This window comes from Amphiura filiformis, chromosome 3, assembly GCF_039555335.1.
Source record: "Amphiura filiformis chromosome 3, Afil_fr2py, whole genome shotgun sequence".
Lineage (NCBI taxonomy): Eukaryota > Metazoa > Echinodermata > Ophiuroidea > Amphilepidida > Amphiuridae > Amphiura > Amphiura filiformis.
Genome location: NC_092630.1, coordinates 66,458,090 through 66,519,037, shown reverse-complemented (window position 1 = coordinate 66,519,037; position 60,948 = coordinate 66,458,090). Strand labels below are relative to the sequence as shown.

The window sequence follows — 60,948 nt, the reverse complement described above, 5'->3', positions numbered from 1 at the left end:
CAAATAGCATATATCTGATCAGGACTCTCTGCACCTTGGTCTTTGCTCGGAGACGTGATAGGTTAAACAGACCTCCATCGCTTCTTGTGTGGAGATACACACCATCCTCTGATGAGCTGAAAGCATGCGTCAGCAGCAGAGAGAAAAAGATACCGAAGAGTGTAGGAGCAAGCACACATCCCTGCTTCACTCCACTCCTGATTTGGAAGGCATCAGAGGAGGAGCCATCGTACTGGACAGTGCCATGCATTCCTTCATGGAAGGATATGATCATCTTGAGCAGCTTTGGTGGGCATCCAATTTTCTCGAGTAGTGTGAAAAGACCTTTCCTGCTGACTAGATCGAATGCCTTTGTCAGGTCGATGAATGCAATGAAGAGTGGTTGTCTCTGCTCCCGACATTTTTCTTGAAGTTGCCGTACGGAAAATATCATATCGATGGTTGACCTCCCAGACCTGAAGCCACATTGTGATTCAGGATAAATACGCTCAGCTAGCGTCTGCAACCTGTTGAGGACTACCCGGGCAAAGATCTTCCCAACTGTACTTAGGAGAGAGATACCCCGGTAGTTGTTACAATCGCTGCGGTCACCTTTGTTTTTGTAGAGTGTAACTATAACAGAGTCTCGCATATCCTGGGGTACCATCCCTTCTTGCCAACAAAGACAGAGAAGCTCATGAAGGTGATGAAGAAGGGGTGTATTCTTGCCTGCTTTGATGACCTCGGGAGGGATTGCATCTTTTCCTGGAGCTTTGCCACTAGAGAGAGAGTCGATGGCCTTACACAGTTCTTCTAGGGAGGGTGGGTTATCAAGCTCTTCTATTTCAGGCTGCCTCTTAATGCTGTTCAATGCAGCTTCGGTAACCACATTTTCCTGGGAATAGAGCTCCTGGTAGTGCTCAACCCATCTTTCCATCTGTTTGCTTCGGTCTTTAATGACAGCACCATCAGATGACTTTATTAGTGCAGTCTTGGTGGTGGTGGGCCCAAACGAATTTCTGATGCCTTCATACATACCACGGACATTGCCACTGTTGACATGCAGACGCAGTTGGATGTTCTGACAGAGAGTCAGCCAATAGTCGTTGGCACAGCGTCTTGCAGTTCTCTGGGCATTTCTCTTTGCCTTTTGAAGTGTTGCAAGTGTCTTCTTCGAGGGTGCACTCTTGTAGTTGATGAGAGCAGATCGTTTAGCTTCAACAACTGGTTCCATCTCCAATATTTTAGCTTCAAACCAATCAGGATTTTGTTTACTTCTCTTGCCAAAAGTCTCCATGGCTGTGTTATATATAGTGTCTCTAAGGAAATTCCATCTCTCCACAGTGGGTGTTTCAGGACAGTCCTGCAGGGATCGTTCTATAGATTTAGCAAAGTGCTCACACAAGGCAGGGATTGTTGTTCCTGTGGTGTTGATACGTGGACGCCTCTTCTGCTTAGAGTGATGAATACGTTTTGGCTGCATACGCACTTTGCTGCTGACTAATGAGTGGTCTGTATTGCAGTCAGCACTATGGTAGCTGCGGGTGATGTTCACACAGTTCAGAGATGGTCTTCTGGTGATGATGAGGTCCAGCTGATACCAATGGTGGGATCTGGGATGTCTCCAAGACACTCTGTGGCATGGTTTTGTACTGAAGAAAGTGTTGGTGATGCAAAGGTTGTAATACGAGCATAGCTCAAGCAGTCTTTGTCCATTTTCATTCATTTTACCTACACCGAAGTGTCCGAGACAGCTGGGCCATGCACCGTGATCTGCACCTACCCGTGCATTGAAGTCTCCAAGTAGGAATAAGTCCTCATTAGTGGCTATACATCTGATGGCTGAGTCCAGTTCCTCATAAAACTGATCCTTGGTCTCAGTAGAGGAGCAAAGGGTAGGAGCGTAAACGTTCATTATGTTCACCGGGCCTGAAGATGTCGAAAGGCGAAGTGAGAGTGGGTGGTTCAATTGAAGAGAGGAAGGTATTCCTCACTGCAAACCCGACTCCATGCTGACGTGGTTGATCTTGTTCTTTTCCTTGCCAAAAGAAGGTGTAATCTTGTTCTCTTAGACTTCCATCAGAGAGGAGCCTTGTCTCCTGCAAACCAGCAATGTCAATATTCAGTCTTTTGAGCTCGCGATTAATGATGGCTGTCTTCCTTGCATCGTCGATCAGACGGAGATCATCTGTGATGCCAGGACACATGGTCCTGATGTTCCAGCTAAAACGCAAGACTGGAAATTTCTTGTTTCTTTGTTGCTTTCCAGGTGCACTTGTTTTCGGTCTGCTTGTTAAGTTGATACTCTAAGCTCCAAGCACCCTGTGAAGCAGGCAGACCGTGACGGGTCAGCACCTTACTAACTGGGGACTGCCCAGCTTTAGGTGGGCGGTTTTTTGGTTTTTTTACCCCCATGGAGTATATTATGCTCGTATTCTAGGGACTGACTGGTTCATCGAATCTGTGTGATGCCCCGTTGCTTTTGAACCGATTTGTATTAATTTGTGTAAAATTGATAGATTTTTCGCCAGCCCATCGGGCTGGTACCTGTTTCTGGGATGGGGTCAGTTTGCTCAAGAGATTAATTTTTATTGGTATTGGAATGACTTTTTGTTAAAACTTTTTGTGGTTGAATTTTTTTTAAATATTTTAATTCGATGTGTAAGGAAAAGTAAGTATGTTTTTGCCGTTTCAACGAATGAAAACGAGTGAGTATTACCAAAGTTATGTTTGAATTAATATGACTTTAAAAGTTTTAGGTATAGGCCTAAAATGTAACAATAATAGTTAATATACAGCATCATATGGTCAGCAGAAGAAAAGTATGTCATTTCAGTGTCTTTGACCCGGGGTCCTTGACCACTGAACAGCGTGATATCATGTTGATAACAGATCTAAGAATCAAAATCTTCATCATATGGACCATATTGATGTCAAAGTAATTATCTATCCTATCCTGAAATGCTATTGATGAAATAGTTGCTATCATGAACATCAGTTTTGCCTTTTCAACGGGAAAAATCCGATGCAAAATAAAGTTTTTAGGGCCTAGCTATAATATGGGCATAATTTATGCATGTAGGCCTATAGTATTGAACAATGTACCCATTTGACATGCACTTATAGATAAATAAATTGTCTTACTTTATTAATTTAATAACTTCTATGTTATAAATAAAATGACACATAACGTAAGTGAAGCTACTTTCTATCTTTTTTATTTGATTCATAAACTTACAGTCAAAACACACAAGAGTGAAGATTGCAGTGAGTAATCAGTCCTTTATAAATGTTCTTGCCACCATCTATCATATAGTAAACTATACATTGCGAATTAATATCAAATTATTTTAAAATAAAAATGTACATGTAAGGTGAGTTTATATTATGTTATATGGCGAATTTAAGGAGTATTTCGTGATCCTAGCATCCTCTTTTTATGACATTTTTCAGTAGATATCCACAAAAAAGCTTATTCTAAAAAATTTCAGTTGATTCCGATTTTGCCTTTACGAGTTATGCATGGTTATGTGTACACAATGTGTTGCAATTTTGTTCTGGTATACCAGAACGAAATTCAAATTTCACGATTACTTTGCTAACGAATTAATCTGCAAGAAATATTTTGTACATAAACATTCCAGTGATATAAAAATCTCAACTTTTTTGAGAAAAGTTAGGGATGATGCTGTGGATCACGAAATGCCCTTTTAACTAAAACCTGCAGTCAGTGCAGTGTAGTATTTGTGACGTGGTATATCGAAAGCAGACACTTTTGGGCAGGATCGTAAATGGAGAAATAGCCAAAAATCTACCCGGGGTGATTTTTTTCACGATTTGGGTTTATGATGTTATTAATGTTTAAAATATTGTCTGATCGTTTCAGACCGGAATATAACTGGCATGTTGTATTTTTGAGACATTTTTCAAGGTAATTCCTACTCTCAACATTGTCAATAATATTTTTAAAGGCAGCTTATCTATTATTAATATTAAAGGCCCATTCAGTGATTTGCTCATCCGGACGATCGTAAAAATCATCAAAATGTTGGTACCGTACCTTTGTTATTACATAGATGTGCTAAGTCTGCGAATGGTTCAGCCAAAAGCCGTGTAGGCCTATTTAAGACAAAATAAGACATTTTACACGAATCTGTATTTTTAGATACTGACAGTATCTAAAATTAGCTACTAAGTATTTGAATGGCGGGGCTTGAACTTCGTCAGTACTGCTGTTTTCTTAATTTTTGCCAAATTTGGCATTTCAAAATACCAAATGACAATTTGAATGACTTAGGCCTATCCTTCTCTTTTAAGCAATTTATAAACAATTTTAATTTTTTTACTCTTGCACTGGGATCACTGAATGGGTCTTTAAGAAATGTGGCGTATCATGTCAAAAACAGACATCTTTTGGACAGTTTATAAATTTGGAGGCTTTCACATAAAGAGCTATTTTGCTCCACAACGCCGTTTTCCCCAATAAAATCGGACATTCCTAAGCGAATTAAAGAAATTGAGTTCGTAAGTTATGGTATTAAAAAATTGGAAATTGAAATATCGTGGGTAAAAAGCTGAAAAGACAAATAAAACCAGAACAGAACAATTTAGAGAACAATAATGAATTAATAATAATGAACAATAATGAATTAAAGAGTTGACAGGAGATTAGGAGTTAATGTTTTCTGCAGTTTCAGTGTACATCTTCTCCGTTGATGGTTTGGTGGACTGTCATGTAACATGGATGTAGTAAGCCGTGATCCTAAAAATGCCTTTCACATTGACCAAAACTAATTACAAGACCTCTTCTACATTGAGGCTGGCTTTCCCTTTTAAAGGGAATTTTTATACATCTGATATTTTCAGTCACCATACTCCCTCTGTTTGTTAGCTTCACATTTTATTTACTCGATAAACTAGTAGATTCCAAAATCAGAATTGTTCAGCATTGAAGCAAAGATCCTAAGATCTTCGATTGAAGTGAGCCATTATGCCAAAATCTGTTGCATTCAATAGCATAGGCATACATATACTTTACTTTTACTGCCACTAAATTATATAAACTTTTTATGACCATTTGAATACAATACATCAGTCTAATTTCGAGTTCAACTGAATGCGTTCATCATGCTTAATAAGATATTTTTATTTATCAAAAATCGACTATGGCATAGTCTACATGGATCCTAAAAATATATCATTTTCTCAGATGTTATGTGCCACAACGAGTCAATGGTACATTGGCACGTTGTACACACACTGATCAAAATTACTAGATTGCTTAATTAATGCTTTTCGTGAAAATTGTAGCAAATTTTAAACTGACCATATGCCCGGCCCATATGGTCTCAAAAAAAAAAGTGACACCAGTTACATGATCATAATTTTATTGTAACCTTTTATCTTCTACATTCGTATTGTTTTTTTCAATAAAGTGGTTTTACCACTCCCCTGCAGCACCACCAGCAGATAAGGGCACATACCTTAATTCTTGTTGGGATATTTAAAGGAGGGAGCTGTCTATTTGTACATGATATTTACCCAAAGCAAAGCTGAGACTAGTAAACTAGTCTCAGGGCAAAGGAGCCCAGGTGCGCCATTAGGTGAACCAAAGTGTTCTAGAATACTTTGCTCTTATCGCTTCCCAGTTGAATGTTATTGTTGAAAATGATTCCAGGGTCCGATGTGAATAGCAACCTTAGCATATGGCGACGAAAAAGACCTTGTTTTACGGGCCAGACCGACCCAGATTTTACTTTTGGGCCAAAATTTATATTGATTTTGACAGGAAAGTTCAAAACATTTTTATAACATTTTTTAGATAAAACATAATAAAAATGTTTTGAAAAATCTTCTTTTTTTTTGCCAGATTTTTCAAGCTTTCGGTGATATTTTAGGGTCATTTTAGCCTAAAAGAAATTTGTTAACAAAATCCCGCGACCGACCCTACTTGGAAAGTAAAACGCCAGTAAAACTTTTTCTTCGTCGCTTATAGCCTATATATTATTCCCTTTACTTTTAGAATTGCTGAATTCTTTTTACTTAACCACGCATATTTTAACTTTGATTAAACTTATTTTGCCCATCCCCGACCCTTTCATACCAGAATGTTCGATGCAATAAAAAGTTGCATGTCTTTTCCAGGAACTCTATGTTGACTATTAAAATAACTATAGCAATGGCAGATGTCAGCTGCGGTAATATTTTAGTATGTTGTGTCAACGGTGTATTTAGAAACATGTAAGCGCAGTATAATTAGATATACAGTAACGTTCATTGGCTTCAACTACCAATGTTGTATTGCGAAATGTCACCGTCGCAATGATCCTCCAGAAAATAATTGTCTTGTCCACAAGTTCATCTCTGCGCATCTGCTTTGTGCGGAGCAATATGATACCAGCACATTTTTGACGGATATCCCATAACTCTGTGCGTCTAATAAACTTTATGATGATGATTGTTCTACGGCCAACTAAAGAATACACACTTTTTTACAGCAATTGTTTTTAGTTTTTCACGAAGTAATATTTTTTTGCATATTTACAATTTTTATTATAATTTTTTAAGTCATTGTAGCTTAAAACTTGTGAAACTTTCGGTTCCATTGATCTTATTTTCGGCATTACACTCAGACATCCTTCTTAATTGCCTAAAGCTGAATCGTCCGCATGCGGTAAATCCAAAGCGGCTTCCACATGGGTTTGTGGGATAGCAAATGAAAGCTGAGAAGTTGTGGAAAGTCCTTTGACATTCCACAAGGAATGCGGCCCATAACAACTCAGATATGATTGGCACGCTGACGTATGTCTCTTGCTAAAATTATTTCTTTCATCTTGACTACGAGACTATAACTGTGTTTTGTGCATCTCCAACCGACTCAGTAGTTAACTACAAATCAACGTTTTACCACTGAAAGGAAATATTGAGCTTCAAGAACTACACACTTGGAATAATAAGATATTAGGGTTATACAATTTAAACTTTTGCAAACTTTGATATAAGTTTATAAATATGGATAAGGAGAGCGGAGGAGCGAAAGAGACTCCGCCGGCTGAAAAAGCAGCGGCGGCAGAAAAACCGGCGACTGACAAACCCGTTGAAGAACCGACTGTTGCATCTATTGTAGAAGAAGACGATAGTGATGATGAAACTCCACAAAGTTACAATAAATTGAAATATCACTCTAGTAAAATGGACCTTAACTTGAGGATATTACGAGAAGAAATGGTATGTAGCTGTTATCATGGTTGTAATTATAATCAAAACCCATTTAGCAATATTATTTTAAGTTCACATTATTTTGTAGAAATTTCAACTTTTACAAAAATAGATTTAGACAGACAGGGAAGTAACTTAGACACTGCTTTGAAAGATCTGTACATGTAAATTGAAGACAAATTAAATTTGGTCTTATTTTACCATTGATATTATACCATGCAGACATGCCATTTTGCCCTTAAACTTGGCATCTATTTATAATATTAAACTCACGTGGAGTAAATCAGAGTAGGCATATAAACAGACAGACAGGTGCAGCAAGATCACATGACACTTGTCAAAAACATGCTCAATTTGTTGGGATAAAATATCATAAAATTACCTTTTCACAATTATGTGAAATTGTTTTTGTATTTTTAACATTTCCGCTTTTTAAGTACAGGTATTTCTGCCTGCTTAAAGTTTTCTGTTTGGAGTCAACAAAACCAGTACGGGGGCAACGATTAAACCTCAAAGTGGTAGTTTTCATGTGTTGTTACCCTCAACCACCACAAATACCCAATGGCAAAACAAATTACTACCAACCACGTTGTATGGTGTCATGGCAGTGGCTTAACTTAAGTCATAGTTTGTAATATTTATATTAACAAGGTTACCTTAATTTTTTGTTTGTTTGTTTTGTTTTTCTATTGTTTTGTTTGTTTTTCTTTTGTTTTTCTTTGTGTGTTTTGTTTGACGCTTGAACAAAACCTTTTTTGTTTCATTTATTTAAATAATTGATGCGTAATATTACCGTATTACGAAGGGCGGTCAATAAGTTTGTAGAACAAGGTATTTGTAAAAGTACTATCCAAATTCTTCAAGTTCAATCTCAATCTTGAACATGATCACTGCATACCTTAATGCACCCGTCGCAATTTTACTTGAAACATCCTATGGCAACAAAATGGCAGTCTTCCGATGATGCCTCTTCAGGCATTGATCACCAGCAAACCTGATATTATGAAGATAGGACTTAAAATTCGAAAATAGGTTTCACTAACTGGAAGCCATGGTTGCTTTAGTTAACTGACCCATGCATCTGTCGTGAGTGACAGCTTGACATACTGAGAATAGGGGGTACAGGACACAATCCAAGAACAGTCCCATTCCTACCACCAACCTTCTTCACTTGATGGCTTGCCTCAAATCAAAATTGTATGATATATGCCTATTATTATACTTTCATTTGGCAAATGATCTGTCGCCAATGCTCTTCTCCCTGAATCTCAGAAAACAGCGATGAAGACCTTCCACTATGGTGACCGAGTGATGATCTTCTTAGGGGTGGGAGATCCAGGTGCTTCCACTGAATGGGCTCATAATTCCAGTGATTAATGTAGCCAGATATTGATGAAACTTATCTCGGTCCTCATTCTGAGTGTCATCGAAGGTTTTGGACCCCCATCTAGAAGACACGCTGGAATACCCAAATGTTAATGGATTTATCTTGAAAACACTTTCATCCGAGTTGTCATAGTTTGTGGCTATCTCGTCTTTCATGTTTGGTTCTTTATTCATTATCAATGCCACTCTACCAGCACGCATGTCATTTGTGGTGACGTCAGCAAGTCTTTTGGACCTTGGATGATCTTCAAGGACGCTCATCTTGAACTCTAAGGACCGTTTCGTTGCTGTTTAATATTTAGGACTTCATTCCCATTTATAGCAACTGTACATTGTTAAATTTCATTAGAGTTTTCACAACCATCGGGTGAAATTTCCATGCTGACCCGGTGTCTGAGACGATATATACGGTATTCGTCTCAGCCCGGTGTTAGTACCTATGAATTCACGGTCTTCTTTTGCATAGTGTCCTATCCATATACAGTAATGCAAAAATCGAATATTTTTGCAGTAATGTTTTGAAGGAACAAGCTTTCAAATGAGACCAAATTCATCACCATGCGACAAAGTAGCATACCTTGTTCTATTCTACGAACTTTTTGACCGCACCTCGTGTATATCGGAAGTGTGTGACAGAAGTCTTATAACTACACAGTGAACACAAGACGTGTTACAGAAAACATATAAATGTCGGGTTATATATAAACGAAGGGTATAAAATGTTTTAATAACATTCAGAACACATTTTTGAAAATTTGATGCAAAACATTGGTGACAAAATATCGTGCAAAATGTTTGTTTGCCAACATTTTTGATATGCTATTGTAAAGTTTCTTCAAATAAAGCGTTTTAAAACGTTTTCATGACCTTTAAATAACCAGACATTTAAACCAAACCGCGTTTATAAGACCTTTGTAACCCTTTAAAAACATTTGTGTTTGTTGGGTAAAACTTGTGATTAAATGCAACAAATCTGATACAGAGTGAATGTATCAGATTTGTTATATAAACCCGACATGTCTTGAAGGAACAGGCTTTCAAATTCGAACAAGTTCATTACCGTGCAACAAAGTAGCATACCTTGTTCTACGACCTTTTTGACCGCCCCTCGTACGAACCAACCGAAGTAAACAAACAAATTATGGTGTCAGTGATACTTTTAACTATATATATTAAAGTCAGTATATCTTAGGCCGAGTAAAAACAAGTACATGTTTCTCGTCCGCGCCCTCCTCCTTTTTTGAAGATTTTTAAAATTTCTTTTTATTTTGTAAACTTTCAGTTATAACTTGTTGAAAAAGATGTTTCAGAAGTTCAAACTTATTTTACGGCTTTATAAATGCATAATACATCATTTAAGAAGAGTTTTGTGATCACTAGAGGGGTCTACCTCTCAAAACAATAAAATAAAAACGGCCTCCTCCTCATTTTCGCAGATATAAATCTGTATGTCGAATACCCAAAATATGGTGCCAAATCATGAAATACAGGTAGGCCCTATTTAGCGTCGTTTTCCAATAAAAAAAAATAAAAAGCCCCTCATCCTGCTAATAAAACCCGGACGAGAAACATGTTTTTATTTTTACTTGGCCTTATTTAATTGAGAAAAACACAGAAATCTTCCACGCGAAATGAGTCCAAGGGTATGAAATAACAACTATCATATTTGCATTTAGAACCTTTCCACAGCTTCAAACAAACAGAATTTGAGTTTTTTGTTAGATGAGACACCCATACGTGACGTCAAGGGTAAACACACACAAAAAAGTATCGTTTTATTTTTATTACCATTAATGTAACTAATTATTTTTGGCGGTTGATGATGACTAAGAAGAAGTAAGAAACCAAGCACAGAACATGCAAAATGACCTTTAACTTGGGTTTTGCCCTCTTTTCACCCCGTCATCATGGTCATGATATTACATTTCTGTAACATTAAATAAACAAGAGAAAAGGTCGTTGGCAATATACCAAACCAAATGGCATCTTCATCGGTTGGAGAGAGAGGATGCTGATTCATTTAAACATCATGCACTTCTCGCTATCTCGTACTAATAGCCTTGGTATGTCATACGTTATAGATTGCTTTACTATGGATGCAAGAATCATCTGGAACCACAATGGTAGACAGACCGCTTGTAAAGTGAGAATGGCGAAAGGTGTAGAAAGAAGGGCCACGAATGTCAGATAATCTGATCATAATGTTGTTCACGTTTTAAGATTGGCAAAGTTGTGGCGCAGTAAATATATGTTTATTTTCACTATTAATATCATTATTCATGGGTGGTTGATTTGAAATTCTGTTTGAACTTTGTTAATTAAGATTCCTTGTGACAGTATGTTAAGAACTAGTTAAGAAAGTAGGTCGTCTTGAAACCGACCTGAACACATCCCAATTATTTGATAGGAGAAGTGAACTTTTCATCTATTCACATAGCGCTTCATCCAATTAGACATATAGATTTATCACCTCATTGGTAAAACATTAAAGCAAGAAATGTGAACAATCCAGGCTAATGAAATAGAAATGTGAACAATCTAGGCTAATGAAATAGATTATATTCTGTTTGGCCAAAATAATACAAGTATAGAACTATGTAAGTATGACAGCTATGTGCAGTCAGCACTGTAGTCTGTAGTTTCTTCACCAAATTTTCGAATTATTCTGTTTCAAATATTTTTGGCATACTACATGGTATGAAGGGAATACCATGTTTACAGACATGTATTAAATTTAAACAAATTCATATTTTCTTTTGATATCGCATTTGTTTCTTATCATTTAATTATATAGATTATAATTAGATATAATTATAATTAGATATGCTACAGTATAATACCCTCGAGCGATTCGAACGATTTTAGTCTAAGACCGCGGTCCGGTAACACATGGGACGCGTTAAGAATATTGCACAATGGTGTTGCAGGGAGTGGTAAAACTACATTTTATAGCTTACTTGTAAGGCTGAGCAATAGCGCGAATATAATTATAAGTTGAAGGACGCAATATATTTTGGACTGGCCAGATTGTTGCTGCACACATGTTCCCTAATCGCTGTCATGTAGTATTAAAGTTTGAGATTGATTTGCTGCAGATCGCTGTCATGTAGTATTAAAACTTAAGATTGATTTGCTGCAGAAATTGTAACACAATTATGCTAGCCATATAACATTGCCTGAATAGTTGGTGGTAATGGGGTGATTCGAAGCTGCTAAATTGCAATTACGGCGTAGTTGTCGTGACATGCAAATAGTCAGGTCGTAAGTCTGTGCTCTCTAATGTTAGGAATACCCTGTTCATTCTATATGCTTATCTTGTCATTGGAGACATGCAAGACGTATACAGGTCTAATGTCAGGAACACCCTGCTCATCCTATATGACGGTCATTCGAGGTGGTACTAATCCACAACATGGTCGCCTCTCAAATTTAGATTTTGCGCGCTGAATACAGTTGGCTGTAAGACCTGCGGGGTCTTTAATAATACAAAAGTGACATATCTCAAGTATACAATGTAATGCATGTAAATGCAAAGTTTATCGAGTTGAGAATATTACCAAATAAATTGTGTCACAAAGTTTAAATTGTGTCACAAAGTTTAAAATCATGACATTTGACTTTATAAAACTTCAAGATTGTTCTGCCATCTCAGCACTCAACGTTGACGGGAAGAGTAAAGGAATTCAGCTACACACAATCCGGGTCAACTTACACGCTGGCTGGGGAAACTATTATAACTTGGTTTATATCTTGTTTTGATTTTATCTGCACTTTAGTGCGGATGCTACCTGATTTAAAAAGATTATGCATATAGCTGTAATTCTTAAGATAATGCGAGCGAATATGACAACAATTTGCCCTAGTTTGTCATGATTCCAAAAGATAATTTGAATTTGTCACATTTTCATTATGGCTCTCAGCTTCAATTTAAACAGCCGTGCTTGTTAATTATATGACGTTAGCGAGTCTAAAGGCCGGGGGTCATTTATGATTAACCTCACTCTAGGCCAAGTGTTAGTATTTCAGTGTTCTCTTAATTGACTGTCAACATGTTACCTACCTAGCGTCGATGCGCAGAAATACAAATAAACATTCGGAGAGAACGATCACAAGACAGTGAGGCTGAGGCAGACACCCGGACAGACAGCTAAACAGAGAGAAAAAAGACAGATACACCGGCAGATTCACACATAACAGAATCAAAGACATGACGGTCTCACACACCGGCCCAACTCATCCCCAATTGTACAAAACGCACACCCACCCCCACCCCCACCCACACAACCCACACAACCCACCAAAACAAACAAAACTGATAATCGTGAAACAAACTAATTTCATCTTGACATTTTTAGCTATTTACCCACATGATTCCAGGTCCTAGATTATCAAAATAGTATTCATAGGCATTGCTGGAAGTGGTAAAACAACGTTATGAGTTCTTTTATTACCATCTAATTCTCGCGATGTATGTGTGTATAATAATGGTGTAGGCATACGTAGCTTGGTTTGTAGGGGTGTGGGTTTGCTTGTTTGTTTGTTTATTTACTTGTTTGTTTGTTTGTTTGTTTGTTTGTTAGGTTGCTTTTCTATTGTTTGTTTTCATTAATGTTTTTTTTATTGTATACCATTTGTTTATGATAAACATCTCCCTTTTATATTCTGTTTTTCATGTTTTGTTTTCTTGAAGTGTATAATCGTGCCAAATTCTCTTCTCTTTAAATGTCAAGCTATCCCCATATATGGTAGTCCATGCAGCATTTGTATAGCAATCTCCTTAACTCAATCTGTGTGTCTAGTGATGCTGCATGCTCAAACACATGCACATGACATCTGTCTCGTCTATCAATGTATCTCTCATCAGTGTACCCTGCCTTAGTTCTCGCTGATGACAACAAAAACCGCATAGAAAGAAAAAAGTGAGAGTGCTATACCAGGAGTGTCATCACGTTATTCGCGATTTCTTTGCATGAACTTGGTCATCCCTTAGGCCACGTGCGCAGCCTATGGCATGATAGTGTTCGCTGTCATTAGTGATCTGACAAGACAGATATTTTACCGTTTTGTCTTGACTTTTTTAAGATATTTGACAGCTTTTTGTGTAGATGAGTTGATGGTTTCTCCTATGATAATTAGTCAGTTTACAATTTACAATTCGAGTTTATATCCAATGAAAATGGGACGGTTTCATTTAGTATAAACGAGGAGGTGACTCAAGATTTTCGTAGACAATTGTTTGGAATAAGGATATCAAACTTTTTCAGGATCGGATTATACCGGTATTGCTAAGTTTATGGTACTTCTTATACTTCAGAATGCAAGTTCTTATCAGTTTCTTGTTTGTTTTTCTAATTTTTACAGGCTCACCTACAAGATTCCGGTAACTCGTTGTCTCGTCAAATAGCATCCATGTATCGTACATTTCAAGAGATGAAAGACGAAGAAGAAGGTGCCGATGGGCATGGTGAGGAGGATGAGGCCGAGGAGGCAGAGCCCAATTATGACCAGTATTCAAACTCTGATGTTGACTCTCAGTGTGCCGATGGAAGAGATGATGACCTGGACACGGAAGATGATGTGAATAGAATGAGTGATTTAGAAACGGATTCCAGTTCAAGATCAGGTCCATCATCGAAAAGAAAAAAGCAACAGAAAAGACCTCCGCCGTTGCAATTAGATAAACCACCGCAAAAGAAAGATTCTAGACAAGACACAAACGGTAATGAAATTCGTCCTTGTTCACCTCCAAGAAATGTACTTGAAACCGACGACGCAGATGATGGTGATGAACAAGCTCAAAACTCTGACTTTTACCCTGATTTTGAAACGTCTAGTAGTGATGAATGCAGTCATTGTCTTTGTTGTTCGTCATTGAGTTCATACAGCAGTGGCATGCCATGGAAGTATGTGGATAAATCAGCAAGTTCAGCCGCTGAGTACGATAGTGACAGTTCCGAATATAATAGTGATTCTGACGATGCACCGCTGGAGTCACCTATGCCAATATATAAACGTCTCAGTCCTTCTTTTATCAAGATTGTTACGCAGAAGTAGAGGATGAGAATCCTCCACTCTCTCCAGATGCTGTTGAAGGGAAGGAGGTGTAGTTGCTGACGGAGATGATGAATCTGTTCCTGAGAAACGAATGAGTCCTTTGGGGTGTGAAAGCCCAAGACCGTCAAGTTCTCGCGGTAGCTCTCATCCGAGCTTAGACGATGTAGATGAACCTATGGACACAGATGTTAAACAAAAGAACAAAGCTCAGACAAAGAAGCCTGATAAAACAGGTGCAGCTGTTAAAGGCAAAGATTCCACAAAAGACAACAAAAAGCCTAAATCAGGATCTCCAAAAAGTAACCAAACGCTTCAAGTAATTGAAAAAGACACTAACGAAAAGAAAAATGTAGCGGATGCTAGAAACAAAACTGCGTTGAAACCAAAATCAAAACAACAATCATTGCCAAAGAAAGAAGTTGCTACTAAAGTGGCGGAGACAAAAACGGACGTTTGCGAAAAACCGAACACGGACGCTGAAGCCGCCCCTGCCACATCTGATGATGAAGAGGAAGTTCCAACGAATGTTAAGGATAGAATTAAGAACTTTGAAGCCCAAAGTACGGATAGTGAATCGCAACCAGTAAGAAGATCAAGATCCTTTAATAAATCTGAATCAGATGATCAGGCTGGCCCATTGAGTCCAACCGATAAAGTTATTGACAATGCAAAACAAGCGGTATTGTCAGAGTTGAGGAATGTGGTGAAAACTGACAAAACGAAAGGCCTTGCCAAAAAACAAAACCAGGGCCTCCATCAGTTAAAGCAAAACCGAAGAAAGTATCGGGAGCGTCTAATTCAGACAAACCAGTTCGACATGTATCGAAATCAACATTTCGAGTTAAGACACCTGCAGACGAAGAAGGAAAGAAACGTCGGAAACCACATAGCAGCTCTACTATTGAAATTCCTGTACAGTACTTATCTACTCCCCAAACTGAACATAATCCACCTGATGCTCTTACGTTTCAGGTCCGGCCCATATCTGCAAACATGCAAAGCGGGCCACACGAAGGACCCTTCATTATCACAAGTAGTCCAAAACCCAAAAGGAAAGTTACCAAGCAATTTGTTCAATTAGCACCGACAAATGATGACGATTCTGAACAAACGACGCTTAGGCCAGAACCTCAGGGACGAGTGCAACCTCCGATGTCAGAAAGTGCCGAGAGAGAGCATCCATTATGCCCACATTGCCATAAGAAGTCCATTCCCGCTGAAGAAAGAAAGCGTAATGTCCAAGTCCTTCAACTTCAACCTGTTCCTGAAAGAGAACTGCCGTCAACACCAACATATCCTACTCCTCAAACGCAGATAACATTTGAAGCTCCCCGGGTGCAGCCGATTACGCCTGCGCGAATAATAAAAGTAGTTCCAGCAGGACGGCAGCAGATGATTATGCAAAGACAACCATCGGAGGAACCTGGTAGTGTCCATCTGCGCCTGAATATGCCAGGACAACAACAAGGAGTACCAATCCGAGTTGGTGATTACATTAAAATCCCATTGAGATCAGGACAAGCCAGAGGTGTGAGGGTGATCTTCAATTGAGAACATCAACTGTAACATGCGAAGAAACTTCGCATTTTAGTGTCGTGTAAATTCATATTACAAGTACACGCAACATTTAGAGCCGTATAAACGCTGGTTAAAACTTAGTATCGAAGGACTTCATTTATTCAATACAGTAGCCAACGCATCAGTTATTTCAGCCAAAATGGTTAAAAAATGAAAACCATAGAAACGTTAAAATTGATTTTGGCAGCAATTGAAAGCATCCGGGCATATCTCGGATGTTTAGTTCGGTAGTTTGCCTGCGTTTCCTTTATTATGCTCTGTGTAAGAATAATAATTAATTCTACCGCCTACACATTTGCTGTTGAATTTACGCAAGTCAATCTGGTCCTTCCAGAACCCATGTGTTTCCCATGGAACAACTGTCTTTAACAAATAGAAGCAACTCAGTGTATGGGTTAAGATGTCATGGTGCAATCTAGATGAAAAAACATTTGAAAAAAATACGAATGACCTATATGTACTGATGTTTTGCTAAGCTAAGTTGCAATATGTTTTACAATTATGTGGAAATAGTATAGAGACCAATTCTAATACCGTATACATTTGTATCTAAGAGAAAATACTTTATATACTTGAAATAATGCTCAAATTAGATCGATGTAAATTTCCATATTCAGTGCAAGTTTTAAATCTGTATAAGAAGTTCCGAGCATTTTTTTGTATAAGTTAGTGTTAATTAGATAATTCACCTTTTCTACTTTCTTGCAGAAGTTTGATTCCAGAATCGATACACCTGATTTAAGTGTTATTTATAATTTGAAGTAATTAAATACGTTTGCATAAAGTACAGCATTTACATGTATAAGTAAATACACGCTTCTTATATCGCTATTATACACAACTTGGTCAAGCTCAAACCACGTAAAAGTAAGAATTATCATAAAAGAACGACTTTTAAATTGAATATATAGCATGCGCATGAAACGTATAGTTAAAACTGCATTTAGATTAGTTAGGATCTCGTCAACCAACAGCGTTCTGACGTATATATTATAACGAACACTTCATTTAAAAGGGCATTTCGTGATCCACAGCCTCATCCCCCTCACTTTTCTCCCCCAAAAAAGTTAAGATTTTTAGATCATTGGAAACCTCTGGCTACATAATGTTTATGTACAAAACATTTCTTGCAGATTACTTCGTTTAGCAAAGATATCGTGAAATTTGAATTTCGTTCTGGTATACAAGAACGAAATTACAACACATTGTCTATGGAGTAGTGTGATACACATAATCATGCATAACTCGCAAAGGCAAAATCGGAATCAACTGAAATTGAGAATAAGTTTTTTTCATGGATATCTACTGAAAAATATCATAAAAAGAGGATGCCAGGATCACGAAGTACTCGTTTAAGTGTTGTACTTAAGTTTCCAAAGAGTTCCTTATTATAAAAAAAAAAGTGAAGAAGAAGGCCCATTGCGTAATTTAGGCTATCTGGATATTTCTATACCACATTTATTCTCCGAATTGATTTATACAAAGTTATCCTCAGAGTGCGAAGAAAATGGAGTTAATTCCGCTGGAAAGTTCAAAATTATCAGGGAGAAAGGGCATAATTATGAGGATCCGTATACTTGCGGGGAAAAGGTAAGAATGTATTATGTATAGCTTTATAGCTAAAACCCCGTCTACAGGTCTTAAAATAATACTTGTTTGTATATGCTTGGATCCGTAATTTATTTGCTCAAACTCCATAACGGCGACTGGATTAATGTAGCTTTCATCAGAAGCACACTATATGCTTGTAGACGGGTTTTTACGGTATACGTTATGGAATCACTTAAGTATTTAAGGAATTCACTTATATTTCTGTGTGATTTAAGAATATGGCCACAGGAGTACGGTGCAGTTGGTTGACGATATCTTCAATAATTATGCATGTTGGGTAACGATTCAAATCGGTGCGTACATAATTTGTGTAGCGCGAAACTTCATTTTGGTGGGAAAACTCTTAGTACATCTGCTCTTCTACAAGTACCGGAAGTAACTTTTTGACCCTCGCTCTACTCCTTGTATGAGCTCAAGAAAGCGGAGGCTGATAGAGCCAAAAAGATTGTTAATTTTCTAGAACAGTTGGAAAGACAAAATGTTCAAGGATTTAAAATGGCCCTCATACAAATAAAGGTTTTAACATGAATGCTTAGAAATAATTTACAACATTTCGAAAGGTAAAGAGCATTTTTAAAGTAGTTTTACATTATAAAATTGTATTCTGATACATGCTGCTGCTTGCATGCTGTTTAAATTGACAAATATGGGGATTGGGACTATCATTTGATTCAATAATAAATGATAGATGTTTTAATGCTCTGAGGAGAAAACAAATGTAAAGCAATGCTTAAATAATATGATATTACTGGCGATCATGATGGTAGTTAAATATATGGTTTCGGACCAGGTTCGACTCACTTATTTATAGGCTACGCAGATCGCGAAAGAGCTGTAAATTGTCGAGCCACATCCAGCAGCAGCGGTTTCACTCTTTCGTAATGACCTGCATGTTAGCCGCACGTTATGACCTCGAAGGCTTGCCATATTAAGTTGAGGTTTCATCTTGTCCATCCATCGCCAACTAGCTAGAGAACATATTTGATAAATTGATATCGTCCTTTGAAAATGTCGGAATATGTTTTGAATATTGATTCAAAATAAGGGAGAATCTGTCATGGAAGTAGTTTCGCTGATTTAACGATTTGGTCGTTGTTTTGTTACTTTGATGATACACACCATACATAATAATAAATGGTATATTCCCAGATATGTATAAAGGGTATGTGATGTTTTAATAAGATTCAGAAATTTTTTTTGAAAACATGCTGCAAAACATTTTAACATAAGACATTTTTTTCACAAATGTTTGCCAAAAAATATTTTGCAATAGCATTTTGACAACATTTTGAAAATGTTGTTGTAGTGTTTTTCCTATGAAACGTTTCAAAATGTTTTCACGACTTAGATAACCCGGCATTTAAATGTTATTTAAACGTTATGACGCGTTTATAAAATTAAAAAACAAACGTTTTCGTGTTTGCTGGGTTCCAAGAATTTGGTTTCGTGTATAAGCGGATGTAACTTTCTGGTTATTTTGTTGTTGTTGAAAGCTGCGCACAAAAAGTGCCCATGATTTTGAAACCAAACAATAATTTGGTAAATGTGTGTATTGAATCCCCGGGATTGAATCGATACAATATCTTATTCTGCGCATGTTAATACTAGCATCTTTTAATTCAATATGACCTTACATCAATTAAAACATACGTTTACCAAATTATTGTTTTGTTTTACCACGATGGGCTCTTTTCTAAAAGATATATACTTTTTGTGCGCAGTTTATAAGGAAGCTTATATAATTTAACGTTCTCTAACCATGCTATAACTGTATCATAATGCTTTATTCGTATTGTACGCAGAAATTTCACGCAATAAACTATTATCGAGTTGAAATTGATGATGAACTGTCTGGTTTATTTTCCATGCACATAGAACTCACAAATATTGAACGTATAACATCCCGAGAAAAAGTAAAGGAATAATAAATTATATTGTACAAAAAACATGTAAAGGGTAATATTTCAGATTGCCTGTATCAGTCCATCCCAGAACGAAAACATTCAATATTCTGGAGAGAAATTATTTATAAATACTGTTCATAGATAATTTGACAAGAATGTCACCCTGTATAATCCTGTCCGATTGTTTGTGATCATAAATTCCTATCTAAGGTTTTACAAAGTCAATTAAAATAAGTAAATTGAGTCGTTTTGTCAATTTTCCTTAGATCAATTAGTTTATCAATAACTTTGAATAATCAATTGCACTTTGGCGTTCGACGTTCTTCTAAGTGACTGTGCAATAAATTATGAGCCCTGGGGAGGGTACAATGGGGGGTGGGTGGCACACATTCAAGGATTAGGAAAACAAAACAAGCGCTTAAATATGCACATTTTCCTGCTCGCTGCACTCACAATATATAGGTCTAGGCCTATATAGGTTTGCAAATTGGGAACCCAAAAATTTGTCATCTGCAAGGGGGCAGGGCACTAAGATTTTTTAGCAGGAGGGGGAAAGCATTTTTGACACACCTTTTGGAAATTTTACCCCCCTCATGATTATTGCAGTCGGAGTCCTTAACTGCACACACGAGCATAATTGCACCATTAACCGACGTTTTTTGTTATAAAGGCGAGTCCTGATACCAATGAATCAAATTGTCAAAAAATTAAATCAGGACGAGTTCAGTGGCGTAGACAACGAGGGGGGCAAAATGCCGGCGCAGCCTGCCAACAAATTAAAGAGCAAAGCACCCTACAAAAATGAAGGAGAAATGTGCCCCCCTTAAAATAAATAAGAAAATCGAGAAGGCTAAGGAAAAAGGGAAAGAAAAGAAAAGAGAAAGGATGCATCTTCTGTGCTGCCCGCCCCTATAGTGTTATCACCCAATCAAGCCCTTTATAGGAAGCTCCTTACATGATACAATATCTATAAAAACGGGTCAAAATGATACAACCGGGATATAGTGTTCGTCTTTAGCCCCCCGAAGGAATTTTTTATTTGCCCCCCTCTCCCATCCACCCCATAGCTGCCTAATGCACGTCCCTGGGCGAGTTCCTACTTGGATTACATTTATTGGAGTACTTGACTGGTGACAAAAGTTGATGACAATATCACGTGACATGAGATGATTTCAATAGAAAAGCCGTTTCCGAGTAAATACTGAAAAAGTTTTGGAAACGAATTTACATTCAAATAACCGTATCATACAACCATCACAATTACAAATAGACCCTAATAAATAAACAAATAGGCCTACATTTGTTTAACACCAAAAGTAACACCAGTGCATATTACAATACTAAAACAAATCAAATCAAAAGACAATTCAATCAACCACTAGCAATCATATTCGACTTATATTTCCAATGTTTAGGAACAAATAATAATCTTTGTTGTCAATAATTTTTAAATTAACATTTTTTTCTTGGCCATGGTTTTAAAACCAAGGCCAAGAAAAAAAAATGTTTGGATTATCGTCAACAACTTTTTCTGGGGTACAATAGGGGCGGGCGTGCGAACCTTCTTTATCATGTTTATTTCCCGGGTCTAAAATGTGTGGAACTTACCAATAAAGCCTCAACCTCAAAATGTTTTTTTGGCAGAAAACGTTTAAATGTCGGGTTATAAAGGGTATAACGTTTTAATTAAATTAATAGCATTTAGAAAACATTTTTGAAGTTTGATGCAAACATTTAGTGTTGACAAAATATTTGCCAAAAATATTGCAAACATTTTGTCAACATTTTTAAAATGCTGTTGTAGTATTTTTCATACCAAACATTTTTAAAATGTGTTCATGACCACCCGACATTTATGTCAAAACGTTTCGACCAACACCAAGACACGTTTATAACGCGTTTATCAAGTTTTGAAACCATTCTTTTGTTTGCTGGGGATTTGTCATTTTTACATCACTTTTTTAAAATTTAAAACAAAATAAAAAATGTTTGAAAGGAACAAAATAGTTTCTGAGATTTAACAAATTTTGGTACGTCAATGACAATAAAACTTCTCAAAATTTGGTTCGAGCGGTGGAGCTAAGGACAACAAATTTTGTTGGCCTAATTGTATTAATTGAAATTATATATCCAGATTTGGGAACTGAAAGTAACACATAAATACAAATTATTTCAGACCGGTTTTAGCGTATAACTATAAGTGACATTTATCGGCCCCGAGTGAAAAACTCGTATCTTGACTGAAAATAAATTGATTGGTACGTGGTCAGGTACGTGGTCGGGGAAGATAAATAGCGCCATCGGTCAATCCAATGATGCGGGACTACTAAGTAGTCTACCTAGATGGCAGGACTGCTTCAAATAATTTGCAACACGAGAGAGAGAAACACATTCAAAACAAACATAACAAAGGAAAACCTGATCTGCTGTGTACGTTTTTAAGAATAAACCTTTGCACGAATAGAGATACAATTCTTTAACTTAAGTGCACAATCGTAATCATGTTACCAAAATGTTGACCCGTTTTGGCATTAATCATAATTTCCCTTCATTTGACTCTCAAACGCCAAACGGCAAGAACATTCAACATTTAATACTATTTAAGCTTATACATGTATATACTAACACATACCATATGACGATCGGTAATTTGTATGAAAATCCGACGTAGACGGAAACTTTGGTACTGGTCTAATCACAGTATGCGAGCTTCCATCAGTCCGTGAAAAGGAAGGAGGCGGATTATATTGGTTTCTTGACGGAGAGGCTGACGTGTAAGTGGGAAAGTGTCCATGTGGTAATGTAGCTGGCGTTGAAGCGCTCATCCGATATGAATGCAGCTGATGGTCGTAAAACGAAGCAGTCGCTTGATGAGGAAGATAATGATCACTTCTACCAACTTCATGGTGCTGTAAATGGCCAAAAGATTGAGGAGATTTAGCAAGTAACCAACTAGCAGGAGACCGAGTACCGGAGTCTTCAGAAAACGGCGACGCAGGTGAAGAGCATGGCATGTGATCGGCAATTTTGCGAGATTCGGCCAGAATTTCGGACACTTGATTACGACGATTTTCTTCACTGGCTGAGGATGACGAGCTGTACAAATAAGTATCATACGGTATCCAATCATTACGATGCGATTCTGAAACCATAGGATTGGGTGCCAAATGTGGCGTAGATTTACACTGTTCAGGCTGCTGCGGACTTATTGTCACATTTGGTGGGTTTCTTTGTTGAACAGGAGAAGAGTGATGCGCCGCTGCAGGATCCGAGAAAGAACGGTTACGAAATGATTCAGTATGTAGACGCTGCTGTGGCTGATAAATAAGAGCCTCGTGATGTGCATAAGTGTGTGGAGTCCCATCATCTCTGTTCTCACTTGGGTCCGTGTCTACTGGAGAATACTGACGAGCAGGACGAGTAGAGAAATGGCGCTGCTCTAGTCTTGGCAACGGATGGACATTCTGGCTCATTCGAATAGGACCATACGTTTCAGATGTCTTGTGCGCTTCTTCTTTATGATCATGCCTTATTCCGCTAACTTTTGACCCACAATGTTTGTCATTCACTAAAGTTGAGGGTTTCGTATTTGAACTAGGATCAGGGTGATAAGATTTAGGAACAGTATTTGTGTCTTCAAAATCCGACCAATCGCTCATCGAACTTGTCGATGTTGAAGAAGGTGATTTAGTAGATGATTCAGGCTCAGGGGAAGACAAAATATCAATGCTAAACGGACTTTCCAAGGCATCAGTTGCTGATGTCTCATCTATGAGCAAATCGGGAACACCTTCAAACACTGACACCAACTCTTGGCCGGCGTTACCATTACGTAATATTGCAGGCAGTGTGCGATCAGATTCGGGGACAGCTGTTGCAAGACGGTTAGGAGGTCCACTTCTATCAATCTCACCACCAGGTATTCGTCGACGACGTTTCCTTGGATTATCTTCATCACTATCGGAAGAAGTATCACTATTAGGGTACATGCGTTGTTTTCGCCTTCTCTTTTTAACAGGTAAACATCGTTGGGAAAGCACCTGTGAAGCAGCATCTGCCTGTTCTAGTTCCTGTGTCTCCACTAGCTGATTGGCGTCTACATCGAGGCCTGCTGATTGACCTATTGCTAAACCAAATCGAAATAGAGCCTTTGAGAGTTCGTTCTTTTCTGTATCGGGTATTTGGGTGCAGACCTGATTTGGTGGCGGGCTCGTAACTCTAGTTTCTGGTCTCAAACGACCTTCTGTAGATCGTCCTGTGTTATTAACAGGAATACGAGAAGTATGTCCATTACTGTTAGATACATAATGCTGTGTGTAGGAATTTGTGTTTGGTACAGGTGATGTGACGATGCTGGGAGTATGAGAAGCATTGTACGAATGATTTGATGGTGCTGGACTTGGGGTGGTCACACAAGTCGTGGGTGTTTTTAGATCGCGAGGTTCAGTGCTCACCGATTGCTTGCTTGAAGAATGTCCTTTGCTGCAGACAAAAATGAAATAAGAAATATAACATTAAATATTTAACATCGTGAAATGCCTTCAATACTGAGAGTATTAGTCAGTGATATCCGACGAAATATAATACACAAATGCAAAGTCTGTCCCTAAACAGATACCAATTGACGTTGCTATATTTGTGCTTTGTTATCGAATTTTACACTATCTTGGTCCACACAGTTAGTGGATATGTTGACTAACGGGAAATTCATATCGCAAGTCCACCACCCCAGTTGGTATATACTAGTGCGGATCTTGATGTTCTCAAGGCATAATCGCTGCTATGTTAGTATTACATTTTAAGAATCATTTTCATTTCAAAACATGTTATTCCATATCATAAGATATCATATCATAAGATAAATAGTACACATCAGGCGCACCTGATACAGGAAAAACTACACTATCGCCATAATTGCTCGATATTAGAAGACGAACTGATAAAAAACAATTTCAACGTACCCGTATGAATAGTCGTGGTGACTCTGGTGCACTTGTCCACGGTTGTCGTTTTGAGTAATCGCAGGTCTGGTTGTTGATGGAAACGTCGCCGAACTAGTTATACTTGATGTTGAGCCGTTTGTCTGTTGAGGTGAATCGGTTACAGGAGGTATTGAACCTGTTATGTGATGATGCGTCTTTTGTGCGTCAGGTGTGGGTACACCTGGTGAATGTTCGTTCATTGGCCCGGCATCTGGATTGCTGTTGGCAGGTGATTTACCATCGTTGTCTTCACGTTGTGTACGCCGTGTCTTTGCTCTTCGGTTCTGGAACCAAATCTGTGTGAATTAAAAACACAATAAAACATAATAACATGGAAGAAAGAGATAAGAGGAGGTACAAGAAATATTCAGATGGCTCGATTAATTTAGGTATTTTGAAAACCCAAAAATCTTGATTCAAGCTATCTTGTTGGTAAGCGCTCCATCAACAATTTGCGAATAAAACAGTATAGAACAAAACTATGTTCCCATTATTTTGCAATGTATAGCAAATTAGTCAATTTCTCGGACTTCCACTGTGTGGTTCAACCATATGACAAATATTGTTCTTTCCCCACCCCTTCAGCCCCCCCACACTTTTAAAGCCTTGTCAGCCTTTTAAAACCCACAAATTACGAAAATTTCAACTTTATGCGGCAATGTTACGCAAAATGTTTTGATTTCACCCCTGAAATTCACTTTGCCGAAAGATGACGACAGATTTTGCAGGTGGACTATATGTTATTGTGCACGACATGTTATGTAGGTTAAGGGGGTACTACACCCCTGTGGTAAATTCGTGACTATTTTAGCATTTTTCTCAAAAATAATAACACACTGGTAACAAAAGTTATGTATATTATTGGGGCAAGGAATCCAATTACTACACTGAAATTTCAGTGACTCAAGACAAGCGGTTCAGTATATATGATAGGAAATGAGGTACATTCTAGCGGTACCTCTTTTCTTATCATAAATAACGAACTGCTTGTCTTGGGTCACTGAAATTCCAGTGTAGTAATTGATTCCTTGCCCCTATAATATACGTAACTTTGTTATCACTGTGTTATTAGTTTTTGAGAAAAATGAAAAATAGACACAAATTTATCGAGGGTGTAGTACCCCTTAAACCATGTAAACATACACTATTTCATAAATTATGTGTGTGTTCAATATAGGATCGGCTTTAAGAAAACATTTCCTAGGTAATATTCGCGTGAACCATTTGAAGAACTACAATTTAAGTGCACATACTTAGAACAAGATCTCTGTAATTGTAACCATTTGCATTATATCACTTCCCTTACCTGGATTCTTTCCTCATCAATATCAAGTCTTTCAGCAATCTTCTTTCTCAATGGTGCATCTGGATAACGATTCTCTTCGAAGATCCTTGCCAGAGCGTCTAATTGTGCTACATTGAAAATGGTTCGATTTCTCTTGTATCTGCTACCACCACCATAGCGGGATTTAGACCTTTTGGTTTGAGAGTTTTTCTTGGATCCGTTGGTTTGTTGGTGATTCGAAGCAGGTGCGTCTGCATAGGGTCCTGAAGCCGTCTGGCCTCTTGATTCGTCCAGACTTCCCGAGTGTACGTGTGTTGATGTCCATTTGGAATCCTGGGGATTATAGGGTGTAGGCTGCAATGTAAGGAGAGTGAAATAGATAGTTTGTGATTTTTTTTCGTTTATTGTTTGTAAAAGAACAGGCACATTTTCTTATATATTTATAGATGCGTACATACGGTATCCCATTTCGGGGTTTGGTCCAGGAGTTTACTGATAATGTGACGGTGCCTCGCATACATTTTTTATAAATAAAAATACTGACCCAACCTAAATAGAACGTTTTATTTTCCAATCAGAAAATAATAAAACAGGTCTTTCAAAATCAATACTTGTTGACCATTTTCAACAAACAAGGGAAGAAAGAGGTTTACGCATCATACACTGGACCATGCCAACATTTAAACATTACCAACTAGCGCACGAGATCAACAAATTTTCAACACTTTTTATCCATTGTCAAAAAAAAATAGAACTGATTCTTCAAAAACAACGTTTCACTTTCTTTTCCAATTATATACATAAAATTTAAAGTTGGTTTTCAAATCTACCTTTCTTTTTTTCTTTTTTTTTGAGACTGTCAACAAAATCGAGCAATTTTTATTTTCGCCCCCTGTGGAGCCAAAATTCGGCCTATGACGTCACAATGTTACCTATTTGTCCATAGGTCCATAATCATACGTCGTAGATAGGTCAAACTATACTTTTTCTGAATTCTTATGACTAGATGAATACATTTTTGTTGTTTTTAACCAAGTCCGAGCAACTTTGAACTTGCCCACCGTTTATGTGCCTGTCAATTGCAATCACCCCCCCCCCCCCGGAACCCGGCAATAGCGGGGACCGTAGCCGGGACTTGTAATGTAATACATCTCGAAAGGGCCGGGGATCTAATGTAATACATCTCGAAAGGGCCGGGGATCTAATGTAATACATATCGAAAGGGCCGGGGATCTATCCAGGACGTTATAAAAGAATACTCTCAACTGTGCAGGGTCATAAAGCGGGGGAAACACCAATCTGTTCTATCTACTTATCAGGGGAATCCAGGCTCTTTGATATTATGATTGGAATCTCTGAATTCATACACGTTTCGTGATCTTTCCGAAGGTTGCCCCGGGGTTAGGGGCACTGGGCAGGGACTTACCCTGGATGTACAAGAAAAAATGCACAGCCCCGCCAGGACTTATAGTCCGGTGGCAGACCAAGGTAAGTTGGTTTTGCTAGTTAAAGTGTTTTTGTTTCTGGATTATTGTTCTGTGGGTGGTACAAAATGAGATTACGAGGGGTGTAAAATTGTCACCCCTGGGCAATTCGAGATATCCAAAGTCAAAGTTTATAGGCCTACAGGGGTCAAAATTATAAACTTGTCCAATTTTGTTTAAACATATGTCAAATTATTCCCCTTGTCATAAGGATTCAGAAAATATATAGTTTTACATATCTACGACTTATCGTTGTGGAGTTATGAGCAAAAAGGTCAAAGGTTAAATAGCGGACTCCACAGGGGTTGAAATTGAAAAATGCTCCAATTTTGATGAAAATGGTCTCAAATTGGTCTTTCTGTACCACAACTCGAATAATGAATAGTTTGGACTACCTAGAATGACCGCTTGCCTTGGTAACACGTCAAAATAGGTCATTGTCAATTGACATGTCGTACTGATGTTGACCTACTGGTACTTCTCTGAATGCTTACTTAGGCAACGAGTCATTACAGTTTGTTATAACTTTCTTTATTCGATTGAGATAACAGTGCCAACATTTTAAGACCATTTTCATCCTAATTGGAGCATTGTATCTCTTTCAGCCCCTGTGCTTCTTCAAAGTTAACCTTTGACCTTTTGGCTTATAACTCCGAAACGATAAGTTGGAGGTGGGTCAAACTATACTTTTTCTGAATCCTTAGGATCAGAGGAACATTTTGGTATATGGGTTTTTAAAAAAATTTGTGCAATTTTGAATTTTGACCCCTGTATAAACTTTGACCTTTGAAATCTTGAATTGCTCATGGGTATTCTACATCCCCCATAATCTCATTTTGTACCACATTTTGTACAAAGAAAAACACTTTAACTTTAACTGGTAAAACCATCTAACCAAATAAAACAATGGTTTGCAGCCGGACTAAATAGCCGGGACTGTTACATGTTTGTAACAGTTTCCAAAATTACATTCCCGTCTAAGTCCCCGGCTATCCCCGGGTCCGGGGGGGCAGGACTGCAACTTACAGCCGCATTAAAAGTTCAATATCTTTTTGCACAAAATATGGGTGCTGCTGTTAAAATGGTTCCCCATGCATAGTACTGTATCTCTGCACCCAAATACGGTAAATTTAACATGATTTGCACGATCATCTATTGTACAACTTCAAGGCTAGAAAAAAAATGAGGTTTAAAAAAAATATTTTCCATAGTCCGTATCATTATTCATTATGCCCCATCAAATCACTTATTTATTGTCAAGTGCACAGTTAGTTAGATATGAAAGCTGGAACAAATTACTATACACCCGATCCGTGAACAACACTATTCTTGTCAAAAGTTTGGCTACTTTGAGAAATTGGCAAAGTGCCAAAAACCATTCCCTGTACATTGTATAGTAATCAATGGGATTTTGAGATAACAAGAAATGGCGTAAGCAAAACGCTTTTTTGAAAAATAAAATTGACAAATAAGGTTTTCTCATCAATACACACATCCTATATCATTTTTCAGGAATTATGTGCATGAGCATGACACCGTAAGCTGCCGTAAATTTTATTGAAAAATATTTCCCAGTAACGTTCTAAAAACAGTAGTTTGTATGTCTAACAATCATTTCATACTCGGGTTGACAGCTAATTGTCGTGTCACTTGAAATATTGATCAGGGATCAATCATTTTGACGATGCATTTAATCCCATTACCCTTTCAATCATTCTGACAGAAGTTCTACAAAATAATGTACATAGTTTTGAACTTGACTCAGCGTCGTTGCCGTTCAGTAGGCTTTTGGTAAAATTTGCTTTACGATACCAAGGGCTACCAAGTGATAATTTATGTAATAGTTTAGTTGGAAGAAGGGACTATCGTGCACCCTCGGAAATCAACTTCTAATCGATGTCTGCCAAATTCAAAAATTCTCTCTAGGGGTCAAATATCAAACAACAGGCAAATGTCAAAATTGCTCAAAATTTGTCAAAAATTCAGAAAAAGTATACTTTGACTTATCTGTTACATATAAGCAGAAATGCTCCGACTTTGGGGCGTGGGACAGTATACCTACAAGACAAGACAAGGAATGGTATAAAAATTAAAATTGTTCGTTATGTGAAATGAACTCAAATAAGGAATAGTTCTCACTATCTAGGATGTTTCGTTAAAAGGCCCTATAGACTGCAATGGGGGTTGGCCTTTATTGTCGGATTTTAGCAATAACATTCTAGAAAGTGCAAATTATTCCTTATTTTTATAACGAACAATTTGAGACCATAATAATTGAAATCGGAGCACTTTTATTTTTTACCACTGTGTGGCCAGCCAAAAAACGGAACCTTCGTTATGGGCTTTGATAAAATCGGAGCAATTTCGAAATTTTAACCCTGTAATTATGAAAATTTGACCCATGTATTGTTGACCCATAGGGACATTTTTTGAATTTTTAAACATAGCTTTATATCGTCTTCTACCCATTTTTTCTGATTTCCGAGGGTGCACGTGACAATAGCTCCTTCTTCCTTCCTTCCAACTAAACTATAATGATTCCAATCCTAGGAACGAGCCATTTTCGAAATGGAGCAGTCTATTCATTTATCATGGTATCTATTCAACGAAAGCCTCAATAATTCAAACTTATACATGTTATAATAAGAAAAAAGACGATTATCCATAAGAAAACCCGGGAAGAAAACCAAGCAAACAATTTAAGAAATTAAGGTAATACACTATTTTAAAGTGTTGCGATTTGGTAGTTCACAACATCTTGCGAATGGTAATGAGCTTTGGCAAAAATTGCATTGCTCATTTCCTTGCGAGCGTGTAGAAGAATTCAAATATCACAGAAATAATTTTGTAGGTCCTGTGGTTCTTGAGTTATGTTGTAAAGAGGGCTGAAACAACAACACTTTTGTAAAATGTACATAATTCATTAACAACAATAAATTAAGCAGGTTTTCAAATTATATAATGTGTAGAATGAACTTTTGCAAAACATCAAGGTGTTATTTGTCAATAATTTATTGATCTAGAGAATGAAAATCGATTTTTTGGTTGCTTCGACCAACAACACCTCGTCTACCCTTAACAATATGTTTTAACACGAATAGGCTACTACAGGGAATTCGAATCTACTTTATGTGCAAAGAACGACTACCAATACCATGGCTATACCCACTTGTTAAAACAGTTTTAAACATTAATTAGCACCTCTTTAATTAATAACGTGTGTTCATAACAAAAAATATGCCACTCATAAACCTACCTGATTTGGAATCCGAGTTGTAATATCTCGCATCCGATTCATGCTTGCTGTAAAGCTGAGGATCTTTTAAAACAGTGTCCTTTCCATGGAGTTGGTGCCCTGGCGATGATCCCGATGAAGCACAAGACCAGCAACTCTTTTTGATCTGGCAGTGGTAACTTTAGGCCAGACTAGGTTTTGGGCGTTCTCTGAGGCGTTCGCAAAATGAATTCAACATACATTCAGCAGATAAAGAATACCTCTAGATAAAGCATACATGCACACAAAGTTTGTTTGAAATAGCTCCTTTAGGTGTGTAGTTATGGTGCGTTTCCTTCCGTGTTGAAACTAATACCTAAATTGTTATCTAACCAAGAAACTAACCCCAGTCATCAGTCAATAGGCTATTTGAGGATAATCTCTTAACATGACAATGTTATTGTCATTCTTCACAAGTTGACGTTCAATGCTTCTAGTGTTATGTAAATGAGATTAGTAGTTAACAAGTTAATTATACTCAGACAGGAGGTCAGTGGTCAATGGTCAAGTTATTGACCCGTGAATTTCATGGAACATGCAATTACCATAATTCAAACTCATCATCAGGTTTGCGCTGCATACATTTTCGTAATTAATTTTCGATATTTTCAAACGGTGACATATGAATGTGGAAACTGACAGTAGGCCAAAAGTGTATTCTATTGATTGGAAATTAAACTTAAACTTACTTCGTTTTAGGTATTATGGTCTCAGCTTCTGCTGGTTCCTTAAAGCCAAACCAGTCTATATAGGCCTACTAAAGAACTATAATATTAATAGGCCTAATAAAAAGTAATATAATTGCCTAAAGAGAGAAATAACACTCGAGGCTATTTGGAGCGAATACGATCGTAAATTATGAAAATATTATTCATAAAGTTATTTTTCATTGCAAATTCTTTTTTAATTCAATTCAAATTGTATTTATACACGGAAAGGCCCAGATATGCCCTTAAAGGGTCTTCCCTGGGGCCGCGTTTTACAGACAAATAATAGACAAAAACAGAAAAAAAACCACCAAAATACAATATCAAATTACAAACATATATACATAAGCAGCAGGAGAAAATAAATAATGCAGTAAAATGTAAATCATAATTACTGAATAACAGTCTTTTGAAGGAAGCGTGACAAAGACTACGCTAAGGAAAGAGAATATCATTATTTCTGGGATTGCGCGTGAGGTCGTATTTATTTATATATTATTACATATATTTTCGGGAAGTATAATAATTGTTGTAACTTTATACATAAATTCACCAAGATAGGTATTTGTAATCTTATCAAGAAATGATCATAACCTGATACTCGGCGGATCATTATTTACATTATTTCAATATAATTTATAGAATCAAAGTTAAAATACTCGGTCAGAGTTTATTTAAAATATTAATTATTAGAATGTTTTTATAATGTCCGAACTATACAATAAATACTCAAAATCACACCTAAATTTCTCGAGAAGTTGAATTGGAGCAGAGATTTCTCATCTTCTCCAATCGGTTGTATACTAATTTAATTCAAATGATTTTAAAAAAACAGTATAATAATGAATGCAATATGTATCAATTAAAAATGAATTTGAACTAAAAATTAACTTAATACCTTGTTTCTATCACAACACTAGAGATGCGCTATAGGTAACTTTCACCTTGAATTGCTAAGGATTCCTTAAAAATCGACAATAGCAGTATGAAGCATAAAATATGTGAAAATAAACATTTACATCTCATTGCAAAAAATTTTAATTCGAATAATGCTCTCCATTTTTAATTGGTTAAAATACTACGGCATTCAACATTGTTATATCTTCTTTCAGATTTGTTTTTATTATTACATGATAACAGCTTATAAATGTCTAGTGAATCTTTCAGTATTCCAGCAGTATATTCAATTTCATTATTACCTAAGCACCTGGGCCTAATATGTTCCCCTTGGGCACCATGTAAGTGTTGCCTTTTTAACCCTTAAAAAATCAGTAGGAAGGCTAAATAAAATAATCAAATAAAGAGTATTTTTCATGTTACCAGTCATACTTTATTTCTTATCATGTACATCTCACGTGATACAAACAATATGTGACCTGATAGCTTCGGTGGATACATACTTGCATTTCTTTTGAAGGGGATGGTACAAATTTATTTCCTGTTATTAAAAACTTGGCTTTTCAATAACTCAATAGACCCTATGCAAACACTAGTCATCAGAAAACTCCAAAATGATGGATTCTATAGAGCAATGGGTCAGGCATGATTCGAACGGTGTTTAAACCATGGAGGTATATAAATATATAAATACCTCAATGTTTAAACTGACCTTTTCTGGTAAATCCCATAAGCCTTTGCAGGTAGACCCAAGATGTCTCATTTGGCATCACTCCTATGTGCATATTGTTTTAATAGCGAACACTGTTACTGCCCATTTCAAAGATGTGATTATGGTGAAGTGTGCAGTAACAATGTGCGCATCGGTGTGACAACATCACAGGTCTACCCGCTAAGGCTTATTGGATTTACCTAAAAGGTCAATTGTCATTCTGAACTACCCATGGCCTGTTAGGCCAACATGGCTACCATTTCATTTACTACTATTCTGGTTGATTTCATAAATTAGTTAAAATTCAATTTGGATAACTCGGATATAGGCCCTAGCCAACAAATTTGTATTTTTTAAGTATTCATACTAGACGCTATAGCAAAGACTTATTTTTGTATAGTTATTTATTCAATTTATAGACAAGCATAATTAATACAAAAAAGTAAAATTACATAATTCAACAAGTATTAAATGTTTAGACCAGTAGCAAGTATGTGGATTTGTAACTGTTAACTGTAGTATATGTAGCAAAGCATGCAAAGTAAATGTTATGCTTTGTCCTTTTTCCCACTCATTGACCAAATATTGAAATTTCCAGTTAAATCCATGTACAGGTAAGATGAATATGCTTGACTGGCTTTATGACATGCACTTTAGTTGTGTCATTCAAAGTGTAAAGTACAATACTCATACATTTGCATTTAGTTTTTAGTCGTCTTTACAACAGGAGTATGCAATCACAGCAGCAGGTGCAGCAATTGCATGGAGCTGACCAGTAGGTACATGTAGATCGGTAGTAAGGTATGCAATCATACATTAAAGTTTGTTAAGCTTATATAAGGTGGAAATTATTCGGCTTTTTTTACTGGGTACATCAATATAGTCCCAACTCATGCTCGCTTAAATTCACAAAAGCTTGCGCCAGTCACGCATTACACAATGCACACCTAGCGTAAGCACTGCGCCCAGCAGCGTGCAAGCCATTCTATATCAATACACAGTGTTACAAGTCTCATTTTTTTTTGTCTTATATAAGCCGAAAAAAATTTAAAAGTGTGCAATATTTTCAGAAATTGTATTCCAATCTACGCTATATTAACACACATGCTGTTTGACATGACAATAAATGTAGAAGATGAGGCCATGATCTCAAGATTAATAAGCATCATAACACCACTAGGATATAGCAAATTGCTTCTCACAGAGAGTATGTAATGTGTGCAATAAACTCCCACAGCTGTCATTCATGTCCAATCCACCAACATCTCCAAGCATAGCAATGATGAGTTTCATATTGACAAGTACAGTTTCTCCTGGTTTTCAACACAGACCAGATCATTTGGACATCCATATAAACCTTGCTCTCACATCATATTACCACTCCAAGCCATTGTATTCAGTACTATTGCATTATGTTTTTGTGTGAATAGGGATGGGCATTATAAGTCTAACATAGCCTTCCATTTGCAGTGCCCAACTCTACAGGTAAACAGGTACAGGTAAATAAGGTAGGCGGCACATTTTGACCAACATTTAAAGCAATTACCATTGCCAAAGTTTTGATACACTGCAATATCTGAAGCAAATATCTGATTTGAGGAGACCAAAACTCTGTGAAAACTACTAGTACTGTGAAGAGTTCAACCTACACACAAAAATCAAAACAAACACAACATTCCTCCAGTCAAATGTCAAATGGTTAACTTGTCACAAGTTGTTAACTCTTATTTCATAGAAATTGTACTCCAAAATACAGTCATTCATCAGAAGTTTCTGCATTTAGCCTCTTGGTTAAAACTGCCATCGATAAATCCATCCCCAAATGCAGAGAAACCAAAAATGTCTGTGATTTTGTAATGATCTTTTTGACACTTATATCATTTCAGTTCAGTTTTCCTATTGTTTCTATTGTGCATCCATCATCTTTTTGACATTGGATCTTTCTTTTCTCTTCTTTTCATTGCTGCTGCACACTGTGGACAGTACCATTTACCTTTAGGGGGATTTGTAATGCCAACACAGCCATAATGGAACCACTCAATTGGACACTGAGGAGAAAAGGGAAAGAAAACATGAGAAAAGTTTGAGTATTGAACATAGAAAAGAGTTACATTGTAGTATCAGTAGAATTGCAGATGACAAATGCATATTGAAGATGAATCTTTTTTAACACATTATGTCAAGCCTCTATGCACTTTACAGAGACTAATATCAAGACCATTTGCAACATAACATACTAACATTTTATACAATAACAGGACAAACAGTATATAGAGCCTATCGAATAAACCTACTGGAACAGTATAACAATTGAAATGGCAGCCATGTTGGTGGATAGTTCGAAGTGTCAGAGCGACAGGTCTCTAGTTTTATATTTGTTAGGAAGCCTGCTTATACTAACAGTTACTGCACTTTGCATACATATACTTATAGGTGTAACATTGCTATTGAGTTATCAACCTCGGCTGGCTGGCACTGGCAGCATTAACCAACTTTCTAGTGTGTGTAAAATGCGAAAACTGATTCCGTCTGCAACTTGTGGTTCATGACCACAATATTATAAGTCAGCAGTCCTAGCCCTATCAGGCTTGAAGCCTTTTTTTTTATCATTGTGGTCCTGGAGCACAAGTTGCACACAAAATTAGTCACTTGTTGTGTAAAACTAATTTCCAAATACTTACATTAGCATTATCACAGCCAACCATTTCACCATAGGATACTTGGTTACATAAGCAATAGCGAGGTTCATTGGGGTCATAGGTCCATTCCACACTTGTTGATGCACTACTGTCTTCTGCTGTAGCACCACCAGGTTGAAGCTCTCCTTCTGTCTGAGCACTGTCTTGTGATGGTGCCACTTGTTGGCTTGGAGTCTCTTGCTGTCGTTGCTGCTGCTGCTGCTGTTGTGCTGCATTAGCCTGTTGCTGAGCTGCCTTTTCTTGAGCAGCTTGAGCTATTGCTGCAGCTTTTAGTGTTTGTCTGAAAAACAAAAGAGGAATTCAAGATGTTCTCATTTTTGCTGCTTTCATATTGAACAAAGATCAAGGTCACTGTCTTGTCTTAATTGGAGCTGAACTTCCACTTTTAAAAAATAGGGCCTAACTTCAATGTCAATGTACTGATAAAACAAACATGATATCACCAAAGAGTGTCAAGTATGTGATCTCGGCGTCCCCAACTCAGTCCCATAAAGGCCAAAAATTAAGAATTACTTTACTGGGAAAAGTGTGCGCTATTAATGTTTAAATGTGCCCAAATGTGGTTAATTCTGGACTCAAACAGGTGACATGGAAGAAGCATATCACAGATTTTGTTGTGCCATTTTGCCAATTTTGTTGATATGTAGTATGGTTATTCCTCCCCGTACTGTTGATAGACATGGCCATAGGGACCGTTGTGTACAGGCAACACATGATGTACTGACGGTCCATGATTTCTGGGGACCTGCCCCTTCCCGGGCTATGCCCACTGGGTCTGCACATTTTGAGTTTGAAGCTGACATTGATAGAAATGGTGAGGCTTATCATCATGCAACAACAGCATCATTTTGATTTTGATCTGGACAAATTATGCTACACATGAACTACTGCTCTTACCTTCTTGATCTTTGGTTTCTTGATGTTTCTGAATTTGATGACCCTGACCCTGCACTACCACTATTGGAACCTTGGCTGAATTCTCTGCCACCTATATTTAAACTAAATCCATGGGATTTTAAAGCTTCGTAGCTGGCTTTTAAGCTTGCTGTTCTCCTGCCTTGCTGCATCTGCAATGAAATGTCACCCAATTAAACATGACTATGATTTCAATTATGAATAAATTAAGACATACATGCAGTGCTGAGAATTTTGCTGCCAAACTCCATTTCTTATTGAATATCTATCATTACCATAGTAAGATGATGCTTGCAATAATGATATGGCTTCATGAAAGTATCATGCATGTTCTTAAAGAATGTCTTAACTGTATAAATGTTCTTACAACAAAATATGAAACAAAATACTCCTGATACAAAATAACTGAAAGTCACAAAACAAATACCTTTTGATATACTGGGCATTTGCCTCACAGCTAAGAATAGGGTTCCTGTTCATTTTTGCACCCACAATGCATCATTTTCATCATGCTGGATACATGATTCAACTGTCCATAGGTACCTTTAATGGATCGGATAGTGACCTTTGCACAGCATTTTTGTGGGACCTGAGAGCACATCAGACACATCAAATTGCATTGTGTATACGAGGAATGTCTTTCCAACATCAAATAATTTTGACTTTTTGAACTTCGCGATATAATAGAAATTATATGGAAATTATTAAAAATTGATATTTTTGACATTTAACAGTCTTTGAAGTAAACTTATAAATCTAATGATATGTACCTAAGTGTACAACGTAGCTGAGAGGAAAAGCTGACTATCATTTGAAAATTTTTACTTTTCGTATTGAAGCATTTTCTGTATAGACATTGGACACATAACTTTATGTATTTGCCATGCATCGTGCATCCACTTGTATACACAGTGCTCAAAGGTATAAACATTTTGTGGAATCAACCCCAGATCATGTTTGTTTGAATCAAAATAACTGTCTAATTGTCTTAAGTTACTTAAAGCAAATTTGAAGACAATTTGAGCGTAAAACACCCTATCCCATAGTCTTATCCTTACCCTCTGCTTAGGATCTGTAATTTATTAATTCAAATTAGCAGTTGTTTTCTCACCTGTAGTGTATTTGACACAGCCTGTGCAGCTGCCATTGCTATGGCATTGCTACCAGCACCCACACGTCCTAAGCTGTATGACAAAGCAGGCTGTGTTGGAGTATGCTCTCGACTCTCTACAGCAGCACCTGGCCTAGATGTTATGCTAGCCACGGTAGATGTTGTGGTGCCACGATAACTTGGTATCTCTTGAGCAGCTTCTGTTGCTAAGGTCGATAGCAGGTCATCCGGTGTGTGAGCCTTGCTAGGAATGTGATTTTCTATGGATTGTAATTTGCGTTCTGTAGGTTTAAACAAAGTGGGGAAAATTGGAATAAAAATACAAAGTTTGAAATCGAGCACATTGATAGTTTATTATGACATGGTATTATCAAATTCATAAACATTCACAGAGTTACTGGATGCCAGTTACTTGATGATAAAGATCCATTTTATGATGATAGTCATGATAAAATATATGTTCTGTTTATTTTTTCTTTAACCAGGGGTTGCTCATTCGGAGGATCCTATGTTCTTTCATGAGACTTCAGATTCCCTCAAATAAATGTTTAAATGTTAAATCTATTTAAATATGTGTGTAATGATGAGTAAGGTTTCTTTCTACCAAGATGGGAGAACTTAAGGAATATGTGACCATCCATCTCAAACCGCTCGTAAAAGTCGGCAAATTGTATTTCGAGTTACAGTCCAAAATGTGCATAAAGCTTGTATTCATAATGTACCTAATAATTGTCCTACAAGTTTCTCATTTCAGTCCAGTCAAATACCAATCTTTAATCCTATTATTGAAGAGGATAATAAGCATATACTTCTATTAAATAGCTTTAGTATTTGTTTGTTTTGGCTAAATCCTGTTCAAGTGGTGGGTTAACCAACAATTAACAATGAGAGGACATTCCTGAACCTCGTTGACTTGGGGATGATTTGAAGTGACCGCCAATTATGACCATTTGATATTTAATACCAGCAATGTAGAAAAAGAGATATATTGTAGCACCAAAATAATGTACCTTTTTACTGAAGGAGCAAATTTTAACAAGCGAATAACTCCGCTTCTGGATATCGTTTGAAGTCAAATGATATATCATTGTAAAGCTTATATATATTTTCTAAACACGGAAGAAAACAAAATTGACCAGGGGCCGACTTTACGAGCGTTTCGATGTGGATGGTCACATATGTGAATGAAAACACAGATTTGTTACATGCAAGATTATTTATCAACATAAAACAAAAGCAATGACAATCTTATATATACATACTTTCTCCTTTTACAGGAACTACTTTGGTGGTTGATCAAGCTGTAATGACCCTGGAAAGAAATGAAATATAATGTGGCAGATGATAAGTTTGGACAGTTTACTTCAAAATGATTAGGCTATTGAAATGGGTTATCATGTTGCTCTCATTTGGGTCAAATTGGGAAGGAAACAGTTTCCAACACCGTCATTTAACAATACATGATCAAATTCACACATAACTTAAATTAGTTTCACATATTATGTATAATTATGCAGTACCGTACTAGACCTCTTTTGAATTTTTATTATGGAATGTAATAGAATACCCCAGTAGTAGAAAAGTTCTTCATCAAAGGTTATGATTTTGGTGATATAAGTGAGAAAATGGAGGTATTGTATCAGATGTGCAGTTGCTTACAAGCAGGAGTTGTAAAGTATGCCAACTGACTTCATTCCAAAAATATGAGGCAAATCTACAAAATCCTTAATATAAATATATGAGAACTATTATATTTATATGTATTACCTCAGGTGGATTCACAGAATTAGAGAAGGAAAACTCTGTACCACTACGTACAATAACGCCGTCAGCTATGGGGAGAAAATTGGGGATATTTAGATATGCCTGTATCACGATGGCAATCGAGTCCTGGCTCTCCTTCTCTAATTCTGTGGGTGGATTACACTATCACAATGCATATCGATCACAACTCTCCTTTGTGAAATAATGCAACATAATTTACAATGCGCTAAAGGACTTAGATGTATCAAAAAATTCATCCCGATCATAACACTGAGAGTTTCCAACATGGTGTATAATTGGCAAAACACATGGTATAAAATGTTTGAAAACATATTTCCCATGGTTGAATAAGCTTGTATAATTTCTTAGATCTATTTGTGTTTGTTTGTCTGTTCTAGTTTTTTCATTCAACACGTCGTCTTTCAAGAAGTTCTGTGATGCCAGCATTATCTGCTTCTAATTCCATCTTAAATTTGCTAAGTTCCTGGTCAAGCTTACGTAGATATCTATCAATCTGTAACACAAACAAAAACAAAGCTATGTCAGGCAACTTTGAATTATGAGAAGGGTGACTGGAATTACATCATGATTTAAGAACATGTATCCTAGGTCTAGACAATAGGTGCCATTAGGGGCCATTTTGGTTCATACATGATTGTTATTCACGTGTTGTAATACTTTGATACAAAAATATATTAATTCATAATTTTTTAAGGTTTTAGTTTATAACTTGAGCATACAATATAATTCTTTTGTAAAATCGATGGAATATGACAGTGATTGTTGAGGTATTATATGCTTGATAGAATTAGACTGTCTGACCAGCTAGTATGCTCTTCCGCCATCAGTGTGATCATCAATCTATGGTGATCATTCACTTTATCCATGAGGGAAAACCAACTGGCATACCGCAAAGGCGGAGGAGATTAAAGCTATAGTTGTTGAACACACATGCGTTAGTATTACATATCATAAGTCTTTTAGAGGTTTCTGTGATGCAAATATAAACTTCTCAGTACAAAATATATTGTTTCTACCACAAGCCTTCTCTGTGATCACACTTTTTAAATTTAATCTTAAATCTGCAATTCCACTTACTTCCCTTAATTATAATTTGATGGGCATTTACATAACAGGAACATGGATAGCTTTTCCCTAATCCCCAAATGGTCAACTTACCAAGTCATACATTTGATTAGCTACTTGAACTTTTTCATCACAATCATCTAATATCCTGTAGTAATCCTGAAAGAAAAGAATAAATGTGTTTAATTGATAATGATCTATGCAACTATAAGAATTTGAAGCTAATATACAGTCAGTCAGCTACTCAGCTTCTTCATTTACGCTTGAAGTGGCATTGTGTTATTAAACTGTTTGATAAAATGCAAAGTTGTAAATTGTTTCATTCTTGTCATTTTCAAAACATTCTTAGTTTCTAGTTTCAATTGAAGTAATAATTGAAAATAGTCATAAACACTTATCTACTGCATATAATTGTCACACCACATATAATTTTAGGTAATTAATTGTTAACTTACTTTGCGTATAGCTTCAAATTCCTTTTTGTCTTTGCTCTGGTTTTGCTTTCTTGGCTGCTTCAAAAAACTTCTTTACTTTGTCATCCACAGTGTCCATATCATCTGTAATAAAAAACAAAGAAATGAATACATTGATAATGTAAATAATAGGTACAAATCAAACACTTTTGCCTTGGTGGACATTATTGCTTGCCTTTGTGTTCAGGGGTTATTTTAGGGAGAAAAGGACACAACATGTTTTAGTTACTTTTCTCTCAATGTCTGTGCAGGCTGCTTGTGGGTACTTGGTGGGGGGGGATAAAACACACAAAATAATAGTTTGCCATATCTACTGAGTCTAGATTGTATGCTAAAACCTCTGAACTGTCAAATGTGCAATTATATTGTGTAGGATAGGGTTGTTGAACTCAGACCCGTGATTCTAGAATAAGATGACTTCTCAGATATAGCAAGCTATATATTTTGTGTTTTATTTTGTCAAGATGGATAATTGGAGACAATTTTCTTAGAGACTTTTTTTTCTTTTTTTTTCTGTTAGTTAGGACACTTATATTGTTTTACCATATGCAATACATACCACATTTTATTTTAGCAGATGTATTACTTGTTTTAATGTGAAGGTGTGGGACAAGGCAAGGTGGGTATATATGGTTATTAATTTTATGTTGGAAGGTATTAAATGTTTTATTTTATTTTGTTTTATTTTATAGTGTAGGCTATTTTATTTCAAGCTATTATGTTTTAGATAGTTTGATTGTGCGAATCACTAGCTGACAGTTTAATATCCATTGTTGCATGCGAATTTATTTTATTAGATGCATTATTTGTTTTAAAATGCAGGTGTGAGAGGAGGCAAGGCGGTATAAATGGTTACTATTTTTTTTACGTTGGAAGGTATTAAATGTATAATTTTAGTTTGTTTTATTTTATGGAGTAGGCTATTTTATTTGAAGCCTAGTAAAGCACATTACACATTACGGTGGTGTCATTTGCAATAGCGACTTATGCATGCTTATGTAACTTTTTCTGTCATACCTAAATAGCTGTATAAAATGTATAAACAGATTTTGAAAGTGCATACTTATGATTCAATTCTTGTTGTCAATTTTTGTACAGCTTGATGATAGTATACATGTATGCATGGTTCACTGATGTCAAGTTAACGGCTTTGTTAAAAACAATAATGCAAAAACGAATACAAATTCTGCAAATTTACATAAAAATGCATACAGTGCCCACAATTTCATTAAATACAATCTGTGTTAAATGTTAATCAGAAAAGATAATGTTAGAGTTATTTAGAAGGGTAGGTTTTCATAAACTGTAAATCCCTTTAATTGACTTGTCATTATTTTTACTTAGCTGCAGCTTGAAGTAGACACCTTCCCCAGACTTTTTGACAAAAGTGGTGGTGGTGGGGGGGGGTATGTGCACTTTGTTTTAAAATGTTAATCAGAATGCAAAATGCATAAAAACTCAGCAAAGTGCCTACAATTTCATAAAATTACAATCTCTGTAAAATATAAAGCAAAAAAGAAAATGTTTGGATTTATTTAGAAGGATAGATTTTCATTACAAATTTCAATGTATTTAACTGAATTGTAATTTTGTAACAAGCTGCATCTTGATGAAAGTACACAGCTGGTTTACTGGTACCGGTATCAAGTTATGGTATTATGTTTTTACAATTAACATGGTCCAATTTTTTACATTTTCTTATATTGAGGCCTATTATTACAACCATTAAAACAATGTTTCCTAATTTGAGTTGTATTGCTCCAATAGTTTTGATAAGAAGCGAAGACATGTATAACAATGCCCTATAGGATAGTACACCCAGTGTGGTTAACACAAATCAATACATGTACGTTCTTGTTCACAACTTTTACACGAAAAACGTCTTTTGTTGGGGGGATAAGACCTTATACAAACTCTGCAAAGTTGCATAAATTACACAATGCCCCACACCTGTTGCGCATCCGCTCATCCCGAGGCTTTCTTAAAATCCAAAGTACATGGTTGACTTTTTTACTTGGACTTTGGCGATCAGTGAATTCTAAAATAAGAATTGTTTAGTATTGAAGGGAGCCATTATAATAGCCATTAAGATATTTTGCATTAAAAAATGTAAGCCAACGTACATACTTGACTTTTACTGTCACTTATTAGGCTTTAAAAAAAATGTTTGGTTGCCCTCAACCGACCGACCAAAAAAATTGGAAATCTTGGGTCGGGTTTTTTTTTCAAACACTTTTTTAGAAGAAACCTTAAGGACTTTTATATATTGTTATTCACTCATTTTATTTATTAAATGCATATTTGATTGAAAACAAGAAGTATTTCCATTTAAATCCAGTCCTCCAAAACACACATAATTTTTTTACCATAAAATGTCCTCCAAAACACGCATAATTTTTTTACCATAAAATGATCAAGTATTTGTCAATACTACTATACTAGCCTTTTCAAAATGGAGGAAAAATCCAGGAAGAGTCCATGAAAAAAAAAAAAAGATCGACCTACCGACCCTCCAAATTTTTGTCTCGGAAGGGCAACCAATCATTTTATTTTTTTTGGCCTTATATAAACTTTTATAACCATTGCTAGTATTTTGATGTAATAAACATCAGTTAACATTAAGGGATGGGATATGAGCGTTTGGACAGTATTTATTCTGGGACATTAGAGCACATCAGACATATCGAATTGCATTCTGAATACGAAGAATGTCCTTCTGATATCAAATAATTTTGATTTTTTTGAAATTCGCAATGTAATACACATTTTATAGCAAATGATTAAAAATTGATATTTTTGATATTTAACAGTACTTCGAAGTAAACTTTATAAATCTGATGATTTATACTTGAAGTGTATGTAGGTGGGATGAAAAGCAGACGATCAATTGAAAATTTTGACCTTTCGTATTGAAGATATGGATTTTTCCCCAAAACACACAAAAAAGGTCTTTTGGGGAAAAACATACATATCTTCAATATGAAAGTTCAAAATTTTCAATTGATCGTCAGCTTTTCCTCCCAGCTACATACACTTTAAGAATATATCATTAGATTTATAAAATTTAATTCGATAACTGTTATATATAAAAATGTGAAAATATCAAATTTTAATAATTTGTCATAAAATTTGTATTATATTGTGAATTTCAAAAATGAAAATTATTTGATATCAAAAGACATTCTTTGTATTCAGAATGCAATTCGATATGTCTGATGTGCTCTCATGTCCCACAAAAAAATACTGTCGAAATGCTCAAAACGCTCATTCCAGATCCCTTAAACTGAGTTAAACTGAATGCGTTCATCATGATTTTAAATAACATATTTTTATTTATCAAAAATCGACAATGGCATAGTCTACATCGAAAGTGCCCAGCTGTCAACAAAACTACGCCATATGTGATATCATATGTGATATGAGTGCCTTGAACTGATATCACAAATTAAAAAAAAAATACTGTATTTGATATCAGAAAAATATTTCTCGTATTCAGAATGCAATTTGGTGTGTCAGATGTGCTCTTAGGTCCCACAAATATACTGTGCAAATGCCGCTATCCGAGCCCTTAATATTTTCACCTTTGATCACATGATGATGAGTTTTAGCTTAGTTTTATTAAGTTCACCTTCGAACTAATAAAAAAAATTAAAAAAAAAAAATACCGTATTTGATATCAGAAAAATATTCCTCCTATTCAGAATGCAATTTGGTGTGTCAGATGTGCTCTTAGGTCCCACAAATATACTGTGCAAATGCCGCTATCCGAGCCCTTAATATTTTCACCTTTCATCACATGATGATGAGTTTTCAAAATCAACTGCAGATTACATTTTATAAAGGGAAGGATAGGATCAGACTTCAAACGAAACTACATGTAGTTTTGTTTAATATACACACTTAGGACATCACCAATCTTTTGGTTTGTTCCTTTTAAGTGTGCATGGTGTTGTCTACTTACTTTGCACCTGAAGGTCCATTTCTCTCATCTCTGTAAACCTCTCTCGAAAATCCATTGGAAGTTGCTCTATCACTGCAATGTTCAAATAACATTAAAACACTATTTAGTAATTTGACAAATGGTGTATTTTAGTAGGAATTGGCATACTGGAAACTTTTGGGCCTCATCTGCTCAACTGTTGGCCATTGGTCTAAAGTTGGTCTACTTTCAAGATTTCAGGGGTTAAATACCCATCCCGATTTATTTTGAGCCACAAGGCTAAAGTTGATTCCTTTTAGGGGCAAACTTTCTATTAAAATTGCTCCCATAATTTAATTTCCCTTAGCCCATGTCTATTTTGAGCCCCGCTATGCATTTAATCTGACCCCTAGTCTAATTCCATCCATAAAGGCATCATTCACAAAAGCCAAATGAGGAGGACTATAATACCTCTGACCCTAAAATCTGTATACACATAACAAGTTAGACCAGGTTAAACTTCAGATCTGGTCTATTTAAACTATGGATATAATTCCTAAGGAGCAGATCCTGTTTTAAAGGGCAAATACATTTAACTTAATAATAATATTAATAATGGCTGCCGTTTGATGGGTGCTATGAGTAAAGAATGAAAAGAATTGATTAAAGGGATCCCTCCCTCCATAGTTAGACCAGGTCTAAATTTAGACCTGGCGCACCGCTCGCCCAAACTTAATTTCTAATTCTAGTGGATTTTCCACTCGCCATAGACACTAAATATCGTCGATCACTCCAAAATTGAATCTGACCAATTTACAACTTTCAATGCACCTTACATTTGATTTATCATAATAATCCCTGAAAACGAAAGAAAGGGTATGCAGTACATTAAGGGGTACTACACCCCTTGCCATTTTTGTGCCTATTTTTGCATTTTTCTCAAAAATTATAGCACATTGGTGACAAGTAAGATATGTATAGGGGCAAGGACTGCAACTTCTGCACTGAAAATTCAGCAACTCAAGGCAAGTAGTTATTGATTTATTGATCAAATATTGGTTTTCCCTCATTTTTGACTGTAACTCCACAATTGTTGTATGTGCTGAAATAAAATTTCCAGTGCAGTGGTTGTAGTCCTTGCCCCTATAATATACATATCTTACTTGTCACCAATGCGCTATAATTTTTGAGAAAAATGCAAAAATAGGCACAAAATTGGGCAGGGGTGTAGTACCCCCTTAATGTACAATTAATTGATACAAATGATCTTTTACGCTAGACCTCAGCAGTAGAGAGCGATTCGACCAGGCACTTACTCGAGAACTTCGAATTTGCACACGATAGAAGTTAGATGCTAGAGTGCGTTGGTATCGTTTTTTCGGTCGGACAGCGGTGCAATTTTTTACACCGGAGGTTATTTATTCTGTTAATGTTGAAATTTGGATGAAAGTTATTTCGATGAGTCTACTGTATCCTATGAGCAAGATTTGCCTATTTGAAACAGTCTAAAATTTTGCTGAAGTGTAATTTTAGCAATATTTTTGATGCAATCGCCTGTCGTGATAGACTATGTTTACTTCTGAACTTTCATTGCTTTACACAGTGTCATGTTTCAGCGAATCTGACTAGATTTTGAATGCAATGGTCTCGAGCCTAGAATGTGAAGCTATCGGTGAGCAAATTCTTGGCTAGACTTCTCAAGCAACCAGACACTAGAGAGTGATTCGACCACTCACCTAGCATCTTGCTAGCGAGTGATTCACCACTCGCCTTTAAAATCTAGACGGCAAGGCCTGCAACAAATTCCCACCAGCATAGCCATAGTGAAATAGACACGAAGGATGCGACGGTGGGATGTTTCACAAACCATAAGTCGCAAAACGCGAAATCGGAACCATATTGACATTTTTTTAAATAAGCTTTAATATTAAAAGGGCATTTCGTGATCCACAGCCTCATCCCCCACTTTTCTCAAAAAAAGTTGAGATTTTTATATCACTGGAAACCTCTGGCTACATAATGTTTATGTACAAAATATTTCTTGCAGATTAATTCGTTTAGCAAAGATATCGTGAAATTTTAATTTCGTTCTGGTGCACCAGAACGAAATTACAACGCATTGTCTATGCATGGAGCAGTGTAATACACATAATCATGCATAACTCGCGAACGCAAAATCGGAATCAACTGAAATTTTGGAAATAAATAGGTTTTTTTTGTGGATATCTAATGAAAAATGACATAAATAGAGGATGCTAGGATCACGAAATACTCCTTTAATAATTGTTATCTACTGAAAAATGTCATAAAAAGAGGATGCTAGGATCACGAAATACTCCTTCAATAAGTCGAGCTTATTCGAATGGATGTACTGTACATGCATGACAATACATATAGGTATCCTAGGTGAATTCAAATTTGCCATCAAATTGCATCGTTTTATATATCAAATTAAAGCCCTTGAATAAACTAAGCCAAAACTGAAAACCTTTTTTTCATAGCACTTTCCGTAGCAAAGTTACATCTTGTCAAAGATTGACTTTCATCAAAAAGATTCAGCTAGCAAAATTCCCCAAAGCGGCATTTCGGGGTGTTTCTAGATCTTAGTCTCATGGCGATGGCAGCTTTTTTTAATGGAACTGCTATCAAAATCCTCTAAAATTCCATGTGCTGACTTGATTATCACCATAAAAATCATATATTTGGGTCAAGTGAAGTATAGAAAACATATTTATGTAGGTTTCCTTCACCCACCTATTCTCGAAAAAAGTTCAAATTTCTATGTAAATATGCATTGTGTTGGGGCCCGGTCTCGGCGAATTCGCTGACTAGTAAATGTGTTAACTAAGGTTTGCCTAGGTTACCTACAATACAGTGCAGTGCAGTGGTATGCATGTATGTATGTTAGTAGTCCTGCCAGCAAGACTTCAGTCTTTATCATAAACATAATGACATCTACGGACCTGACGATCTAGGTATGACGAGTTACAGTTACTGGAACTAGTATGTATGTAATGTATGTTTTATCAGTTATGTATTGTCTGATTGTACATCATTCATGTCATGATGATGGTAATGATTGTATTTTGCACGACGTTTATATTGCAAATTTTAACGTTTAAGTCACCAAATGTAACAGATTGTAAATATTATTTACTGGTCCATTTACTGTAGAACACAAAAACAAGTATAGAATATTACTTACTTTCCAAATAATCTTCTAAATACAACATTTTTGATTAGTTTTGGGTCACAGATTCTTCGAAATACGATAAAAGTCAAGACAGCAGAACAGTCTGTGGATTTATTATAAACTAGGTTATTGCGAGAGATTTGAATATTAATGAGAAACGTCACAGAACAGTTTGTCGATTTATTATAAACTAGTCTCTATGAATTGTTGGAAAAACCGATTTGATTATTTATCTGGTTTTATATTATTGTTCTTTTTTATTATTATTTGGATGTGGCTGTTAAAAATAAAACGAAGCGAAATATTTGTCATAATGATTTTGATGACGTCATCTTATTAATGCGAGTTTACGTCGTTATACTCGCTGGAATATAAGTGGAATTGGTCGACCCGAAATCATAAATTGGGCGCTCTATTGGGAGATGTCGAGTTCAGTTTTCATCCCAGATATTGCATCTCCTCCAGCATCCGGCTCTTTGCTGACGATTGTGTATTGTATCGGTCCTATCAAGAACTCTATTGATGCAGAAAATCTTCAACAGGACTATAAGTTAACTGAGTGGCAAGATCACTGGCAAATGAGTTTTAACAGCAAAACAATTTTATGTGATGCGTATAATCTCATCAGGCCGACCTCCTCTTCAGTTCACATACACATTAAAAGGGCATTTCGTGATCCACAGCCTCATCCCCCCACTTTTCTCAAAAAAAGTTGAGATTTTTTATATCACTGGAATACTCTGGCTACATAATGTTTATGTACAAAATATTTCTTGCAGATTAATTCGGTTAGCAAAGATATCGCGAAATTTGAATTTCGTTCTGGTGGCACCAGAACGAAATTACAACGTATTGTCTATGGAGCAGTGTAATACACATAATCATGCAGGCTCGCAAACGCAAAATCGGAATCAACTGAAATTTTGGGAATATGCTTTTTTCGTGGATATGTACTGAAAAATGTCATATAAAGAGGATGCTATAGGATCACGAAATACTCCTTTAAACAACACTCAGCTTCAAGAGACATCACACCATTGTTATCTAGGTGTTGACATCTCAAATGATTTAAAATGGAATGAACATATATGTCGCATATCAGCTAAAACTAATAAGCTTGGCTCCGCATCACTGCAGTTACTGTCCATTTTCCTATACACAGTGCTCTCACCATTGACGTGTGACCTCTACAAACAGTGTATGTTAGAGGTATAGGGCATTGCCTAGTTAACGTCGCTGTGTGAAAACTAACCGGCCAATATACTTTGTACTCTCTGAAATTCTAGAAAATATAGTTTTGTAACATGTCCTAAACTTTTAGCTAATTTAGATGTTTGGAAATATTCGCACTTTTGTGTTTTAGTAAGGAAGGGCGCGGCATGGCCTGCAAAATTCCCTGTGTAAATCGAGTGTAACTTTTAGTGACTATCACTCATTTTATGGACCGCTCTCTTAATCGTTACTACTGATATTATTTCAGCATGTTGAGTAAAGAATAACAAAAATTAATACGATTGTGAAGATGAACAAAATAAAATTTTAAGGGGTAACGAGGTGCCGCACGCGGAATAGGGCACATACACATGATATCAGATATGCTATTACATGTCTATTACTTATAAATAGTATAATCTCTGTGACTGAACCTTGCCTGCGACTATGCGGTTCTTATGCAAATTTATCGGTAAAAAAATATCATGTACGGATAAGATTCTTCCAATTGTAGGTCTGGTTCAAGGTGATAGTACGTGTACTTCAATAAATCTAATGAATCTGTGCGATTGTCTAAAGATTTTAAGACCTGAAACCAACCAGACGACATAATAGTCTACAAATATCATGCTTATAGTATAGTCTATGATCAAACTTCAAATCTCATACGCGAACAGATAATTGAAATGCCTGACGTTGGTAAGAGGCTCGATCACCGTATGAAATTGACGTAGTGTAGATCTAAATTAAGCATTTTATTAATGACGAATTTATTAACCAGTCCTATAAATAGGATAAATCAAGTTCGATGTTTTAGTAATATCCTGTTTAACTTCAAGGTTGTGTATATTAGGAACTAGGCCTATCTATAAATATTTCATTTTCATATTTTACCTGAGATATGACGTCAAACTGGACCATCAGCTTGTAGATGAGACCAGTTTGACTAATTTTTAAACAGACATTTTGGCGGCAAGTACCATGTGTCAGCTCAGGTACTCGCGCTTTTATTGTTCACAGCCAAATTATTTTTTAGTAGGTGTACTCGCCTTACGTCTTCGGCACATCGTGGTTTGTCATAATGCATGCATGCTGATGGCATATTACCAAAACTTCCACATGTCACAAAATCTCCTGCTCCAGTGATATTTTTGCATATACTGATGGCGTTACTTTCATGACCCTTTTCTCCTTAAGATCATCTTCTTAGCCGTATCAGAACGTTGCCCAAAATATGATATCTACCAGAAAATTCTACTGGAACGACAAATAAAATTTTGCGGCAGATTTCGTGACATTTTGGGTCATTGTGGGTGATTACAGATGAGAAATTATCCTAATGCTAGAAAAACTCAAAACCCACAAGTTGCGCTTGATTTGGCAAGTCTTGCAATGCTTTTGGAATATTATGCATGATGAACATGATGAATACGATGTGTTATGAATGACTATACCGGAACGGATGTCCATTTGAAGTGAAAAATGGTCACATGCAATGTTTTTCTCACAACTTTTAAACAACTATGTTCATTTCATATATTACCTAACTGAATCTGTATGTAACAAAATGATTGGTTCTCGGTACCTATCAGTGTTAGTTCGATGCTCATTGAAAAGCCCGTTTCTATTGTAACATAGAATTTGCATGGATCTTCTTTACATGATTCACCAAAATTAATAATTTTGAGGGCTTTCAAACTAATGGACATGTTGATTGTTGCATTTAGATGTCTTGTTCCCACAATCAGTGGAAACTGATGGATACCAATACGATTTTGATCAACCAGTACATAGAGGATTCTTGCTGTGTTGTAAGCATTAGTCAAAAACTGTAATTGAGATTCATCACTTGCCATGTTGTTATGTTGCATGTGAGGCATGCATGTTTCGCACTATTAATAAATAGCTTGCTTGCAATAAAGAGTAATTTGAAATTTATTGTCTAGTGTGAGTTAACTTGATGATAAGTATCAATGATTACAATGATATTAGCTGGGAGCCAATAGAACTAGGGCACACAATGATCCGTCCTTCACGAAGGTCGACTTCTTATTCTGCTTTTTAGGTCCCTGGATTCTGTTGTACATTGTATTATTGCCTTAGTTCACGTTGGATTGGGCTCAAGCACTGAAGTACTTTTGCTGTAAAATATTTCTTTCTTCTTGTTGTCCAATCTTCTACTTTCTACGTTCTCGTTCCTTTGTCTCCCTCCTCTCTAGTCTCCCGCAAAAGCAGAAGACAGCTACTTCATCAACGGCCATATCAGCAGTTTACAGAAACTTCATCAATGCCAATATCAGCAGTAGATAGCTACTTCATCAATACCACCATCAGCAGTAGAAAGCTACTTCATCAACGCCCATATCAGCAGTATATAGCTACTTCATCAATGCCCATATTATCAGCTATTATCAGTAGATAGCTACTTCATCAATGCCCGTATCAGCAGTAGATAGCTACATCATCAATGCCCATATCAGCAGTAGATAGCTACTTCATCAATGCCCATATCAGCAGTAGATTGTTACTTCATCAATGCCCAAATCAGCAGTAGATAGCTACTTCATCCATCAATGCCCTCAACAACAGAAGACAGCTACTTCATCAATCAGCAGTATATAGCTACTTCATAGATAGCTACTTCATCAATGCCTATATCAGCAATAGTAGATAGCTACTTCATTAATAGCCATATAAGAAGTAGATAGCTACTTCATCCATAAATGCCCATATCAACAGTTAATAGCTACTTCATCAATACTCTTATCAGCAGTAGATAACTACTGTATCAACGACCATATCAGCAGTAGATGGCTACTTCATAAATGCCCGTATCAGCAGTAGATAGCTGCTTCATCAATGCCCATATCAGCAGTAGATAACTACTTCATCAACGACCATATCAGCAGTAGATAACTACTTCATCAATGCCCGTATCAGCAGTAGATAGCTGCTTCATCAATGTCCATATCAGCAGTAGATAACTACTTCATCAATGCCCGTATCAGCAGTAGATAGCTACTTCATCAATGCCCATTTCAGCAGTAGATAGCTACTTCATCAATGCCCGTATCAGCAGTAAATAGCTACTTCATCAATGCCCGTATCAGCAGTAGATAGCTACTTCATCAATGCCCATATCAGCAGTAGATAGCTACTTCATCAATGCCCATATCAGCAGTAGATAGCTACTTCATCAATGCCCGTACCAGCAGTAGATAGCTACTTCATCAATGCCCATATCAGCAGTAGATAGCTACTTCATCAATGCCCATATCAGCAGTAGATAGCTACTTCATCAATGCCCATATCAGCAGTAGATAGCTACTTCATCAATGCCCATATCAGAAGTAGATAGCTGTTTTTCATCAATGGCCATATCATAAGTAGATACCTACAGTAGATTCATCAATGCCCATATCAGCAGTAGATAGCTACTTCATCAACACCCATATCAGCAGTAGATAGCCACTTCATCAACGCCCATATCAGCAGTAGATAGCTACTACAGCAATGTCCATATCAGCAGTAAATAGCTACTTCATCAATGCCCGTATCAGCAGTAGATAGCTGCTTCATCAATGCCCATATCAGCAGTAGATAACTACTTCATCAATGACCGTATCAGCTGTAGATAGCTACTTCATCAATGCCCATTTCAGCAGTAGATAGCTACTTCATCAATTCCCGTATCAGCAGTAGATAGCTACTTCATCAATGCCCATATCAGCAGTAAATAACTACTTCATCAATGCCCGTATCAGCAGTAGATAGCTACTTCATCAATGCCCATATCAGCAGTAGATAGCTACTTCATCAACATCCGTATCAGCAGTAAATAGCCACTTCATCAACGCCCATATCAGCAGTAGATAGCTACTTCACCAATGCCCATATTAGCAGTAAATAGCTACTTCATCAATGCCCGTATCAGCAGTAGATAGCTGCTTCATCAATGCCCATATCAGCAGTAGCTTCATCAATGCCCGTATCAGCAGTAGATAGCTACTTCATCAACACCCATATCAGCAGTAGATAGCCACTTCATCAACGCCCATGTCAGCAGTAGATAGCTACTTCAACAATGCCCGTATCAGCAGTAGATAGCTACTTCATCAATGCCCATATCAGCAGTAGATAGCTACTTCATCAATGCCCATATCAGCAGTAGATAGCTACTTCATCAATGCCCGTATTCAACATTTTTGAAAACTTGATACAAAACATTCTAAACAGAATGTTATTTTGGGGTTGAAAAAATATTTTGCAAAAAAAAATTAAACAAAAAATATGCAATAACGTTTTAACAACGTTTTCATGACCTTTATATAACCCGACATTTAAATGTTATTAAAACGTTTTGAATAAAACATTTTAAGAACATTCCTGTGTTTGCTGAGTGCAAATATTTTAACATTATGTTATTTAAGTGTTGACAAAATATTTGGCAAAAAACGTTTGCGAAAATAGTTTACAATAACATTTTTAAAAACATTTTAAAAATATTATATCAGCAGTAGATAGCTGCTTCATCAATGCCCATATCAGCAATAGCTTCATCAATGCCCGTATCAGCAGTAGATAGCTACTTCATCAATGCCCATTTCAGCAGTAGATAGCCACTTCATCAACGCCCATATCAGCAGTAGATAGCTACTTCACCAATGCCCATATCAGCAGTAAATAGCTACTTCATCAATGCCCGCATCAGCAGTAGATAGCTGCTTCATCTATGCCCATATCAGCAGCAGCTTCATCAATGCCAGTATCAGCAGTAGATAGCTACTTCATCAATGCCCATTTCAGCAGTAGATAGCTACTTCATCAATGCCCATATCAGCAGTAGATAGCTACTTCATCAACACCCATATCAGCAGTAGATGGCCACTTCATCAACGCCCATATCAGCAGTAGATAGCTACTTCACCAATGTCCATATTAGCAGTAAATAGCTACTTCATCAATGCCCGTATCAGCAGTAGATAGCTGCTTCATCAATGCCCATATCAGCAGTAAATAGCTACTTCATCAATGCCCATATCAGCAGTAGATAGCTACTTCATCATTGCCCGTATCAGCAGTAGATAGCTACTTCATCAATGCCCATATCAGCAGTAGATAGCTACTTCATCAATGCCCATATCAGCAGTAGATAGCTACTTCATAAATGCCCATTTCAGCAGTAGATAGCTACTTCATCAATTCCCATTTCAGCAGTAGATAGCTACTTCATCAACACCCATATCAGCAGTAGATGGCCACTTCATCAACGCCCATATCAGCAGTAGATAGCTACTTCACCAATGCCCATATTAGCAGTAAATAGCTACTTCATCAATGCCCGTATCAGCAGTAGATCGCTGCTTCATCAATGCCCATATCAGCAGTAAATAGCTACTTCATCAATGCCCATATCAGCAGTAGATAGCTACTTCATCATTGCCCGTATCAGCAGTAGATAGCTACTTCATCAATGCCCATATCAGCAGTAGATAGCTACTTCATCAATGCCCATATCAGCAGTAGATAGCTACTTCATCAATGCCCATATCAGAAGTAGATAGCTACTTCATCAATGCTCATAGCAACAGCAAATAGCCACTTCATCAACGCCCATATCAGCAGTAGATAGCTACTTCACCAATGCCCATATCAGCAGTAAATAGCTACTTCATCAATGCCCGCATCAGCAGTAGATAGCTGCTTCATCAATGCCCATATCAGCAATAGCTTCATCAATGCCCATATCAGCAATAGCTTCATCAATGCCCGTATCAGCAGTAGATAGCTACTTCATCAATGCCCATTTCAGCAGTAGATAGCCACTTCATCAACGCCCATATCAGCAGTAGATAGCTACTTCACCAATGCCCATATCAGCAGTAAATAGCTACTTCATCAATGCCCGCATCAGCAGTAGATAGCTGCTTCATCTATGCCCATATCAGCAGCAGCTTCATCAATGCCAGTATCAGCAGTAGATAGCTACTTCATCAATGTCCATTTCAGCAGTAAATAGCTACTTCATCAATGCCCATATCAGCAGTAGATAGCTACTTCATCAACACCCATATCAGCAGTAGATGGCCACTTCATCAACGCCCATATCAGCAGTAGATAGCTACTTCACCAATGCCCATATTAGCAGTAAATAGCTACTTCATCAATGCCCGTATCAGCAGTAGATAGCTGCTTCATCAATGCCCATATCAGCAGTAAATAGCTACTTCATCAATGCCCATATCAGCAGTAGATAGCTACTTCATCATTGCCCGTATCAGCAGTAGATAGCTACTTCATCAATGCCCATATCAGCAGTAGATAGCTACTTCATCAATGCCCATATCAGCAGTAGATAGCTACTTCATAAATGTCCATTTCAGCAGTAGATAGCTACTTCATCAATTCCCGTATCAGCAGTAGATAGCTACTTCATCAATGCCCATATCAGCAGTAAATAGCTACTTCATCAATGCCCGTATCAGCAGTAGATAGCTACTTCATCAATGCCCATATCAGCAGTAGATAACTACTTCATAAATGCCCGTATCAGCATTAGATAGCTACTTCATCAATGCCCATTTCAGCAGTAGATAGCTACTTCAACAATTCCCGTATCAGCAGTAGATAGCTACTTCATCAATGCCCATATCAGCAGTAAATAGCTACTTCATCAATGCCCGTATCAGCAGTAGATAGCTACTTCATCAATGCCCATGTCAGCAGTAGATAGCTACTTCATCAATGCCCATATCAGCAGTAAATAGCTACTTCATCAATGCCCGTATCAGCAGTAGATAGCTACTTCATCAATGCCCATATCAGCAGTAGATAGCTACTTCATCAATGCCCATATCAGCAGTAGATAGCTACTTCATCAATGCCCATATCAGAAGTAGATAGCTGTTTCATCAATGGCCATATAATTAGTATATACCTAAAGTAGATTCATCAATGCCCATTTCAGGAGAAGATAGCTCTTCATCAATGCTCATAGCAACAGCAAATAGCTACTTCATCAATGCCCATATCAGAAGCAGAAGCAATTTCATCAACACTCATAACAGAAGTAGATACTTCATCAATGCCCATTTATTAGATGTGGAAAGCTACTTCAGCAATACTCATATCAGACGTAGAGCAGTTTATCAATGCCCATATCAGTCGTAGATAACCTCTTCATTAATGCCCATATTAGAAGTAAATAGCTACTTCAATGCCAATATCAGAAGTAGACATTTACTTCACCAATGTCCATACAAGAAGTATATGGCTACTTCAATGCTCATATCAAACGTAGATAGCTATTTCATCAATGCCCATATCAGCAGTATATAGCTACTTCATCAATACCCATATCAGCAGTAGATAGCTACTTCATCTATGCCCATACCAGACGTATATAGCTACAGGGTTCAAAAGAAATGCCCCCCCCCCAAATTCCAAAACATTTCTTTGCATAACTTGACATACATTTTATTGATTTGAAAAATTTAAAAACCTGTGGACAGCGGAACCTCCCAATCTTTTGCTTTTTTAAAATCATTTTTGTTGGTCAAAAATTATCACATTTTCCAAAAATGATGCTTTCAGAAAAAGTTGCACTTTTCATCATCCTATACATGTAATGTACAAAAACGTTCTCGATATCAACGTCATGAACGTGATCAATGTTTTGATTTATTTAATTTATATGTATCCGATTACTCAGTCACCCATGCAATCATCTTTCAGTACAAAACAATGATTCATTTACATGAATTTGGACAGGAATGGGGTTTTCAGTCGGTGTTTCAAAAATGGCAAAATCACTATATGAGTAGATATGAAGTTTGCAGTGTGATGCTTATTTCTTTCGTTGGCTAGAACAGATGAAAAATTTACCTGCAAATGGTAGACTGAAATAGTTGCAAAGATCTATAGCAACGCCTCTCTTGAATAAAGGTGTACATGACAAAGAATAAATGGCCAACAGAGATCCAAAGTCAGCATCCAGCCAATTAACGGCATGCAGTCAATCTCTTGTGGCCACATCATGAGTGTTACACCTTTATCAAAGAAAGCCATCATTTTAAATCAAAATGCATGATGCTTCAACCGACCCAATACCATGAATACAGGGAAATGTTTACCCTTTTGGTCAAATGTATGCGTGGAGAGCTAATTTCTCCTTCGTAGTGATTTTATCATTTTGAAACAACTGCTGATTAAAAACTCCAAAGAAAATCTCATTTTACGTCAAAATTAAGTTCAACAAATCTTTGTTTTGCACTGAATTATGGTTGCATGGGTGCCTGAAGGATCAGAGACATAAAGGTGAAGGAAAAAAAACTTAGCATTAAATCAATCTTAACATTAATATCGAGAAAGTTTTGTACATAATGTGGTAAAGTGTAACTTTTTCTGAAAGCATTGTTTTTGGAAAATGTGATTATATTTTACCAAAAATATTGTTTTTGCAAGTGAAACAACTTTGGGAGGGTTGAAAAACGATTCCTCTATTCACAGCCTTTTGAATTTTTCAATATATATATATATATAATTGTGCAAAGAAATGTTTTGTAATTTTAGAGGGGGATTTATTTCTTTTGAACCCTTTACTTTACTTTACCCATATCAAACGTAGATAGCTGCTTCATCAATGCCCGTATCAGCAGTAGATAGCTACTTCATCAATGCCCATATCAACAGTAGATAGCTACTTCATCAATGCCCTTATCAGCAGTAGATAGCTACTTCATCAATGCCCATATCAGCAGTAGATAGCTACTTCATCAATGCCCATATCAACAGTAGATAGCTACTTCACCAATGCCCATATCAGCAGTAGATAGCTACTTCACCAATGCCCATATCAACATTAGATAGCTACTTCACCAATGCCCATATCAGCAGTAGATAGCTACTTCGTCAATGCCCATATCAGCAGTAGATAACTACTTCATCAATGCCCATATCAGCAGTAGATAGCTACTTCATCAATGCCCATATCAACAGTAGATAGCTACTTCACCAATGCCCATATCAGCAGTAGAAAACTACTTCATCAATGCCCATATCAGCAGTAGATAGCTACTTCACCAATGCCCATATCAGCAGTAGAAAGCTACTTCATCAGTGCCCATATCAGCAGTAGATAGCTACTTCATCAATGCCCATATCAACAGTAGATAGCTACTTCATCAATGCCCTTATCAGCAGTAGATAGCTACTTCATCAATGCCCATATCAGCAGTAGATAGCTACTTCATCAATGCCCATATCAACAGTAGATATCTACTTCATCAATGCCCATATCAGCAGTAGATAGCTACTTCATCAATGTCCATATCAGCAGTAGATAGCTACTTCATCAATGCCCATTTCAGCAGTAGATAGCTACTTCATCAATGCCCATATCAACAGTAGATAGCTACTTCATCAATGCCCTTATCAGCAGTAGATAGCTACTTCATCAATGCCCATATCAACAGTAGATAGCTACTTCATCAATGCCCTTATCAGCAGTAGATAGCTACTTCATCAATGTCCATATCAGCAGTAGATAGCTACTTCATCAATGCCCATATCAGCAGTAGATAGCTACTTCATCAATGCCCATATCAGCAGTAGATAGCTACTTCATCAATGCCCATATCAACAGTAGATATCTACTTCATCAATGCCCATATCAGCAGTAGATAGCTACTTCATCAATGTCCATATCAGCAGTAGATAGCTACTTCATCAATGCCCATTTCAGCAGTAGATAGCTACTTCATCAATGCCCATATCAACAGTAGATAGCTACTTCATCAATGCCCTTATCAGCAGTAGATAGCTACTTCATCAATGCCCATATCAACAGTAGATAGCTACTTCATCAATGCCCTTATCAGCAGTAGATAGCTACTTCATCAATGTCCATATCAGCAGTAGATAGCTACTTCATCAATGCCCATATCAGCAGTAGATAGCTACTTCATCAATGCCCATATCAGCAGTAGATAGCTACTTCATCAATGCCCATATCAACAGTAGATAGCTACTTCACCAATGCCCATATCAGCAGTAGATAGCCACTTCATCAACGCCCATATCAGCAGTAGATAGCTACTTCATCAATGCCCATATCAACAGTAGATAGCTACTTCACCAATGCCCATATCAACAGTAGATAGCTACTTCATCAATGCCCATATCAGCAGTAGATAGCTACTTCATCAATGCCCATATCAACAGTAGATAGCTACTTCATCAATGCCCATATCAACAGTAGATAGCTACTTCACCAATGCCCATATCAACAGTAGATAGCTACTTCATCAATGCCCATATCAACAGTAGATAGCTACTTCATCAATGCCCATATCAACAGTAGATAGCTATTTCATCAATGCCCATATCAACAGTAGATAGCTACTTCATCAATGCCCATTTCAGCAGTAGATAGCTACTTCATCAATGCCTATATCAGCAGTAGATAGCTACTTCATCAATGCCCATATCAGCAGTAGATAGCTACTTCATCAATGCCCAAATCAGCAGTAGATAGCTACTTCATCAATGCCCATATCAGCAGTAGATAGCTACTTCGTCAATGCCCATATCAGCAGTAGATAGCTACTTCATCAATACCCATATCAGCAGTAGATAGCTACTTCATCAACACCCGTATCAGCAGTAGATAGCTACTTTATCAATGCCCGTATCAGCAGTAGATAGCTACTTTATCAATGCCCATATCAGCAGTAGATAGCTACAGGTGTGTGCTTTCCAAGTGCACAATCGAGAAGCCAAACGCCATTGATGTTATCAATATTCATAGAGTTCGATTTTCAACTCGAACGCGAACGTCAACGTGCACATGCACACCAATGAAATAAACACTCGTTTTATTATGGAATGCCGTCGAGAAAATATCGGAGAATATTTATTTATTTTCAAACTTTCTTGCATACACGATTACCATGATAATATGTGAAACAGTGTTCTGTGCACATAACTTTGACATAACATGCAAGTATATAATGTACGTTAACATACAAAAAACAAATTGCTGTTATATTCAAATAGTTTTAAGATTCTCAAATGTACGTTTAATAAATTTATTCGTATGCCCATAATTATTGTGATTAATTAGTAACTCTTCTCATTTCAATAAAAGCAATTGAAATTAGCTCAATTATCACCCAGAAAGCGATTGGCCCACTCGCTATTGTTATCCAAGGCTCACTATATATTTATAGTAGATGCTGGATTTGATTGAATGAAATACGTAAAGTTTAACTTTCGGAACTTGGAAATGTCAAATAAAACCACAATGCTTGCATATACACACTATGTTTTTACCAAGCTTTTTAAAATTAAGCATGGAATTGGGTCATTTTGCGTCATATTTCAAAAGTTTCATTTTGAGAGGGCTGAACTTGGCCCGCGATCAATTATGATGGATGCATATTGAAAGGTTTTTATACAAAAACGATTCTCTTATCCATCTACGCAGTTTCCACCTCGATACACCTG

General features: G+C 36.7%; 3 protein-coding genes across 3 annotated transcripts; 1 reads left to right on the top strand and 2 right to left on the bottom strand.

Annotated features, from left to right (window-relative positions):
* The first annotated feature begins 6,753 nt into the window (after positions 1-6,753).
* On the top strand, positions 6,754-16,887 carry LOC140147447 (uncharacterized). The gene is made up of 4 exons (XM_072169223.1): positions 6,754-7,206; positions 13,945-14,634; positions 14,723-15,220; positions 15,355-16,887. The coding sequence occupies exons 1-4, from the start codon at positions 6,991-6,993 to the stop codon at positions 16,186-16,188; spliced, it is 2,238 nt and encodes a 745-aa protein (XP_072025324.1). The 5' UTR covers positions 6,754-6,990; the 3' UTR covers positions 16,189-16,887.
* A 4,346-nt stretch (positions 16,888-21,233) lies between these two features.
* LOC140148995 (uncharacterized) lies at positions 21,234-31,118 on the bottom strand. Its single transcript, XM_072171128.1, has 4 exons — positions 30,738-31,118; positions 26,019-26,351; positions 24,692-25,008; positions 21,234-24,212 (listed from the first exon to the last, which is right to left on the bottom strand). The coding sequence occupies exons 1-4, from the start codon at positions 30,777-30,779 to the stop codon at positions 22,352-22,354; spliced, it is 2,553 nt and encodes an 850-aa protein (XP_072027229.1). The 5' UTR covers positions 30,780-31,118; the 3' UTR covers positions 21,234-22,351.
* A 2,341-nt stretch (positions 31,119-33,459) lies between these two features.
* LOC140148994 (inhibitor of growth protein 3-like) lies at positions 33,460-48,333 on the bottom strand. The gene is given in 12 exon segments (XM_072171127.1): positions 33,460-35,119; positions 35,753-36,050; positions 36,668-36,837; positions 37,797-38,077; positions 39,059-39,079; positions 39,082-39,108; positions 39,975-40,074; positions 40,740-40,805; positions 41,102-41,143; positions 41,145-41,203; positions 45,081-45,152; positions 48,244-48,333. Coding segments are annotated over 12 exon segments (1,293 nt in total). The 5' UTR covers positions 48,272-48,333; the 3' UTR covers positions 33,460-34,990.
* Between the last annotated feature and the right edge of the window lie 12,615 nt (positions 48,334-60,948).

What these genes read in the sequence shown, in the direction of transcription:
- LOC140147447 (XM_072169223.1), top strand. Translation starts at nt 6,991, where the DNA reads ATGGATAAGGAGAGCGGAGGAGCGAAAGAGACTCCGCCGGCTGAAAAA. An exon ending in TCAAGATTGTTACGCAGAAG is followed by an intron (nt 14,635 to 14,722) that starts TAGAGGATGAGA and finishes TCTGTTCCTGAG; the next exon opens with AAACGAATGAGTCCTTTGGG. An exon ending in CGGATAGTGAATCGCAACCA is followed by an intron (nt 15,221 to 15,354) that starts GTAAGAAGATCA and finishes GAAAACTGACAA; the next exon opens with AACGAAAGGCCTTGCCAAAA.
- LOC140148995 (XM_072171128.1), bottom strand. Translation starts at nt 30,779, where the DNA reads ATGAATCGGATGCGAGATATTACAACTCGGATTCCAAATCAG. An exon ending in CAACTCGGATTCCAAATCAG is followed by an intron (nt 26,352 to 30,737) that starts GTAGGTTTATGA and finishes CTTACATTGCAG; the next exon opens with CCTACACCCTATAATCCCCA. An exon ending in TTGATGAGGAAAGAATCCAG is followed by an intron (nt 25,009 to 26,018) that starts GTAAGGGAAGTG and finishes TAATTCACACAG; the next exon opens with ATTTGGTTCCAGAACCGAAG.